The 72089-nt window shown below is 37.5% G+C and overlaps 4 protein-coding genes across 10 annotated transcripts; 1 reads left to right on the top strand and 3 right to left on the bottom strand.

Moving 5' to 3' along the window:
* The first annotated feature begins 15670 nt into the window (after window positions 1-15670).
* Window positions 15671-20201, top strand: LOC130995634 (squamosa promoter-binding-like protein 3). Of its 7 annotated transcripts, none has more exons than XM_057920996.1 (6): window positions 15691-16079; window positions 17674-17719; window positions 17856-18598; window positions 18694-18827; window positions 19293-19562; window positions 19741-20201. In XM_057920996.1, exons 2-6 carry the CDS (start codon window positions 17717-17719, stop codon window positions 20067-20069), a joined length of 1479 nt encoding a protein of 492 aa, XP_057776979.1. In that variant the 5' UTR covers window positions 15691-16079; window positions 17674-17716; the 3' UTR covers window positions 20070-20201. The 7 variants fall into 7 exon arrangements, with proteins under 7 accessions (XP_057776978.1, XP_057776979.1, XP_057776976.1 ...); XM_057920993.1 differs by lacking the exon at window positions 15691-16079 and adding an exon at window positions 16080-16260; XM_057920997.1 differs by lacking the exon at window positions 15691-16079 and adding an exon at window positions 16896-17044.
* Window positions 20202-48530: 28329 nt separating this feature from the next.
* LOC130993900 (interactor of constitutive active ROPs 3-like) lies at window positions 48531-54095 on the bottom strand. The gene is made up of 11 exons (XM_057918936.1): window positions 54039-54095; window positions 52269-52332; window positions 52149-52219; window positions 52044-52055; window positions 51415-51493; window positions 51134-51180; window positions 50166-50955; window positions 50041-50087; window positions 49667-49741; window positions 49105-49140; window positions 48531-48841 (listed from the first exon to the last, which is right to left on the bottom strand). Exons 1-7 carry the CDS (start codon window positions 54093-54095, stop codon window positions 50272-50274), a joined length of 1014 nt encoding a protein of 337 aa, XP_057774919.1. The 3' UTR covers window positions 48531-48841; window positions 49105-49140; window positions 49667-49741; window positions 50041-50087; window positions 50166-50271.
* A 5545-nt stretch (window positions 54096-59640) lies between these two features.
* LOC130995633 (non-specific lipid transfer protein GPI-anchored 1) lies at window positions 59641-61446 on the bottom strand. The gene is made up of 2 exons (XM_057920992.1): window positions 60744-61446; window positions 59641-59975 (listed from the first exon to the last, which is right to left on the bottom strand). The coding sequence occupies exons 1-2, from the start codon at window positions 61093-61095 to the stop codon at window positions 59782-59784; spliced, it is 546 nt and encodes a 181-aa protein (XP_057776975.1). The 5' UTR covers window positions 61096-61446; the 3' UTR covers window positions 59641-59781.
* Window positions 61447-68555: 7109 nt separating this feature from the next.
* LOC130993899 (uncharacterized) lies at window positions 68556-70495 on the bottom strand. Its single transcript, XM_057918935.1, has 3 exons — window positions 69083-70495; window positions 68618-68989; window positions 68556-68567 (listed from the first exon to the last, which is right to left on the bottom strand). The coding sequence occupies exons 1-3, from the start codon at window positions 70493-70495 to the stop codon at window positions 68556-68558; spliced, it is 1797 nt and encodes a 598-aa protein (XP_057774918.1).
* Window positions 70496-72089: the final 1594 nt, after the last annotated feature.

Here is a 72089-nt window from a genome sequence, read left to right as displayed (position 1 = left end):
TATATAACTTTAACTATTTTGGGGGTTATATTGTTCTTTTCGAATTAAACTAATTGTAAATTTATTAGAATTTAAAAGCAGAGGTTATAAGGGAATAATAGGATATGCCTTATTATTTTTTAAATTGGGAAGCTATACTAAGAAAATTGAGGGCTATATTTAAAATTATCCAACGTAAAATATATATATATATTTTTCTATTCTGTTACATTTCCTTGTTTGTTTTGGTTTCACAATCACTTTCTCACATACATTAGATTGTGAGATATATGATTGCAAAGACACTTGAAGGACTGATAACCAATATGTTGAGAGTTAAAGGATTGTGCTGCAAATATTGGCAAAGTCGTTATAATGATGCGATCTTGATTTGAGGTTTTCAGCTGAGAGATTAGGATAAAGCTTTTTGTAACTTTTCTAGTTGCATTTATTTAGATTTTATAGTGTGTAATAGTTACTTTGTTATTTTTCTTTAGCGAGTCAATAAGAATATGATTCACCCCCCGCGGACGACGTAGATCAATTCAACCAAGTCACGTAAATCTGTGTCACTTTCAATTCTTGTTTGTGTGTGTGGCTTCGATCTCAATTGTTGTTGATGACACTCATGTTTTCATGATTTTTCATGTTCATATGATGTCATTTTTATGAGAAATTGAGTGTTGGATGATTGTTTTGTGCTTATATTGCTTTATCTTGTGAAATATGATATACTTGCTCGAACTTTGATAAAATTTATAGGAATATTGAATTCGAATTTGAAAAAATGGTCTGAAATAGAAGTTGTAGATCATCTCAAGACAAGTTCGTCAGTGCAAACGGATCGCAAATCGGAGTTCGGACAAGGAGGATATGACCAAAACAAAAACATCGCATGCATCAGTCACAAAAACAGCGAGCGCCTATTTTGCACTTAGATCATGATGAATTTCAGCGACTCGGACGTCGATCGCAGTTCCGGTCACCAACTTTTGCGGGTGGATTTTTGGGCTTTTATCGGTATTTTCGAGCTCTGTACTGTATTTATCATATGTGCCTATATATAGGTCTTTTTCCTGACCTATTAGACACTTATTTTCTCCTTCTTTTCTTATTTTTTAAAGTTTTACATTTAGAATTTCATAGTTTTTATATATTAGCTTTATTTTTCTGCAAGATTCTAGTTGTCATTGAACATTCACTTCGGATTTTATCATTTTCAATTATTTTTATTGCTTTCTTCTTTATTATGTCTTTATTTTATTTTATGGTGTCTAGCTAGTTCTTTATCTGATTTTAGGGTTTGTAAATAGTTAGTTAGATTTATGTGATTGATTTATTGATGTCTTATTGTCTTTCAATTTATGATTCATAATTCTTGGTGCCTGAATTCTTGTGAATTACCTGATCAATAATATGCATGTATAGCTATTCGGTTTGAGACCTAACGGAGATAATTGTTTAGCAGATTCATGAATGTATGATATGATTTTAATCTTGAGACATAGAGGTGGATCATATGGAGCTATTCTTGTGAGCTTTTTGGAGTTAGTAGATTTTCTTGAGAACCTAGCGGAGATAGAGAATTTACTAATCTACTATCATAAACTGCTCAAGCAAGAGTGTATGGTTATTTATGTGATCTCTCATCAGGACTGAATTAAACTGATAATTAGGATTAATAGGTTGATTATGTGAATTTGAGTAATGAATTTACATCGCTAGAATTAGTATTTTATTTATCTGAGTTAAATCTTTTTATTTATTTATTTTATTAGAGTCGTTTAATTATTTGAATTTATATTTGCTTTGTTTTCATTTTAGTTTTTATTCATCCATCATATTTGAGTTTGTCTGGATATTGTTTGAGTTTCTATTAGGATTACTTAGAGTGATTTCGATTATCAGTCTTTGTGGATGCGATATTCGGTTGTTGTTTATTTGCTACAATTACACTGTGTTAGTTGCAGTTTTTGTTGCTAAGAAATTAGTGATAAGTTATTAACATAGGCAATACCATTAGGTAATGTTAGTAGTGAAAAAAAATAATCGTTATATAATACAACTTGAGATTCTTACTCTCTGCTTAATTCATGGTTCTAATGGAAAACTTTTATTTTAATTTTATTTTACATCTCTTTGCAGGAATTTCAATATGGAAATGTCTATCCGTATGATAATCTCAAACTAAACATAGAAAATTTTCAAAAATTATAATGTGTTTTTTTCTTCTTCTTCTTTTTTCTTTTAATTCTCATTTTGTCTTTCTTTTTAGTCAATTATAAAATATTCAATATACATATCAAATTAAAGATCATGACAAGAGCTTTAATTTGATACATAATATGAAAATAATAATTCAAGTTAAGAAAATTATACAATTTAGAAGTTTCAAAATAAATATCTTTCTCTCGTCTCTCTTATTTTACACAATAATTTTTATTGCATTTGAAAATATTATATATACATGTTATTATTAAGCTTTATGAAATTTTTGGACTTAGTGAAAAGAAAAATCAAGACAACTATTCAAATAATATATGGTTTAATATTATAATTTTCTTTAAACATATGTTACAATTTTTATGTTTCAACAATATTCACAATTTTAACCTTGAATCTAAATTAAAAAAAGGATTACATTATGTGATATCAAAATTATATATAGAATTTGTACAATTCATTTAAAATTATAGTCAGATCTAACTTAACGGGTAATATTATATAGATTTGAGATGAAAAAGACTAATTAGCACATATTTATACTATTTATTATGAATGTTTACTATGCAATATTCGGGTTTTATTGACACATATGACCAATTATAATAACAACTTATGTTTAGTTTTTTAGATATACTATAAAGGAGATTGGGTAATTAGTGGATATTATTATACCAATTCGAGACGAGAGCAAGTTGTAAAATCATTTTTTTAAATTGTATTTGAGATAGGTTCGAATGTTTTTTTTTCTATGTTCAATCCCACAAATTAAACTACCATCCAACATCTACAAGGTTGGATCCATACACCGAACTCTCTCCGCCGACATGTCCTCCAAGAAATGGCTCCAAAAAAATGGCTTCTTCTCTCCCATCAAGAATATCGTCTCCTCCCAACAAATCGCCCTGCCAAATCAAGACCAAGTTTGTAGATAGGGTCGAGTGTATAAATTGTAAACTGGTTCAAACATTAATCGATATGCCTACATAGAATTTTCTCTATTTTTTAATAATTTGTTATTTAGTTTATTTTAAGTTTATTTTGTAATGTCGATTTGTTACTATGACGGATAATCAATAAGTGTAGCAATATATACTTATAAATTCAAATAGGTTCATGTAAATAATGAGTACAATATACATGTTTGAGATAATAATTATTAGTAAAATCATCTTTAAGTGATTTGGGGCAAGTACATAAGGTGTGGTTTTAGCGAGAACTACAATTTTTGTAAGACATGAGAACCATTACAATAACTGCATCAGTTGTAAAAATTAATGCATTCGCTACTAAATTTATTACACTCGAAAAAAAATATAAATTTCGCTCTCTTTGGGATTCGAACTGAGGTGCTACATTTATCTACCAAGATGATGCATCCACTTTAGATATTGATGATCGAAAGGTTAAAAATGATTTTTTATTCTTATTTTATTTAGTGATTCTTACTTGAATCTCTTTCGGGTACGCACACAAATATATTTAATTGATTTAGGGGTTTTAGGGTTTAAATAAATATATAGCCCCTGTTTTTCCTTATCATCTGCGGCTGCCACAATCCTCAAAACCTTTCACTGTCCATCTTAAATTGATGTGCGTTCACATTTTTCTTGTTTCTTAAATTGATGCACTAGTTTTCCAGAGCTGTGGATGAAACATTGTCTGAGAATCAAAAAATTAATTTTTATTTAATAGTATTATGTTTTGGGTGACATTATTATTATTATTATTATTATTATTATTATTATTATTATTATTATTATTATTATTATTATTATTATTATTATTATTCGCCTTTTCTATGGCAACATGGAGATTTGAGAAGTGAAAGTGCACGTGAAATGAAATACATAAACAAGGCAGATATGCTCACGTGGTGCCCATTTATTAACTATGTGAGACAGTGAGAGTAAGATCTTCAGCCATCATATTAACAACGTTTGACTATATTAAAAGCAATAGATTTTACTCCACATAGCTTTATGATTTCGATAACTGCATTTTATGCAAGTTGTGTTATAAAATAGAGTGGTGTTATTTAGTCATATTATGATCAAGTACAAAATAATTAAATTAGAAAAATGGTTTTGTTTTGTCAAAAAAAAAAAAAGATTTAACTAATTTTACTGTTTTGTACACATTGTAATTTTTCTTTTTCTTTTTATATATATTTATATTTTTTTCAACAAAAAAATTTAGTCAATCAAGTTCTTTTCAATTTGATTAGTTTATGGCGATCATAGCTTTAATTAAATCAATCATTTATTATTTTCAATTTTAATTACGTATTATTTTTTCTTTCGGCGATTATAGTGTGCCCACATCTGATCTGACATTACACATCAGCTAAGATTTGATGGAAATTAGTTGAGTTCCATTAAGCTTGGCAAAGAAGAATATGTATTCACCTTATATTATGATTTAGACTATGAAGAGAAGACAACTAACAAGAAATTAGAATGAAGCTAGGTAAAATATGCATGTTTGGATGATCCATGAAATGAAGTAGAAAAAATGCTAAGAAAATAATAGGTGGATAAATAAAAATGGCTGAAAATAGTATTATTGTATAGCTAGAAAATACTAAAATGTAATGGTATATGTTAGAGTTATTTTTTAACTCTAATTAATTTTTTATTTTGAGAAATATATTTTGCTCTTTTCTCACTATGAAATCTGTAGGATTATTAAGTTTGAATGAGTATCTATAATTATTTCCTACAAAGGTGGAAACAAGATTGTAAAGGATATAGTCAAATCTCAATAGTCAAATCTCAAGAAAAGCGCAACTAAGCTCCTATTTCATAGGAACCAGCTCCCTATCCTTAACCGAAGTGGAGAAGTGGATATCATGGCCTAAAAAAATGGTTAAGACGTTCATGGAAAGGTCTCAAGCTCTGTATAAATATGAGAGACATTAGTCGGAGAAAGAGGTGCGGATTCAGAAAGTTTTCATAGCAGTTTTCGTATGTTGCTGAATGTGTTTTCATAACATTCCTTATAACATATACATATGTATTTCTTGCTAGTTTATTAGTAGTTAGCCACGAGTGTTGTGAGGAAGACTTTTAGTGTTTTTAGTGTGTTGTTTTCTCAGCTTATGAGCCTTGCCAAAGACGGTTCTTGTAATATTTGTTGTTTTCTTAGTGGATTATTTTACCATATTGACATCTACAAGTTATAATTACAACTTGTGGAAAAATTCATTCTCGTGTCACGTTTTTCATTAAATTTTCATTGTTGTTTACTATTGTTGTTTACTTTGTGTTTTGTGGAGTGTTGTCGACACATTCTGTACAACATCGTGTTCCATACGAAGCAACACGTACAATATATATATTTATGAAACTATAATATACAAAATTTCCATTTAAACATAAAATACATTAGAATGAAGAATCTAGTATGTGGATGAACGAGAGAGAGTAAAGAACACGATGAATCCACAACAAATAATTAATATATATTTTCTTTATAAAAATTAGATAGCGTGTCTTATATTATGTAAAGACACACTATTCATAAAGCGACATTATAGGGCTACCATCTATGGTTCACGCTTTCCATACATATCGACCTCAACAGTGATGGTCAAGACAAAGATCTATTGCTAATTCATTTCACCTTCCTTCTTTCCTTCTAAAGTTGAAACTTTCACCTTGCAGGCTTGACAAGACGCGACCCCAACTATGCAACACTCAGGGCTGAGGTTATCATTCTTGACAATGCTACACTTCTCATGATATATAGAAGTTTGCCATTGGCTGCACAAGAATTTTGTTTTGGGTCAGCCCTGCATTGTTGTCAACCCTGCATAGGAATATTAAGGCAAGAAAATGCCAACAATTATGTTTATAAAAAAATATAATAATAATTCTCCCGAAAATTAGGTTAAAGTGAATCATAATAAGATCTGATCGCTGATGCGTAACGCCGTAACTCACCCCTCATCAGCCGCTTCCCCAGTTTAAATAAACGAGAGATTTCATGAGTTTATTGATCTTGATAAGGTATGCGCTGAGGGTTGTTGGGTGTTTAGATAACTGTCGTTCATTGTCACACTACTAGGAACGATGAAGGTATGTCAACTTTATTCAAATTTATATGCACTTTTTCAATTTTCAAGAAAAGACCCTTCAAATTCATAGAAATCTGAACCACATTTAATCTTAGCTCACGTAGCTAAATCTGGTCTTTTCGTTTCGTTAGTTTTTTATTGTGGCTCTTAACCCTAGACGAACATGTCTTTTTCTACTCCTCGCCTCATTTTGTATAAATACGAGGACTTCTTATTTCCTTACATTTTTTCTCTCCCCGCTATTAAAACATTTTAAAGCTTTGTCTCTATTTGTATATACGTATGTACATATGGCCACCGTAGGAGCCCGACAAAATTTGATAAATGCAAAAAATGATTTGAGTGGCTATAACATCCCTGTTTTTACACGTACTCATGATGAACTTGAAAAAAATTAAAAGAACATTATGTTGTTCCTTACAAAACCTCAAATTTAGTTTACGATCCCTGACACTTTTTCTAAGGAAACTATAGTCCTTTGGAAATGACAAATAGAGGCAGGCATAAGATTGCTTCTTCACCCTTCTTTCAAATTCCCCATCAGTGTTGAGATGAGCCTTTGCCTTCCACATACTATGTTCTGCTAATGGGGTTCATGACAATGACCTCATCTTTTATAAAACCCAAATACTTAAGAAAACTAACATTCATTACAATTTCTTGTTATACCCTAAATATCATATAAACTTCCTTTTAAGCCTGACATCTCATGATAAAGGGCTTTCTTGATAAATACTTTTTTTGTAAAGACCATCGAAGGAGATTGGTCTTCGTACTTTCACGTTGCTGAGCCGGCATAACATCCCTCCAAATATACCCCTAAAAAATATGACACCTTGCCTCACACATTCTTGGCTAAACTAAATAAGAGCCACTCCCTTTACAAATTTGATTGTAAATGACTTACGGAAAATCACTCAGTCGTGATAGTTACCTGGCTTTTCTCCGTTTACCCTCTGCAGCATCGGTAAACCTGTGATTATAATATGGTTGCGTTGTCTATTTCTTGCAATGTATACCTTTATTGATCCCTGGCAATTCCTGCATTATTGTTTTCATGAATGTCTTGGAAGGTACATGCTGGCATTACCACGGAGAGGCCTGTTGAAGGCACGACTGGCATAAATGTCACAGCTGATGCGAAGATCAACGAGGAGTTCACCGATGCTGAAGTCAGTGCTGGCGCGAGCGGAGGTTCGCAGCCTACAACAACTCCCATTTCAGGGTTCCATCCTGATCCTCTCTGTCAAGTCCAACCACTCGGGCTTGTCTCAACTGTTGATGCATCATCCCCAACTCCCTCCTCCCATCAACTCTCATGATGAGAACTTTGATCCTATTCATGTGGATCTTACTCTTGATATTAAGGTTTAGATATGTTATCGATTGATTAGCATCATTCGATGTCTATCCTTCTTCATTTGAAGGGGCGTTGCCTGACTTGTTATCTTAATATTCGAATTCAAAAAGGTTTTTTTCTTTATTTCTATGAATTGGTCGCACTTCGATTATAGTTATTCCTTCAAGAATCGGGGTGTGATAAAATACAATAATTACTTGATTCGGCGTCCATAAAGAGTATACTACTTTTTTGTTGACATGACTCCACTTTCTCTTTTTAACTACAACCACTTATTTTACATGGTCTCACACTCAGTTCAACCACAACCACTCATTTATACTTAATACACATCTACCAACTATTTTCTTAAAACTCGTGTCCACCAAAAATTGTATACTCTTGGCAGACGGAGGTAGTATTAGACTCTCTAATATGACACTTACAAGTGTCCTATTATGAGACGTTTAATTTGAGTGATAAGACATGATTGATAAAAAAACACACTTAATCAAATATTTAGATTGCATGATTCGATCCGTGATGGATAACCCTGTCTACATTTTAATTGTGATTTTTTATCACTATAAAATTGGATGTATTATTTAATCATTCTCCAATCGTAATAATTTTATCAATCTTATATAATGGTCCACCAAATTAAACATTTTGTTAGAGTACGTGGTGATTTGCACCGTGTGTGTATATATATATTGCAGACCACATCTTAGTATTATCACTTCAAATAATAGTTATAAGTAATAACTGTCTATCCCCCTAAAAAAAAGTAATAACTGTCTATGCTATATTTAAGAACCCTATATAAGAAAAGAGTTGAATACTGTAAGGTTCTTAATTAGGATTTTAACATTAATTAATTGGAATAAAGTTCGGCGCTTAAATTTGGTACCTAATGTTTATTTAATTAGATAGGTGAGGTGTCGCTGCATCCCTTCATGTACTTACGTCCGGATTTCAGTTTGAATTTTCGTTAAAATCGAATGGAATTTGTGGTTTTGTAAAAAAAATAAATTGAACCCAAAAATCCAAACATTTTGTAACTGAATATGAATTGAACCGAAAAAATAGAAAAACTAAAAATAAAATCCACAAAAGCCGAATTATTATTATTATTATTATTATTATTATTATTAAACTATATATATTATATATATATATATATATATAAATAAAATGTTATTATATTTTCACACACACACACACACATATATATATATATGTATGTATTATAATTTGGATTTAAGTTTTTCTTTAGAAATACAAATCTGAACCGAATTCTATATTTTAATTTAGGGTAAATATCATTTTAAACTCCAAGCTATTTTCGCACTATCAATTATATCCTGAACTGTTGAAAATATATTTTTAAACCTTGAACTATCAATTTTTGTATCACTTGTACCTTTCATCTATTTTTCACCTTTTAAATTTTCAATTAATGATGTCGTTTTATATAATGTAGGTTAAAAAAGAAATGATTCTAAATACATTATGATATCCGACGAGCCACGTCAATTTTTCTAAGGTAAAACAATAGACAAGCGGTACAATTAATACAAAATTGATAATTCAAGGTTTAAAAATATGTTCTTGATAGTTCAAAATATAATTGATAGTGCAAATATAATTTAAAATTTAAGGTGTTATTTACCGTTTAATTTAACTCGATTCCATTGTTTGGATTTTAGATAATTAGCTGATCACCCATATTGGACTATGGCATAAATAGATCCCGCTAATAATTATCTAAATTAGGAAGTGAAGTGACAATTGTATGAATTGAAAATCATGAATTTAATTTCTAGAAATTTGGGTTAATGGGGCTTTGTTTTAGTGGCAAAGTTGAGGCACTAAAAAACTCTCGTTTGTGAGAGGTCTTGGGTTCAATCCTGTCTGCTTGCTGTGATGCATTCCCACTTTAAATGGTGTTGTATTTCCACCTACATGCGGTGTTGAGGTCCCACACGCAGGGTATTTCTCGCCTGCGTGCGGTGATGTTTTCTCACTGTTTGGGTGGTGGTGAGATCCCGCCTGTGTGTACGGGTTACATAATTGATTATATTGTACTATAACATTAGGGGTAATTGCCCCTAAATACATTACCTTTCCCCATTTTTTGGAGTTTGCACATCACCTTTAAAATCCGCCTCATAATACATAACTTTTCCTTTTCTTCTGGAATTGCACATGGTCAGCCAACCACCAACTGGAAAAATGACGTGGATGCCGCAAACGCCACATATACACGCCAAAAAAAAAAAATTGATGTGGCAGCCATGTAGGAAATTATAATTTTTTTTGCTATTAAATTCGAATTTCCAGAATATAGAATTAAGACATTAATTTCTCAAATCTCCAAATTTACCCCAAATTCCCTAGTTTTACAATTTCCCACTTTTTACAATTACCTTAGCGTCCAGACTTGAATTACGATCTGCTCCATAATTGCCCTAACGTCCAGCGATCTGCTCCACATTGCCCTAGCTCCAGCGATTACACCAACACCAAGAAAGGCTCCAGCTCCGACGATTACACTTGCTCTATCGATTACACCAACACGAACTAGCGGTGAAGGCTCCGGCGCACGCGAAGAACCAGGCAGGGAGACGAACGTGTTGAACTGTTAATTTGCATAGATTCCACAAACTCAATTAAAGAGAACAAGCCGGCAATTTGAATTATTCATTATGCATTTGGTGTGGGTTGCTTTCTTTATCCAGGGCCTACTGTGCTGAAAACTTAGTTGATATAATCATTTTTTGGCTGGTTTAAATGCATTTATTATTGTCGTGTTGTTGATTATGGTAGAACTGCAGGGGTGATGGAAAATTATTGTTTTCGTGGGATCTAGTGAGGAAAGGTTGGGAAGGTTGCGATCAATGATGTCAGGAGTGATAACACTCATGTTTCCATGGTTTTTAATGTTCTTAAATGTTAATTTTATAGGAAATTGAGTGTTTGATGATTGTTTTGTGCTTAAATTGCTTTATATTGTGAAATATGTTACTTGCTCGTACTTTGATGAATTTTACAGAAATATGGAGTTCGAATTTGGACTGTTGATCTTAATGAAAGTTGTAGTTCGTCTCGATACAAGTTCGTAGGCGCAAACGGTTCGCAAATCCGAGTTCGGATGAGAAAGATATGGCCGAAACAAGAAAGTCGCGCGCAGCAGTGAATAGTGCCCGACGGGAATTTCCGAATTTTCGGGATTTTGCGGGATTTTCGGATTTTATTATTATTTTCGAGCTCTATACTGTATTTATCCTCTGTGCCTATATATAGGTCCTCTTTTGACCTATCTAGGGTTCCTTTTTCAGTTCCCAGACTTAATATTTCAGTTTTCTAACTTTTAGAATTTTATTGCTTTCTAGTTTTCAAGGCTTGGATCAAGACTGAAGATTTAAGCCGCTACAATCGTTCTTATAGTTTTTATATAATTCAAGTTTTCCAATTGCTGTTCTTTTAGTTATGTTTATGTTTTATTTTATTATGTCTGGCTAGTTTCGTTTAGCTGATTCTAGGGTTTGTAAATAGTTGATTGAATTGATGTGATTTATTTGTTAATACCTTTGTGCCTTCCAGTTTATGATTCATAATTCCTGGTGCTTAATTTCTTGTGAATTATCTGATCAATAGTTTGCATGTGTAGCTATTCGGTTTGAGACCTAGCGGAGATAACTGTTTAGCGGATTCAGGAATGTGAGGCCAACCATCGGGTTCGTTGCAAGCCGGTAAACATCCGTTTGTTCGAAAATTTGTTGCGAATGGGGAAATTGTAAAACTGGGGGATTTAGGGGAAAATTGGGAATTTGAGAAATTAATGCCTTAATTCTATATTTTGGAAATTCGAATTTAATAGCAAAAAAAAAAAAATCCTACATGGCTGCCACATCAATTAACTTTTTTTTTTTTGGCGTGTATATGTGGCTTTTCCGGCATCCACGTCATTTTTCCGGTTGGTGGTTGGTTGACCATGTGCAATTACAGAAGAAAAAGAAAAGTTATGTATTATGAGACGGATTTTAAAGGTGATGTGTAATTCTAAAAAATGAGAAAAAATAATGTATTTAGGGACAATTACCCCATAAAATTAAACTTGCAGGAGCTACTGTTTATCACCTAAATTTGACTTGAGGCGCGTGGTGCGATATGCAATTAAAAATTGAAATATCAGGAAGTACTTTAAAATGATATAATCCACTTATCAACCAAATAAAAGACATGTATTAAATAAATAAAAAAAGATGGTTATCGTCTTAAAATTCAGTTTGATGTTTTTTAGGAGTAATAGTTTTCCAACTATATCAAATGAATTTCACGATATATCTGGCATTTTTTTTAATCATCGTATTGTCACACAAAACATGTTTAAATAACTATGAATTTAATTGAGCTTAAAACAAGTGATAGTTAAAGGGGGACTTAGAGCACTCCCAGCAGATTACCTAAATACATCACTAACTCTAAATTTAGGCTAAAACAATTAAAAATGAGATAAAAAATGCATCCAGCAGATCCCCTAAATTGAATGGGGCCCACAAAAAATTTTACACCTACCTAAATTCAATCTTAAATTTACATCCACCCTAAATTTATTTTAAGCTTATAATTAGTAGGACCCACACATAATTATTATTTTTATGTAGAAAATAGGAGATCTGGTGTATGCATTTATAAAATCGAGATCCTAAAATTAAATAGGGAAGCTTTAGGGAGGAATATAGGAGCATAATTTTGAGATTTCTGCTGGGAGTGCTCTTATAATTATTAAGCAAAAGAAATGGGCCAAATTGTAAAGCAGATTTCATGATCTTTATTGCAGGACACGAATATGTCCTGTTAGAAAATAACATAGTACTTTCATTTAAAACATAAATAAATAATAAGCAAACATGCCGGTAGTGTATACAAAAATGTGAATTTGAAATGTTAGCGCAAAAAACAAAAGAAAAAATAAATTAGATGCAGAAAAGGACAGGAAGAAAGCAAACAGAAAAGCTTTTAAAAGGAAAAAGACAGCGAGTCGACTCAGTCTGGACGCGTCCACTATTTTTCTGTCATGTGCGAATGCCAGACCAAAATGGTGGCCTTTTCCCATTTCCATCTCCACCGTCCACGTGTCTCGGACGGACCCCGTTCGTCAGTTCTCCCTCACCACCATCGCTACCTAGTGGACGCTCACACACCATACCACTTCTAGTGGGACCCCATTTCACCACTTGATAATCTGCTCACCCTCATCTGATCTCGGATTTATGTGTGAGGTGATACATCAAATTTTAGCTTTATATTATACTCCCTCCGTCCCAATAATGAAGTCTCCTTTGTTTTGGACACGGGTATTTAGGAGAGGTAAAGTTGATGTTAAATTAGTAGGGACCACATAATTAGTTTTTTAATTAATGTTATTTTATTTCTTAATTAAAGCAACTAATTCCTTCTTCCTCTTCCATCTGGAATCCGCCCCAAAACATGCAAGTTCCACCGGCCGCAAACATACACTCAATTTCTTCTTCCACCGAGTTCCACCGGCCGCAAACATGCAAGTTCCACCGGCCGCAAACATACACTCAAGTTCCACCGAGTTGCCGCCCTTATTCCTTCTTCCTCATACTCAATTTCTCAAAATCGAGCCCAAATTTAGTGGACCAGCCGGCCGTCACCTTCTTCCCCAAATTCCACCGGCCGCCAGAAATCAGAAGCTCCTCCTCCAATTCCACCGGTCACCACCACCATCAGAAGCTTCCCTAAACTCCCTTCGTCTCATCTCAGAGACGCCGCCGGAGCCACCACCATTTTCCCCCAAATCTGCAAAATCAAGCTCAGAAATCCACCGCACCACCGCGCAACCCTACCACCTCTGAGGGGCCGTCGTGCCGCCGCACCGCCTTCGAGGAAGAGAGTAGAGAGAGAGAGGCGGTGGAAGGCAGAGTACATACAGAGAGTCGCCTTTTGCAGAGGGCGGCGCCGCCGCTTGAAAAATGGGCGGCGGCTGGCTGCGCCTGCGCGGATGTGTCTGGGAGAGGGAGTCGGTGGAGGCGGAGGAGATCAGAGGGTTGAGGCGGTGGATGCAGACGATTGAGGCGGTGGAGAGATAGGAGGCGGCGGCGCCTCGTCGACGCCAGGAGAGGGCAGAGCCCTGGTCGCCGGAAAACGGACGGCGAGGCAGAGGCCTTGTCGCTGCGGTCACCGGGAGAGAAGAGGAACGGCGGTGGTGAGGCGGCGGTGGTGAGGCGTCCGAGAGAGAGAAGTGGCGAAGAGAGAGAGAGAGAGTGTCAGAAAGAGAGTGAAAGAGAGAGAGATTAAAGTTAGAAAGAGAGAGAGAATGCCTAATTAATTGAACTAATTGTATTGTAATTTATGCCAAAAAAAGGAAAGGAGACTTGAATATTGGGACGGCCCAAAAAGGAATAGGAGACTTGAATATTGGGACGGAGGGAGTACACAATAAAAAATACTCATGTTTGTAAGTTTGTATATTTTTAATTGATCTTGATTTTGTAATTAAAATTGATATTCAAATTTTATTTCACATCTACTATCCAATTTCATGCACCAACAATGACACATATCTAATTTTGTCGATGACTATTATTAAAAGACTATATCCACATAGATTTCGAGCTAAATCAAGTCTAATAATTTATAAGCAGAATTTTTTGTGGTGTACAAAATTTGAATGATGTTCAAAGTTGATAATACACATGCTATTATTTCTAAATTTAATTTTCCAATTTAAATACTAATTTTAAAATTTTAAATTATAGTCATCCTTTATTGAGGGTGTTTGGCTGAGCTTATAAACTCTTTAAAATAGCTTATAAAGCTTCTTCAAAGTGTTTGGCAAAATAAGCCCTAAAGAGCTTATAAGCTATAAATTTAACTTCTAAGAATTTATAAACTCCCAAAAAAATTAATTCCTCAACCCTAACTTATTTTCTCATTTTCTTAAAAGCAACACTCATTTTGCAAAAATAACTCAATTATGATTTTTTATTTTCATTATATATCATTATAATTTCATCTCTTTTCGATTTTCTCTTTCTAACTAAAAATTCTCTTACTAGTTTATAAGCTCAACTATCCAAACACTTTGACAATTTATAAGATCTTAATCAACTACATTTTATAAGCTCTTGAAACATCTTATAAGCTCCAAGAGCTTATAAGCTTTTTAAAATAAGCTTAGCCAAACACACTCATTGTCATTCACGGCCACATCAATTTCACAAGATTTTTCATATTATAAACTCAAAGGGGGCCTTTGGTTCAATGGATGAGATAAAAAAAATAATTAAATAATTTATTTAACCTTTGGATCATATATACACAATCACTTGATTTAATGATTAGAATGAAGAGCGAGAATAATGTTTGATTAAATTGAATTATTTTATAAATCATATCTCATTAGTCAAATCAAACATCTTCACACAAGATATTTTAACCACATATCAACTACTATATTCATCCCGCGAAATTTGAGCAATTTCTTTTTAGCACAGATTTTAATGAGTTATTATTTTGTGTGTTAAGTGTGGTAAGTGAAAAAGTGAATAAATAGAAAAAGTGAAAAAGTGAATAAATAGAAAAAAAATTGTCATATAAGAAATACTCAAGTTTCGCAGGAAAACTCGAAAATGATACTGCTCAAATTTCGCGGGACGGGGAGAGTACTTTTTTGGCTTCATTCTAGAGTTCTTGTAGTACAATTTATATATATAAAGTGTTTACTTTTGAAAATTAGTCTTGATAGATTAAAATAATATGACTACCTTATTTGTTTGGATAGATTAAATTTTGGGACATTTTTATCATTTAAATTAATTATATTTAATTAAAAAAATGTGAGATTGTAAAAATTTTAACTTTGAAAATAAAAATATTCAATTATGTATTCCACTTTATTAAGGAAAAAGCAATAAGCTTATAGGAGCAATGAAAAGACAAGTTGATCTGGTTAATATTTAAATACATAAAATGGGAGCATAAAGTGGGAAGATTATATAGAGTGGCAAAACCGCAAATGCAAAAAAAAGACATACGTACTTAGAAATCGAAGATGTAATTGAGGAGGAGAATTTTCCGGTGGTCAAAGGCAAATGCGGTTCCATTTGCAGCTGGACAAATCCAAGTAAGCTGGAGTCTCCCCAGCCGTCTGATCTTCCTCGCTCCCACCGGTAATCGTTCAGACAAACACACAGCGGATCACACCATGGGACCCACGCCCTCCTCTGTATAAAATAGCTCACACCATTGTTATTGCCAGTTTGCCCCCACCCCCCCAAACTATACTCTCTCTTTTTTTTTTATCCTTTCTCAATTATAAAAAATTTCACCTCTCAGTCTCACTTTCTCCTTTTGGCAAGATAAATTCCACCCTCTTTCCTTCACTTCCCAAACACTCTCTCTCTCCCTCTCTCTTCTCTAAACTGGGTAAGCTGCAGTACTCTCTCATTTCCTTCCTTATCAAGAAAATTGTGTTGCTTTCATGTCCTTGTTTATTATGTCTGTTATGTTCTTTAATTATGCTGCGGGGGCCTGATTAACTAACTCAGCTGCTGCTGTAATGATTGCTTGCGGCCAAGTTGTAATGATTCTCCGTTGGGTGGAGTGAGTGAGTAATTGATTGGAGCCTTTCAGTGAGATATGAGGAAATGATAGCTGCTCCTTTTTTAGATTATTTTTTTTGGTTGCGCTTTCTGTTTTTGGAGAAACAATTGGGCGAATTTCTCTGCAGTGGGGAGATTATTAGCCCAAGACTTTCCTAATATGTGTAAAGAAGTTTCGAAGCTCTGGAATTTGGGGGGGGAAAGATGCCCCCTTCTCTCTCTCTCTCTCTCTCTCTCTCTCTCTCTCTCTCTTCTTTGATGATGTTTTCTTTTTTCCACCCCTTTTGGAGTAATAATTTTTGGGGCTGTAGTGCCTGAAGTGTTTCCACGTCATTGAGGACGGGCAAAGCGACGTCGTGTGCGGATATTTGGGTTTTCTGAGTCTTTTTTTTTTTTTTTTTCTGCCCTGGGAGAAGGGAAAACGATTGCTGTAGGCGAAGTTCTATGCTCCTCGTAGTTTTTGGTTATTTTTCTTTTGAAAAAAGCTCTGAATGGGGGGGGGGGGGGGACCATAACGACCCCTCAACTACCCTTATTTTCTTTAGTTTTTTAAAACTTTGATTTAACTAAGGAGTGCAAAAATCTGTAGCAGGTAATTATAGGTTTTTATTATATATATTAGCTAAAATTTGGGAGGGGGGGACCGAGGAGGGGTTGATTATGTTCATATCTTTATTTCTCTTGTTTATGCCAAACTATCCTGAAACTATTTGGATTAGAGCAACTTTTAATTGTACTTGTGTCTTTTGTTTATTGGAGTGGGGAAGAGGCCAAAAGCAACATATTTAGGTCTGGTTTCTTTTTTTGTTTCAAGAAAATGATAAGACCGTCATCTTCTCGTTAATGGTTTAGTTTAAGAGGTCAATCTTGTACTTGGTGGTGCATATTGCTAGTGAATAAGTGAGCAGGTAAATAGACACCAAGTTGAGGATAAAAGAGAGGCGAAAAGGGAAAGGTGCAAATGAGAGTCATAAAAAAGGATGGTGGTTGCAGGCAGTAAACAGTAAAAAACTCTTTTTCCCACTCATCAAAGGTGTGTGTGTGTGGGGTGGGGGGGGGGGGGGGCTAAAAGATTAAAGTATATTTCTTACCACTTTCTTCTTTTTGCTAGAGCGAGTTATATTAATCTGCTGTGAGCAGTCTAATCTGCTTTGGTTTAGTCGTAGAAAATTTGGAGCAAAGATGATATTTTTGCAAAAGAATCTGAGATTCCGTGCTTCTTGAGGCCTTTTGGGTTCAAGATTGGGCTTATTGAATTTCTTACTCATATTAGTATTATTTGATTGATCTTCTTTGCCTTTGCTTGTGTTTTCCCCTCTGAATACATGTGCTATTGATGACGTTGAATGCTTTATCTGATGCTTGTTGTCACAAAGTTTATTGATTTTTCATTTGTGATTTCCTTATCCTTGAAACAGGGAATTATAACTTCTCCATGGGTGATTACTTTGTGATGTCTTCATGGTAATTGTGATCAAATTTTGGTTATCGATAACCTCTTTGTTGTTATTTGATCCTTTAGAAGGAGTTTCACCTATTATTTGCTTGTTATGTTGAGTTTCTTCCTGAATTCTGAGTGGTTTGATTTTATATCTTGCAGTTCCAGTGGCCTAGTTTATGTTGCAGTATCTATGCTAGATTAATTGAGAAACTACACCTAATGAGCCACTATTTGGAGATGGATTGGAATACTAAGTGGGATTGGGAAAGCTATGACGCGTTTGGTCCAAAAGCAACTGAAAATCCCAAGAAGCTGCAACTAGTGGATTGGACTATTATTGATGATGGGGAAATTGATGCTGGATCCTTCAATCTCTCAGCCGGGGGTGGAAACAGTGGAGCCTCTGGCTCTGACGGCGGCCATGTTTCTTCAGCAAAGAGCTCAATATCAGCTTCTGACTCTTCCACAAAGGATGGCCAAACCCCCCCAGACTTCAGGCTCATGGCATATGAAGATTTTTCTGGAAATTTTAAGATAACAAAACGTGAAGGAACTAAGGTTTCTGGAACTTCTCCACCTCTGGAAGCTTCCATTGGATCTGTAGAACCACTGATTGGCCTGAAGCTCGGAAAGAGAACATACTTTGAGAATAGTGGTGGTGCTGGAAGCCATGTTAAGAGTGCATCTCCTGTCATACCTACTGCATCCACCTCTTCATTGAAGAAAACTAAATTGCCAGGTGAAAATCTCCCCATGCCTCGCTGTGTAGTTGAGGGCTGCAATATTGACCTTTCAACAGCTAAAGAATATCACCGGAAGCATAGAGTTTGTGATAGCCATTCCAAGTCCCCAAAGGTTGTTGTTGGTGGCCTTGAACGCCGCTTTTGCCAGCAGTGTAGCAGGTAGATACAGAAGAAAAATTGTATCACAATATTTTTATATGAATTTTTGTCTTCTTTTAAGTTTTCCTAGTTTTAATGCTACTCTGTGTTTCAAGGTTCCATAACCTGTCTGAATTTGACGAAAAGAAGCGCAGTTGTAGAAGAAGACTTTCTGATCATAATGCACGACGCAGGAAGCCACAGCAGGAAGCCGTCCAGTATAATACAAGGCTCGCATCACCATTCTATGGTATATTTATCCATTTGAGTCCTTTACAGTTTTGAAGCAGGCTCGCCTGTACACTGATTAATCTACATGTTAAAGTTGTACTGATGAATAAGAATACATGCACAATAATATGGCATTTTGTGAGAGTAGTCTTGCTAAGCAAATATATTTTTAATATAAGAAACATTGACTCGTTGAACCTTGTCAAACTAATTCTGTTAAAAGAGGCATGCAGTTGAGAAGTTTTCATTTGTACACTTGACATTTAATATGATCATGTATGGCTCATTTGTGTTAGAAGACTTTCATATGTAAATAAATGCATCGACAACTAATCATAAGTAAAAATTGGTTGGTCTGCTGCCTTTAGGGATAAGAATATAATGCCCTAAACTGGAAAGGGGAGGGAGTTGAGGAATGCTGGCTTCCTGAAGACTTAGTCAGAGTTTGATATTACTTAGCCTGAATGTTGTTTGTCATGCGCAGGAGGAAGGCAGCAAATGAGTTATCTGTTGAACAATGGTCCACTAGTTCACTCTAGAAATATGGCTGATACAACATGGGATAGCAGCACGTGCAACTCCAAGTTCACCCTCACAAAAGGGTATCATCCTTTGAAGTCTACTGTAGATGGAGTTAGCAGCGAGCAAATGCATATGGCCGGACCTAAACTTCCACATTTCATCAATATGCAAAGCAGTGCAGCCAAAGGATTTCTGGCATCAAAGAGCTCTGTGGCTGATGTTTCAAATCCAGGTATGTTTTCCTACTACTTGAAAAAGGTTCTTGTTTGTTTACAAAGATAGGCAACAAGTGTATTAACACAAGGATGTTGACACAAGTCTGTTATTGGAAACTTGCAGAAGTGGCATTACCTTATACAGAGAGTGGATGATTAATATATGTATGTTGTGTTGTTTTTTGCAATATGTAGGTTCCAAGGGATCCCAGTACTCTTCCCACTTAGATGCAGCACCCGAGTATGGTCGTGCTCTCTCTCTTCTGTCAAGTAATTCATGGGCTCCATGTGGACCAGAATCAATGGCTTTGAATCCAATTCATGAGAATGATACCTGTGTAACTCAGCCTACGATGCATGGAGGCGTGCCGCCCCTCTCTTCTTCTTCATCTTCCGAAATCTGGCTGCCGGGCCATCATCATCATGCGCGTCTTCAGCCATTGCCGGCCAACACTAACTTCCAGGAAATCCAGCTATTCATAACACCATACGAGACAGACTTATATTCCAACATCATCAACTGACCGCCACTTAAAAGCAATTGTGAAACAATATTGTAAGTTGCCTCTGTTTTTATTTTGAACGTTGATAAAGTTGTTAAAACTATGGGAACATATTCTGCTATATAAATAGCTTCCCCTTTTCAACGTTCCAAATTTCTCTTGTGGCGTTTCGCCTTCCACTTTCATCCTTGGAGATTCATTTTGTTGTTGTTTGATATTAGTAAGTACTATTTTTGGCGAATTGATGCATCTAATAATATCAACACGTTGCTTTTCCTGTTTATTTTATTTTTTTTAAGAAAAAAGTAGAGAAGGGTTAATGTATTCATAGATTTAGGTAATCTATTTAAGATCAAATCGCATCCGGTGATTTTATTTATCCAATGATTGAGACGTTTTGAGTTTCTTAAAGTTTTATGGAAGGGCGTTTTTAAACGTGTCTATAGTGGTATAGATGTATTTTTTATGCTAAGGATTAAACGCAATGCACACTATTAGACACAAGCATGTATAATACTGAACAAAAATATGTAGTATAATGTAAATTAATTTTTTTACAATTTTTTGGAACTGATCTGGACACAAAAATGCATAATTTTTTGTAAGAAAATGCATATGTAAATTAATTTTTACAATTTTTTGGAGCTGATCTTTTTCTAAGGGTGTATTCAATTAAGAATTTAAAAGATTTTGATAGACTTTTTATAATCCGTGTAGAGTTTAGCAAATTTCATTAGATTAATTTAACTCTATTTTTATGGAGTTTATAAGTCTATAGATCATTCCCAATCTTTTTAACCACTTGGAAAGTTCTCATTCCTCCATCAAATACGATTTCATTGCCCACTTAGAGCACTCCCAGCAGAAATCTGAAAATTATGCTCATATATTTCTTCCTAAAGCTTCCCTATTTAATTTTAGGATCTCGATTTTATAAATGCATACACAAGATCTCCTATTTTCTACATAAAAATAATAATTATGTGTGGGCCCTACTAATTATAAGCTTAAAATAAATTTAGGGTGGGTGTAAATTTAATATTGAATTTAGGTAGGTGTAAAATTTTTTGTGGGCCCCATCCAATTTAGGGGATCTGCTGGATGCATTTTTTATCTCATTTTCAATTATTTTGGCCTAAATTTAAAGTTAGTGATGCATTTAGGTGATCTGCTGGGAGTGCTCTTATATAGATGAAGAGTATGAAACAGACCAAAACCTTCATCATTTGCTTGAATCGTAAATGTCCTCAAAATTTGAATCAAATTGAGCCATCCTAACAATCCAACAAAAATTGAACACTATCAAAATATAAAAGTTTTTCACTTTTATTCAACTACATCAATATTCAAAATTTGACTACCTTCTGTATCAATCATCGAAGAGACAAAAACCCCTTTTCTCCACTCAACTTTTTAATCTTCCTAATCAAATTCCGATGCCACTCTCTAGTGCTGTGACACATATTGAGCCTCTCCCCCCATTGCCCGATTTTGAAATGGATATTGGGCCATACCTCCCTTAAAAGGCCTTATAAGGGAGAGAGTTGCCTCACCATATAAAGTGGCTCATGCCACTATCTCCAATCCAATGTGGGACACTTCAATACACCCCCCGCACGCGCAGCGTGGGCTATCCCAAACGTCATCTGTTGACAACGATATTGGGGGGGCCCATCATTGGATTGGGTTGGCTCTGATACCATGTTAGAAATGGATATTGGGCCCATACCTCCCTTAAAAGGCCTTGTAAGGGAGAGGGTTGCCTCACCATATAAAGTGGCTCATGCCACTATCTCCAATCCAATGTGGGACACTTCAATACACCCCCCGCACGCGCAGCGTGGACTATCCAAACGCCATCTGTTGACAACGATATTGGGGGGCCCATCATTGGATTGGGTTGGCTCTGATACCATGTTAGAAATGGATATTGGGCCCATACCACCCTTAAAAGGCCTTGTAAGGGAGAGGGTTGCCTCACCATATAAAGTGGCTCATGCCACTATCTCCAATCCAATGTGGGACACTTCAATAGCCAGCTTCTCCAATTCAATCAGAGAGCAAAACGCAGGCCCTATCATGCACAAGAGCTTCGTCTTCCCCAAGAACCCCTTCTCCCTCAATTCCATTTCTGTAACCATCAAACCCCAGAGCCCCTCGCAAACTAACCCATGCACTCTCCACTGCCTCAACTCTAACTATTCTAAACTCACCACCTCTCAATTCATTTACAGAAAGAAATTTCAACAGCAATATTCATGATTTACAGAAAGGAATTTTCTATTTAGCTCCAAATGCAAGCAACAGATAAACTTCGTCGGTTTGATCGGAGATGAGGCGGGCGGGGATATGGCGAGGCGGCTAACGGAGGAGATCGTCGACGACGCGCGAGGTCAAGAAAGTGCGGCGCGGCTCTATAGAAGATGTAGGTATTGCAGATTCGTAGGGGAGAATACATGAAAATCTCTTATGGAGAGGTGAGATTTGTGTAGAGATTTTGTATTTATATTAGGCACTAAAAATCCTTCAAAATCCATGACATATGAAAATCCTTAAAAATTTGGGCAAATTGCACGAAATGTCACGCCCCAATTCCCGAAGGAAGGCACGAATGCCGAAACGTGACTAGGGGTTGGATTTAAGAAGCGGGAAAGAAAGGGGATACTAATAATAATAATAACAATAATAATAATAATAATAATAATAATAATTGTAATTATTTAATAATAATATAATAATATATATGTTCATCTCTTTTTGTTAATATTCTTAAAGAATATTAATGTATAGTAATCGTTGTTAGATAATTAAACTAAGTATTATAACATATTTAATATTCAAGTCGGAAAGCTTGGCTCAGCACGCTGCTGGTTTAGAACCAGTCTACAAATACGTGCGGCTAAGCAGTCGGACATTTAATTACAATTTTAATAAAGCGGTAAATGATGGGGTAACCGAATCTAGCTCGCCAAAAGGAGTTGACCGACCAGCTCACTCATGAAATTGGCATAGCACAACATGATCATGAGGGCTTTGGTCAAGCGTCCAAGAGGGGCCGACTACATGCACTCTCCATCGAGCGATAAATAAATTATGGCAAAATAATACTATCATATATTATATATATAATCTTTTACTAGCATTTTACATACTCAAAATATATGACATATTATTTAAATATAATAGCTAGCTATTTCAACATAATGCAGCCAACCCGCCACAACTGCTTCCGTCTCCACCATCTTACTAACCTGAAAAGATTGAAAAGATTTGTGGGTTGAGTACTAGTGTACCCAGTGGATCGTGCATTTTGAAATAATCATTTTTATATGATAGTCCATGCACATACGTGAATTATAGAAGGTTTTAAAGTAAAACATTTAACTTCTATAATCACAAAACATTTTCATTCATTGCGCGCGTCATACCGTAGCACCACTGTTACCCTTATCATTTCATTCGTAGTCCCTGGGCGACCCCTGGGAAGTAATCATTCATTCATTCATCATTAACTAGATGAGACCCCGGGACGAACCCATGTCAGCTACACCATCTAGCCGGATTAAGGGCGAACCCAAAATCCTCATTTCGTCTATAAGGCTCATGGGGATCAATCCACTACCTTAAGACCGTGCGCACAACTTTTAATAGGCGTGTTAGACCCATTAAAAGCCACAATTGTTAACATAAGAGCATTAAACAGTGGGAGAACGTGAAAACATTTCATGGACATACCACATTTCATCTAACAATATCAGAGCTTAATAACTCAAATATACTTTGGAAAATATAACCCACCTTAATTCTGATGCTTTCCTGATCTCTTAATTTAGTGTTTGTGTGTTATTAATTTTGAAACTAAACGGTGCCTTATATATAGGTAAAATATAGCTATGATTAGTCATATTTATAGCTTACTTCATAGATTCCTAGGTATGCCTACTTACTTGTAAAATTCTTACACGTACAACCTCATAATATTATATATAAGTTGGATAATTATATGCTAGACACGTAGAGACTTATTAGTAGCCAAACCATGCATGCATGCATGCTACGTATACCCCTTATTTAAAAATTCTTAAGTTAGCTTCCATATATATATAAAGTTAATTCATTTGTTTAATATATATACACCTATCGTGTATTTATATATAATGGTTTAATCCATTAACAATTCAACCTATATATATATATATATATATATACATATTATTAAATTCTTATGTATATAATTCTATTTGTATTTTTTTTAAATAATAATTAGATAAATATAAATTTAAGTTTAGGAATATTAATATTATAATAGAAATAATACAATATAGTTAAGTTTAAAAATGTCAATGCAATTATAAAATAAAACAAGAAGTGAATAATGACATAATGAAAATCTAAAATTCCTGAAATAAGTTTTAAATTGGAATCATCATAAATAAAATCCTATTTACTAATTAAAACTAATGTATTTTTCGAATGAATCCTAAATTCCTTCCAATTCCACCAAATATTCTAGAAAATAATCTAATATTATTCTATGAAAAATCGGGGTGTTACATCCCTCTCTCCTTATAAAAATTTCGTCCTCGAAATTAGCGTACCTTGGTCACTCAACTCGGGGACCGGGCTCGTTGTTGTTTACTTTATTTTAACTCTTTTCTATTGGTGCAATCTTTAACCATATGTCCTGGTCTTCCATAGAGAAAGCAAATATTTGTCCCCATCCGACATTCTCCTAAGTGAGGTTTGTTACACTGGGGACACATAGGTTTTTGTCCCTGAAATCTCCACTGTTGAGGGTATTGTTGGTTTTGTTGTTGCGGTTGTCGTAGTTGTTGCTGAAAATGCGGTTGTTGTTGTTGTGATTGTTGTAGTGGTGGTTCTCTAAAAAATTTTCTTTTTGAATTTCCTTCTTCGAACGATTCGGCTTCCCATTTTCTCTTTTCCCTATTTTCATCAAATTGTTGTATAAGTTTCTTCTCTCTTTCTTTTGGTAATAATGACTCAATGTTCAAAGCCCTTGTTAGTGATTGGGCATAGGTTAGTGTTCCTTGACTAACCAATGATATTGCAATATCAGGATGCAGTCCTTTTCTGAATTTGTCTGCCTTCTTTTCATCAGTATCCACCAGTTGTGGATAGTATCTTGACAATCGATTAAATTGACGATCATATTCTGTTACCGTATTCTTTCCCTGCCTTAAATTCCAAAACTCATTCTGTCTCTTTTGCCTATAGCATTCTGGAATAAATTTTTCAAACAGCTTTTCCTTGAAGTCTTCCCAAGTCAAAGTGTCCTTTTGTGCCTGAGTCATAGTCCTTTCTACTGACTCCCACCAGAAGTCAGCCTCATCAACCATTTGATATTTTGCACAAATTACCTTCTCTTTATCGTTACACCTTATATAGGCAAATATTCTTTCTATCGTTCTAACCCATTTTTCGGCGTCTACAGGATCACCTAGGCCATCAAAAGTCGGAGGGTGTTGTTTCCTGAACATATATTCGGTATCCCGAATTGGGATATGATTAACTAGTTCCTCATTCTCAGGGTTTCCGTTGTTTCTACCTCGGGTTCTAGTTGCCATCTGTCATAAAAGATATCCTTAATAAGTCTTCTATCAGCTAACATAACTAAGTCTCATGCAATACTTGGATCATTCAATGTCATCATTTCACTATATCCTTTTTCTTATCATTTTTTTTTTCGTCATAAAAGTAATCACATATTTTTCAACCATAATGCATGGAAGAATCAATCATCATTTTGAAGCTATCTTTAATGCATAATAATTTATGCATTTTATAATTCATTCCTTGTGAGAAACTCATGTGAGAAACTCAAATAGAACTTGTCAAATATTTCCTGAAAAATCATTTCTTGCGGGCATTTACGAATATGCAATTTAAACACATACAATTTTTAATTCATGCTTCTTATATAGATAACATACCTTGGCGGAGAGATAGCTAGCTGGGGGTTGCTGCAATTTCATAATATATTAATCATATATACCATAATTTATTCATTTATTGATTAATTCAAAGCCAAAAATATTACTCTGATATTAATCGGGTACCAAACTAGGAGCGCGGATCCGACAGGATCCTGCTCTGATACCACTCTGTCACGCCCCAATTCCCGAAGGAAGGCACGAATGCCGAAACGTGACTAGGGGTTGGATTTAAGAAGCGGGAAAGAAAGGGGATACTAATAATAATAATAATAATAATAATAATAATAATAATAATAATAATTGTAATTATTTAATAATAATATAATAATATATATGTTCATCTCTTTTTGTTAATATTCTTAAAGAATATTAATGTATAGTAATCGTTGTTAGATAATTAAACTAAGTATTATAACATATTTAATATTCAAGTCGGAAAGCTTGGCTCAGCACGCTGCTGGTTTAGAACCAGTCTACAAATACGTGCGGCTAAGCAGTCGGACATTTAATTACAATTTTAATAAAGCGGTAAATGATGGGGTAACCGAATCTAGCTCGCCAAAAGGAGTTGACCGACCAGCTCACTCATGAAATTGGCATAGCACAACATGATCATGAGGGCTTTGGTCAAGCGTCCAAGAGGGGCCGACTACATGCACTCTCCATCGAGCGATAAATAAATTATGGCAAAATAATACTATCATATATTATATATATAATCTTTTACTAGCATTTTACATACTCAAAATATATGACATATTATTTAAATATAATAGCTAGCTATTTCAACATAATGCAGCCAACCCGCCACAACTGCTTCCGTCTCCACCATCTTACTAACCTGAAAAGATTGAAAAGATTTGTGGGTTGAGTACTAGTGTACCCAGTGGATCGTGCATTTTGAAATAATCATTTTTATATGATAGTCCATGCACATACGTGAATTATAGAAGGTTTTAAAGTAAAACATTTAACTTCTATAATCACAAAACATTTTCATTCATTGCGCGCGTCATACCGTAGCACCACTGTTACCCTTATCATTTCATTCGTAGTCCCTGGGCGACCCCTGGGAAGTAATCATTCATTCATTCATCATTAACTAGATGAGACCCCGGGACGAACCCATGTCAGCTACACCATCTAGCCGGATTAAGGGCGAACCCAAAATCCTCATTTCGTCTATAAGGCTCATGGGGATCAATCCACTACCTTAAGACCATGCGCACAACTTTTAATAGGCGTGTTAGACCCATTAAAAGCCACAATTGTTAACATAAGAGCATTAAACAGTGGGAGAACGTGAAAACATTTCATGGACATACCACATTTCATCTAACAATATCAGAGCTTAATAACTCAAATATACTTTGGAAAATATAACCCACCTTAATTCTGATGCTTTCCTGATCTCTTAATTTAGTGTTTGTGTGTTATTAATTTTGAAACTAAACGGTGCCTTATATATAGGTAAAATATAGCTATGATTAGTCATATTTATAGCTTGCTTCATAGATTCCTAGGTATGCCTACTTACTTGTAAAATTCTTACACGTACAACCTCATAATATTATATATAAGTTGGATAATTATATGCTAGACACGTAGAGACTTATTAGTAGCCAAACCATGCATGCATGCATGCTACGTATACCCCTTATTTAAAAATTCTTAAGTTAGCTTCCATATATATATAAAGTTAATTCATTTGTTTAATATATATACACCTATCGTGTATTTATATATAATGGTTTAATCCATTAACAATTCAACCTATATATATATATACATATTATTAAATTCTTATGTATATAATTCTATTTGTATTTTTTTTAAATAATAATTAGATAAATATAAATTTAAGTTTAGGAATATTAATATTATAATAGAAATAATACAATATAGTTAAGTTTAAAAATGTCAATGCAATTATAAAATAAAACAAGAAGTGAATAATGACATAATGAAAATCTAAAATTCCTGAAATAAGTTTTAAATTGGAATCATCATAAATAAAATCCTATTTACTAATTAAAACTAATGTATTTTTCGAATGAATCCTAAATTCCTTCAAATTCCACCAAATATTCTAGAAAATAATCTAATATTATTCTATGAAAAATCGGGGTGTTACATCCCTCTCTCCTTATAAAAATTTCGTCCTCGAAATTAGCGTACCTTGGTCACTCAACTCGGGGACCGGGCTCGTTGTTGTTTACTTTATTTTAACTCTTTTCTATTGGTGCAATCTTTAACCATATGTCCTGGTCTTCCACAGAGAAAGCAAATATTTGTCCCCATCCGACATTCTCCTAAGTGAGGTTTGTTACACTGGGGACACATAGGTTTTTGTCCCTGAAATCTCCACTGTTGAGGGTATTGTTGGTTTTGTTGTTGCGGTTGTCGTAGTTGTTGCTGAAAATGCGGTTGTTGTTGTTGTGATTGTTGTAGTGGTGGTTCTCTAAAAAATTTTCTTTTTGAATTTCCTTCTTCGAACGATTCGGCTTCCCATTTTCTCTTTTCCCTATTTTCATCAAATTGTTGTATAAGTTTCTTCTCTCTTTCTTTTGGTAATAATGACTCAATGTTCAAAGCCCTTGTTAGTGATTGGGCATAGGTTAGTGTTCCTTGACTAACCAATGATATTGCAATATCAGGATGCAGTCCTTTTCTGAATTTGTCTGCCTTCTTTTCATCAGTATCCACCAGTTGTGGATAGTATCTTGACAATCGATTAAATTGACGATCATATTCTGTTACCGTATTCTTTCCCTGCCTTAAATTCCAAAACTCATTCTGTCTCTTTTGCCTATAGCATTCTGGAATAAATTTTTCAAACAGCTTTTCCTTGAAGTCTTCCCAAGTCAAAGTGTCCTTTTGTGCCTGAGTCATAGTCCTTTCTACTGACTCCCACCAGAAGTCAGCCTCATCAACCATTTGATATTTTGCACAAATTACCTTCTCTTTATCGTTACACCTTATATAGGCAAATATTCTTTCTATCGTTCTAACCCATTTTTCGGCGTCTACAGGATCACCTAGGCCATCAAAAGTCGGAGGGTGTTGTTTCCTGAACATATTTTCGGTATCCCGAATTGGGATATGATTAACTAGTTCCTCATTCTCAGGTTTTCCGTTGTTTCTACCTCGGCAGTCGACGGCAGCAGCAGCGAAGAGCCGGCCACCACCGCCTCCAACCCTAGATCCCCAAAATCTAGATCGACTGCGCCCAAGCTTCAATTTTCGGCAGCGACGACGCCACAAACGACGCCGCCTCCGCCCCATCTCTCTCTCCCTCTCCCTCTTCCTCTCCCTCTCTGGCTTCGACAGACAGCAGCTGCCAGGCCGCCGCCGAGCTCCGACCCAGCCAACAGAACACACGCTCCCTCGGCTTCACTCTCTCTCTCTTGGAGCGCTCCGGCCAGACAGCAGCTCGAAGCCACCGCTGACCGCCGCCTGCTCTTTCTCCCCTGACTCGACTCTATCACAGCAACCATACACTCAACATTTAACAGTCAACAATCAAGGTTCAAGTTCAGCATTTCTGATGCCACGTTGGGGGATGGGGGAGAGAGAGAGGGGGATGGGGGAGAAAGAGGGTGAGAGCCGATGGGGGAGAGAGGGAAGGGGGATGGGGGAGAGAGAGAGAGAGGGTGACGTGGGAGGGTGATTTGGCATTTCTGATGTCACGTGGGCATTCCGGTTGCCAACTCATATTTAATTTGGCCGGAAAATTACGCCGGAAGTTAATTGCAACAAATTGAAAGGTAGTTCAAGTGTTGGCTACAATTGAAAAGATTGTCAAAAAACCAGATTTTGGTATGAAGTGGGGTATTTTCATGCAATTTGCCCTAAAAATTTCAATATCACAATATTTAGATGGATATTTAAAAATCATAATTGAATACCAACAATTTTTTAAAGACTTTTTAAAATCTAGATTGAATACCTATTGACATTTGAAATATAATTTTTTTTTATAGAATCTGAATTGAATACACCCCCTAAAAATGAAATACGTGCAAGTTGTCCAAATTTTCTCTATCAGTTATCAAGATTGAATACTATATATTATAACAAAGGTCAAGATTGAATACTACTCTCTCCGTCCCACGAATCTTGACACGTTTGGTTTCTGCACGAAAATTAAGGAGTTGTAGATTAATATTTTAAGTGTGTAGATAAAGTATAAAAATGATAAAGTAAGAAAGAGAAGATAATAAAAGTGATAAAGTATGAGAGATAAGATAATAATTATTACCTTATTTGGAAATGTGTCAAGATTCGTGAGACGGTCCAAAAAGGAAAACGAGTCAAAACTCGTAGGACGGAAGAAGTATATAGCAGTACTACGTAAGGCATGAGTATTTCAAAACACAACATTATACTCTTATTTGTACTTTGCATTCATTTTCAATAATTAACAAATATCACCATATTACAAAAAACTAAAAAATAATTATGAAAAAAGTATTTGCTGAAATAATTAGATGATTATATGGACTTTCAATTAAATTGATTACACGAATTTTGGCTCATTTTATTATGAAAAAATTTGCTCAAAAAATACACGAATTTTGGCTCATTTTATTTTTTTCCCACGAATATATAGTTATAAAAAAATAATCAAAATAATTCTTTTATACAGCTTAATTAATTTAATTAATGATAGACAAAAATTATTCATGAGTGACATGAATTTTTCTTTTTAATTTTAAAATATATTCCCTCCGTCCGATTAGGCTTGTCTCATTTCTTTTGGGCACGGTTATCAAGAAGAGTATAATTTATGTAGTAAAAGTGTGTAAATGTGAGGGACCATATTATTTATAGTGTAAAATCATTATCATATATAGAAACATGACAATATCAATGGGACAACCCAAAAGGAAAAACATGACAAGATCAATGGGACGGATGGAGTATTTCGTAATTAAAACTACGTCATTTTGAAAAAAAAAAATAAAATTATTTGAATAATTTTTTATAATAATATATTTCGTCAGAAAAAGCAAGATGAGCCGAAATTCATGTATTTTTTTGACAATTTTTTAAAATACGTGGAAAAAACTAAATGAGTCAAAGTTTGTGTATTATTTAATAACTTTTAAAGTTTGTGGAAAAGACCAAAATGAGCCTAAAATTTGTGTATTTAGACGTCAATAACCCTTTTTTTTAATTTACATAATTTTGCAAAATCGTGTAATAATTAATTAATTTTTACACACTTTTACGAAAAATATGTAATAATCGCGATTTTGGAGGCAACATGGAGATCGAGGCAACGATGGCATTGGAGAATTCAGATGGCGAGGCAGGAGACGGCGCTAGAGAAGAGAGAAGGCACGAGGCGGCGAGACAGTGGAGATCAGGTAGCGAGACAAACATGGGGAAGGAGTGTGCAGGCTTGAGCCCTAGAACCCCACCGCCTGCCACCTCGCACGATTCTGCTACCAGCGCATTTGCAAACTCCATCGCTGTAGACGAAGGCCACTACGAACGCGTCCCGCCCCAAGATGAAGCCCGCCTCCGTCGGAAATGCAATGCAACTCGGCTCGCCTCCACCACAGACGCAAATGTTGCTGCCGCAGACAAGTCCCGGCCCCAGACGAAACCCACCTCCACTGCAAGCGCAACCTTCTCTGCAACTGCGGTGGCGTGCGAACAAAGAGAGAGAGATTCGAGGAGAGGCGGCAATAGTGCTGGTAGTGGGAGGTGGTGGTGGCGACGCAAGGGAGGGGAATGGCGGCGGGAGTTAGATTTGGGAAGATGGGGAGGAGGGGAGAGGGGGTTAAAAAATCATTAGGGTGCACTTACTTTGCATGATTGATTATTTTCTTCCTCAATGATAGGATTTCTCGATTTCCACATTTTTAATGAGATAAGAATCAAGCAAAATCAGCTTAAATGATAAAAATAATCAAAGACCTTATGATATCCTACAGTTTCAATCCATCAAATTAAACAAAGGATTAACCTTACTATTTTTATCTATCAAAGCTAATTTTTCAAAGTAAACAATGAATTAATCTTACATTCACATTATAAAAAGATAGTATTTTCAGTTTTTTCTTTTTTTAAATTTTTGTGGATATTATTTCCTTTTATCATACGAGAATGTGTGAATGCACAGATTAGTCTATTAATTCTTCAATTTTTGTGGTGAATGTGTCATAATTTGAATACCAAGCATAGACACCTTGCAAAAGAGATGAAGTGATTTTCATTAATTTTTATGCCACCATAACAAGTGTTATTAAAATACTAATGGGCTTGGGGTAATTCCCAAAAAAAAAAAGTGCGGCTCATATTTAATTCGCACCAAAATAATGGGTGATTAATTACCACGAACTAAGGTTCAGTGAAGCAAAAGTGTAAAACGACAAATAAATCGGGTAGGAGAAAGTATTAATTAGGTTTAGTTATGGTTTACCAATGAGCAATTAAAATTTAATAAATTAATTTAATTAAAAATAAATAATTAAAGAGAACGTGAGCGAGCACAGACTAATATAATGAAGGTGAATTTTTATTTCAATTGAGATCATCTATTATCAATTTCTGCAACATCTCTTGTTGCATTCATGAATGATGGACATGTGGCAATACTAAGAGTTTAGAATCGCCACACGTTCTTCAATCTGAGATGTCACGTAAATTGAGAATTAAATGATTTTATTAAAGAGTTGATAAAGTAAGAGAGAATTGAAAAAAAGAAATAATTAAGGGAGAAAGGCAGGAGGTGGCGCGGGACAGCCGCGAACGCATATCCCTCCAAAGCATCCACAGAAGCCACAGCCCACACACAGCGGAAAGCAATCTGAGTTGACTTTGCAACGCGGCAGTTGTGCTTCTACTCCCACCTTCACTAATGGACCTGCATTTCTTCAATTAATTATTCATCAAATTTAGTTTCATCTAATCATGCACATCTTCAATTAATATAATATCATTTGACTTATTAATATCAGATCATTTCACACAAGACTCTTTTTTATATAATCATAAATGTTGCATATATAAGAATACGATCGATGTATCGATTTCATGATATTACCGGATAACAAAGCAAAAAAGGAGAGCAGAAGGAGAGAGAGGATCCCGACTTTCTTCATTTTATGCTTCTTTTCTTTGAAACCTCACACTATTCTTGTGTTTGAGAATGGAGATTATAAATTAGAAAACGTTTTTATAGACCATTTTTTGAGAACGAATTGGGTAACATCAAGATTTCGTGTATTTCCTTGTTCACTAATATGATGCCTTATTTGCCGATGCTTACACTACGTAACCACCTTTTTCTTATTTCTTTATCTCAATTTCTTGTCTTTATCACAATCTAATTAAATGCAATTGTCAGGATTTGATTATGGTGTTGTACAATCCTCAAACTATGTTTGGAAAAAATCACTTATATATATACCATTTATAATCTTTTTGTTGTCTCCTTTTTTTTTTTAACAAAAATTTTGTTATTACCCAGCAAAAGAAAAATACAGTCAGTTTAACTCTCTAACTCTCTAAATAACTCAAAATTTTAAATTATTGATTAGAGAGGAAACGTTTTACCGACAAACTACACTTCGTCGTCAATATAATCTTTGTTGTCCTTATTACATAAGGATTTGGCTCATTAATTATTACGTTGGGATGAAGTTGGCAGATCCAGGCTGGGGCGGTGGGGGTACAGATGTACCTTCAATTTTTATAGCACTATTATAAAATATTTATAGATTACTAATTTACTAGTATTTTTCACCTGTCATTGTTAATTAGTGGATTGTATTTTATTTTGGGTCATCTGTTAAAAGTGGCTCATTCTATAAATGGTAAAAGTTAATATTTGAAAACGGTAAGTGTTATCATCATTTTTAATTGATTTACATATTCTACTTGATTCTCATGCCAAAAAGGTTTGAACCACTAATAATGAGACGGAGCGAGTAATGTTTTATATGTTGTGCCATAGAGAGAGAGAGAGAGATTTTTTTTTGACTTGGGGGAGTTGGGGAGGGGGAGCAGTGGGGTTTGAACCTGAGACCTCACTATTCACACACAGAAGGTCGCATCGTTTGGTGTTCCCATAGAGAGAATTTTAAAAATATTCTCTTCACTTAAATATCAAATTCTCTCTTGTTTAAAAATTGAATAATTAATATTTTGCAATGTATTATTTTTAATGTTAAATATTTTTTATGTTTATAATTATATAATTATTTATCGCATCTTCTGATACAAAGTATTAAATCTACCACGGTGGTATAAGGTCACACCACCATAATTAATATATATGGTATACATAGAATACAAAATCAAATTCTTAAAACATCCTTACATGTTCCTAATTCCAACATATCCAAGCATAAAACTTTTTTTTTGTGAATCACAGATTGAGACCAATAATTTAATTTCCACCATCCATTTTCCTTAACTAAAAAATCTTTTATAAATAATTATTAGTTTCAAAAATGATAAAATCATTTATATGTTTGAAGATAGTATCTTACACCAATTCAGATTACCACTGTTTTTTTAGATTACAAGAGGTATATATATATATATAGGGTGTGGTTATAATGAGAACCACACTTATCGTGAGAACATAAGAACCATTAAAATCAATGCATCTGCTATATAAATTAATGCATTCGCTATTAAATTTAATGCATCCGAAAATAATAAAAATTTTGCTCCCTTCAGGATTCGAACCCAGGATCTGCATTCATCCACCAAGATGATGCATCCACCGTAGATCTTGATGACCGAATGGCTTAAAATGGTTCTCCGTTCTAATTTTATTTAGTGGTTCTTATTTGAACCTCTCCCTATATATATATAAGCGTCTTCTTCATAATCATATGCCGACTTATGATCGCCTCATTCGCTACGGCATGATCACGCCTAACATCTGTTTGCTCTGCTTAAAAGAGAGTGAGACTCAGGATCACGCCTAACATCTATTCGGACTATCTTATTCTCCGTGCCGTGGGTGTTACTACCAGGAGTGCTCCTCCTCCGGAGTTTGTGGAAGTACATTGGTGGCCGCCTGTGGCGCCGTGGATCAAAGTGAATACTGATGGCTCGGCGATGGGAGCCCCGGGCACTATTGCAGCAGGCAGAGTGTTTCGCGACAATTGGAATGTGGTGCGTGGTTGCTTTCACTTCAAAGGTGGTTCGGGTTATGCCTTTGAAGCTGAGCTTCTGGCTGTTATCTCGGCTATTCAAATTGCTAACAGTCGTGGGTGGCACAAGCTTTGGATTGAAGCAGATTCCACCTATGTGATCTCTCTTCTAAATTCTCGATCGTTGACTGTGCCTTGGCGTTTTAAGGCGGCTTGGAATAGGATTTTAAAGATGTTAGAAGGCTTCTCGCTGCAGGTTACTCACATCTTTAGAGAGGGAAACAAGGCGGCGGATATTATGGCTAACCAACAACGTTCGGAAGGGTGGTGGCCGCACGAGATTGAGGAGATTAAGACTACGGTTCGTCTTGATATGGCTTCGCATAGCCAACTGCGTCTGAAACGGTAATTCGTGCTGATGAGGGGTGGTTTTGTTCGGTTGTTTCTGGTTTTTTTCGCCGAGCTGTTGGGGCGAGCTTTCTGGGTCTGTCTTTTTATCGAACACTTGGCAGGCGCTTGGTCTTGGTTGGGTGTTCTTGGTGTTCTGTTCGTCCATGAGCTGGTGGATGCGTGGGTGATGAGGAGGTGGTCGGATGTTGGCTGGTGCTGCTCTGGAGTTGTGAGGGATGGAGTGTCGGTAGAGTCTTTCCGGGTTTGGGTGCGCTCGGCTCGGGGACGTTGCTGGTCGGACTCCGTTGGCTTTCAGATCTATTTTCCGGGAAAGTTTTTTTCGTGGGATTCAGTGGTTTCTGTCGTCGATATGCTGAATCCCGAAGTTTTATCTCCTATTCTCCGGTTGTACTTGGCTAGTGAGAGTTGGCTTTTATGGCGCGAGAACGTCGAACAGTTGGCGCACAGGTTTCAGTTGGTGCGGACTTTTCATCGAACACTTGGTGATCGGGTTTTCAGCGGTCATATGCCTCAGTTGCTCGTTACTCTAGAGGAGTTCTGCTTCGTGGGGCACTACCGGCGACGGTGTTTAACCGGTAGTGTAGTTGCTTTTCTCATGTAGTCTTTGGGGTTGGATGTTGTGAAGACTTTACGGCGACGGCGTATAACCGGCCGTAGAGCTTTCTTTTGTTTTTGTTTCGGTTTGTTTGATTCTACGGCGACGGTGTATATCCGGCCGTGTAGTTTTTTTCCGTCGGGTGAGAGCCAGGATAGTTTGGGGACGATGGTTAGGCCGGAGTTCCGGAAACTTTCCCTTCCGCTCTTCCCTCATTTCTCTGTTTTTAGACGAGTACTCTTTTTTCTTTTCACGGTTTTTCCCACTGGATTTTCCGTGAAGAGGTTTTAATGAGGCTCGGCCCTTAGTCTGCTTCTCCTGTGCTTTCAAGGGTTTTTTTAGGTTTTTTCTTTCCTTTTTTAATAAAATCGTTATTTAATATATATATATATATATATATATATATATATATATATATATATATAATTAAATAAGTCACTATACTGTATGTAATAGTATCTTACACCAATTCAGATTACAATTATTATTTTTAAATTACAAGAGATATATATATATATATATATATATATATGTGTGTGTGTGTGTGTACATGTATATATTATACTCCCTCCGTCCATGAAAAAGAGTCCCATTTGAGTCTCGGCACAGGTTTTAAGAAAGTTGTTAAAGTAGGTGTAAGTGGAGAGAGAAGTAAATTTATAGGGGTGTGTTAATGAATTTTTTTAAATTCTTAATCCTAAATTAAGTTTTGAACTTCAACACCATTGCTACACCATCATTCAATCACCATTTCTCGGCTGAAACTTGAATTCATTCATCAAAAAAAGCTTAGTAACCCTCAGACCTCAATTGTCATCACAGGGCGACACAGACCAAGACAAAGCATCAAATGCAGTTTCATGTTCTGATCCAACAGACATCACAAAAATATGGCATCACCAGCCCCCCTCACAAAACCAACATTTCAGCCACCACGTGAAATCGAAAAATAGAACAAATTCACCACCACATAAATAGATTCACCACCTAAAATCGAACAAAAAGAACAGAGGCGGCGAGTCATAGAGAGGCGGCGACTGTGAATCAATTTGTCTATTTGTCGATTCATCTCCGAAAATCAGAGGAAGACGGCGATTTGCGGGAGGCGGCGCCTTAGGGTTTAGGGCTCAGAGGGAGGCGGCGATTTGAGGGAGACGACACCTTAGGGTTTCGGGCTCAGAGGAAGGCCGCGATTTGAGGGAGACGATACCTTAGGGTTTCGGGCTCAGATGGAGGCGGCGATTTGAGAGAGGCGGCACCAAGTTTCGGGCTCAGAGGGAAGAGAGGCGGTCGGCGGTGGCCTTCTTCGCCGGGGAAGAGAGGCTGCGCCGCGCTTCCTGATGTCGCGCCTCTCTCTCTCTAAAATCCCGCTGGCACCGCCACGTTCTCTGTCGCCACCTACATAGGCCATCAATGATCACCAACTCAGGCCATCAGGAGGGGCGGCCTCAGCAGAGAGAGGCGTCACCCTCGCCGGAGAGAGGCGGCACAAGTGTGGAAGAAAACTAGGGTTCCAAAGAAATGAAAGAAAGTGAAATGCGTTTGATGGAATTAAAAAAGGGGGAAGGATTGATTATGGTTTAAGAAAGTGAAAGTGAAATGCGTTTTAATTAAGAAAGAGTCCTGATGGAATTAAGAAAGTGAAATGCGTTTTAATTTTAAGTGTGGAAAATTGATTATGGTTTAATTAATGAAATAAGTAGATTGTTTATGATATATTGGGGTGGGTCCATAAATGGCAAATAGAGTAAATATGTAAGTTAAAGAAGGGTAAAATTGTATAAAAAGCAAAACAGGACTCTTTTTTGTGGACAAAAAAAAGAGGGGAAACATGACTCTTTTTCGTAGACGGAGGGAGTACAATTAATTAAATAAGTTACTACACCTTATGCACGTGGGACCTCTACACCCCACATATATATTACTCCCTCCGTCCACGAAATGAGTACCCATTTGTGGACAGCACGGGTTTTAAGAAATGTATTGAGTGTAGTGTGAATAGAATAAGGGTCCCACATTTTTGAGTGTATTAATTAAAAAGTTTTGTGGGGCACACTTGCCAAAAATGAAAATGGGTACTCATTTCGTGGACGGACGAAAAAGGAAATATGAGTACTCATTTCGTGGACTGAGGGAGTATATACTTCCTCTGTTCACGAAAGAACTTTTTAGGTGGAGTGGCACGAGTTTTAAGAAAAAAGTTGTTGAGTGTATTGAAAGTGGAGAAAAAAATTGTTAAGTGTATTAGGAATGATGAAAATCTATTTTAATTAGTATTGAAAGTGTTGGGATATAGTCTAAGAATTGGTAAAAAGTTCTTTTGTGGACGTCCCGCAAAAAAACAAAGTAAGAAATTCTTTCGTAGACGAAGTGAAAGTACTAATTAAATAAGCCACTACATTGCACACAGCCGAGACTTCTGCACTATACAAATGTGAGAAATATCTATACCGCATGTAGGTGAAACAATTACACCATATAAAGATGAAAAAATTATATAATATATAAGTGAAATTTAATTCAAGACCTCTTATAAAGAAGAATTTTTAGATGTCTTAGCTTTATCACTTGAGCTATGCCTCATTCGCATATTACCGCTAAGAGCACCCGCATCGCGGGTACTCGAGTGAGTCCTCGAGGAGACGAACGGCTTCGAGGAGGGCGATGCGGCGTGGAGGTCCTCGAGGAGTACCCGAGTTATCGGGTATCCTCGAGAAGGCGCGTGCTCTGCACGCGCCAGAAATAAAAAAAAAATATTAATTTGGTTTCGAATTTCGACCGTTTTTCAATTTCTTTTTTTTTCCTTCCCAACGGCTTTTTTCCATTTTCCTTTTTTTTTTTTATCTTCTTTTCTCTTTATAAATAATACTTCTCCCTACAACTCCATTCACCTACAATTCATTCATCACAACTCATTTTCATTCATCACAACTCATTCATTCTTCCTCCTACAATTTTTCTTGCAAAATATCATATTCGTTCTTCCAAAAATGTCGTCACCTGAACATGATTCTTCGCCCGATTCCGACGAAGTCGCTGAAAAGTTCATGGAGTTGGTTGAGTTGCAGAAACAAGTGCTTCAATCATAATGCCCCCAACCGGCGCCGGAGCCGGCGCGTGCGAAACGTCCCCGATCATACGTCCACCGTGATCGTGAAGAGGCCCATGTACGTCTTATGCAAGACTACTTCGTCGACAATCCAACGTATGGCCCTACTTTTTTCTGGCGTCGATTTCGCATGCAGAAGGAGCTCTTCTTGCGCATCGTCGAGGCTGTTCAAGGTGAAGATATTTACTTTCATATGAGCACTGATGCACTCGGTCGAGATTCTCTTTCTCCTTTGCAGAAATGCACGTCGGCTATCCGCCAATTAGCCACCGGGGTTAGTGCGGATGTGTTCGATGAGTATTTCAAAGTGGCGGACTCAACCGGTCGTCTATGCCTAAAATTTAAATTTGAGAAATAAAATTTAAATGAAAAACATAAAATCAAAACTAATATTATCAAGTAGGCTATCAAGGAACCCCAATGCAGCATTACCTACTCAATAACACAAACACTATCAAGGAGGCTATCAAGGATGTCCCAATGCGGATGCTCTAATTACCGGTATAGTTTTCTAGCTATCAGACGGTGTCCAATTTGCATTCAAATTAAAAATCAGATTTAATCTACAAAGTGTTAAAAGTTTTTTGTCGGAAACATATCATTCGTCTCCAATTTGCATTCAAATTAGAAATCAGATTTAATCTACAAAGTGTTATAAGTTTTTTGTCAGAAACATATATCATTATTTATGTTGAAAAGTATCATTGGCCGCACCAATTTGCCCTAGCTAATTCAATTTTGAGTAAATTAGAGAGGAATTCTTTTTCAGTAAAAAGATTAATTAATATGTTGATCAGACCTAGTTCAAGTGGTAAAGTTGAAGCACCCAAAGATTCTCCTTTATGAGAGGTCTTGGATTCAATTTTCGTCTGCGTAAGACTTTCCTTTGTGAGAGATCTTGGGTTCAATTCCCGCATGCGTGCGGATAATTTTCACTTTTGTGTGGATAGTGTTTCCACCTAATTGTGAATAGTGGTTCCGCCTACATGCAGTTATTTTTTCACCTTTGTATGGTGTAGAGGTCTCGCATGCGTGCGGGTTGCTTATTAAATTTTATTAGATACTCTTTTGTAATTCTAAAACAAAAAGATTAATTAATATTTTAAATTAGAAGAACGAATACTTTCTAGTTACACAAAATCTTGAGTACACCTGGGTGTACCGTATAATCGGGTTGACCCGTACTCAAAATAGTATTATTTATAATGGTTAAATCAGAATATAGATTTAAATCAAGGTGCGAATCAAAGTTTAAGTAAAAATATAACTCGATTGTACGATACACTCAGGTGTATCCAAGATCACCTCTTTCACATAATGGTGAGCGCAGATTTTTGGGTTAAGACATGAATGAAATCTATGACCGACATATGGCATAAATGTGTGTTCAATTCAACCCTTCACAATTACTCGTGAGTTATCCAAAATTAAAGTGGCCAAGTTTGATAATTAAATAACTAAGAAAATTTTGTTTAATCAAACCAATTCTTCTTCAATTTTTGGGTTAATAGCTTACTGTATGTGTGCTAGTTTCAGTTCGGGTCAATTAATTTAGATTTTTTTTTTTTTACTATAATCCTTCTTTTATCAATTTATTTGAATCAATCCATGGATTTTAAGTTAAATTTATATCTTTAATTTTATTATTGTGCATCTCCATGGTTGATGATGCATGGAATTGTGGAGTAGATTCACATGGGAACCCAATTAATTTGTATAGTTTATGCAAGAGGTGAGGACCTTAATTCATTTCATTTATTAAAGTGGCTAGGTTTATCTTATGATTAGTTTATGGCCCAAACTTGTACTCCCTCCGTCCCAATAAATGTGGCAACTTTCTTTTCGGCACGGAGATTAAGAAGGGGGTTGTTATGTTTTAATTATGTGTGGTTCACCAAAATTAAAGAGTTAATTAAGTGTGAAAAACATTCTTCTTCTCACTTAATCTGTTCCCCAGTCTGCCGCCGGCGACTCGGCGGTCGTCCCTCACCCCTCTATCAAATCGCAAATCAGACCAAATCGCATAGCCAGAAACCACAAACTAAAAACCAGAAACCAAAAACTAAAAATCAAAAACCAAAAAATTGCATAGCCAAAAACCAAATAAGATAAATCGCATAACCAGATTCGTCGTCGGGAATCGAGGCCAAGTGCCGCGATTAAAGTGCCTGGAATAAGGGGATATGGAGCTCGGCGGTGGCAACCCTATGGCTGTGCAATCGCCGAACTTTAAGGAGAGGTAGAGGCGGAGATGAGAGGTTTTGGGGCGTGCGGCGGTGGCTGGTTCGCTAGCTGCTACGCGCGGTCGCCGGAAATCGAAGCTGAGGTGGTGATTTTAGATCTAGGGTTTGTGAGAGAAGGGCGGCACCGTGGCTGGAGAAACGAACGGCGGTGGTTCTCGGTGTGTGTGTTATGTGAAAGAAGATGATGAGGGAGAAGAGAATTAGGGGGCGGGGCGGCGGTCGACGGCCGACGCTGTTGTCATCCACCGGAGAAGAAAAGAGAAGGCTAGGGGGACCAAGGGGTTTCACTCACAGAGCTCTGAATCGAAACTCACCTTCTTCTCCGGCGATTTGGTGCCGCCGCTGCCGATTTTTGGGGTGCCGCTGCCTACAGCAGCGGGGGTTAGAAGAGAGAGTGGTGATGGAGAAGACTAGAGAGAACTGAGCGAGAGAGAGAGGTGAACGAGAGAGACATAAATGAAGATTTAATTAGAGAGCTCTAATTTTAATTAAGTGAACTTAATTATATAATAAATATTTCTACTTTTAGAAAGTGGCCACTTTTAGTGGGACACATCAAAAAGAAAATATGACCACATTTATTGGGACGGATGGAGTAGGTTTTTTTTTTTAAAAAAATGAACATGACTTGTTACGTCATTATATAAATTAGCACACGCCCACTCGCACGATGCACGATCAATATCGAAACTGAATGATATTTTAAATAAATAAATAAATATGTATATTAAATATATACAATAATTTAAATATAAATATAAATCTAAATAAAAAAAATTTAATTTATCCACGATATAATTTCAATAAAAAACACGAATTCGAAAATATATAAATTTTCAATTCTGTATTTTCAATTACCAATTAATTGATGCTTATCAATAATTAAAAGAAATTATAAAAGAGAAAAGAGATAAAAGATGAGAGAGAGAGAAAAAAATAATTTTATAACTTTAATTGATAATAACTTATTCGTTTTAAATTTATTTTTTATAATTTTTATATCAAATTAAAGATCTTTTTGTTATCTTTAATTTAACATTCATCTTGAATATCTTTTTATTAATCAAAGTTGACGATTTTTATAAAAGAAAAAAAAAGAGAGAAATTTTGGTGGGAAAAAGTAGCCGTTATACTGCTCTTTTATATAATATATAGATTTGAACAATATAACGTCGGGAGATTTGAATATTTTATAGTAATTTTGAACAATAAAATTGTTCATAATGACATAATTTTGATGATATTATGAGATATATATAAAATTTATCATATTTAATGTGATAAGATTTAGTTACATCTACACACGCATCTAAATACTTATATATATATAGGGTGTGGTTCTAGAGAGAACTACATTATTTGTGAGAACGGGAGAACCATCAAATCTAATGCATCCACTGTAAAAATTAATGCATTCGCTGTTAAAATTAATGCACTAAAAAAATAAAAATAAAAATGCTCCCTTCAGGATTCAAACCCAGGATCTGCATTCATCCAACAAGATGATGCATCCACCGTAGATTTTGATGATCGAATGACTGAAAATGGTTCTCTGGTCTTTTTTTATTTATGGTTCTTTCTTGAACCTCTCCCTATATATATATATATATATATAAAAATCTAAATAGATTTTCAAAAAAATTCTCTCTCTTGAGAAGTCAAAAAAGGAGGATATCACGCCGGATATCACGCCGGATATCCCTCCCTCGAATCCCTCCCACCGGGCTGCCGCTCGCCGGCGTCACGAGCCAGCCGCCCGTCGCCGACCACGTCCCTGCTCTCTTTGCCGCCTGTCTCGCTTCCTGTTCCGGAGACCTCGCGCCGCCGCAGCTTTGAGCCTCGGAGCACGCAGCAGCAGTCTCCGTCCATCACGCACCAGCAGCCTCCGGACAGCAAGCAGCAGCACCCTCCGGCCAGCACGCGGCATCAACCTCCGAGCATCTTCGAGATTGGAGAGCACGCTGCTGCGTACTGTTACCTCCACCATAAGTTGTTGCTGCTGCAGCACGGCGGTTGCAGGCACCATCAGCCGATCTGCAGCAGGCGACTATCCTCCGGCTCCGGCTCCATAGCCGATCTGCATCAGGTGATCTGCAGCGGGTGTAAGTTGACTATCGGATTTCACCTCCGATTCCCAATCAACGGCGACCGGACTGTTACCACAGCCACCCGGCGTTAGCCTCTCTATGCTGAAGGAATATGCAGTTCTTTGCTGAGATTGCCGGCACGCCGTCGAACGTCCACCAACCGATACCGCCAACGTCGCCGATCAATCCACCGACGCCAACGATACAAATCAACCAACAACAGCCGATAATGGTTGATAAGGCAGGGCTGAATTTGCCGCAAGTTTCCAATAATTTCTCTACTCAACGTCATAGCCATGGAGAATGTCACGACAAAGAGAAATTTGATGTTGAATCTTCAAAGGGTGTGGCTGAGGAATCTACGCCGACGTCTTTTGCTGGTAGAACTTCTGGAAATTCACAGGATCATAAAATCACTACATCCAATACTAACGTTTCGGATTTGATCAAGGGAGACAATACTAGAAGGCCTCGGCGACGGAGTTTCACCGGCCGAGCACCACTTCTTTTGCTTCACTTCTGAGGAGACCCCGACAAATTGAACGTACGCCGGATGTGCTTGTTCATCGATTCACTTCACTGCAACCGGATTTCTCTGGTGAAATACCCACGCTTAGGGTCCCAAAAGAGCATCTGCTGCCCAAAATAAATCAATTTGAGCATGCTTTAATTGGTCGTCTTCTACTGAGGAAAGGAGAGAAGCCGCGTCTTCTCACTGATCTTAAACGTGATCTTCAGGTGGCTTGGAATATTGACAAGGATTGGCAAATCATCCCCATGGGAAAGAGCTTCTACACTATTAAATTTAATACCGCTGAAGACAAGGCGTTCGTTCAGAAAAGCACTTCTTGGGAGTTACCTTTCGGAACCATGCGGTTACGCGAATGGGTAAGATTCTTCGACCCCTATAAAGAAATTTCCTCACTTTGTGAAGTTTGGATGCGCATTTATTATTTGCCCTTAGAATTTTGGACTCTGGATGTTATTACGGGTATTGGAAGGGCGATGGGATCGCCTATTAAAGTTGATGGAGCTTCTGCACGTGGTGCTGTTGGACATTATGCTCGAATTTTGTTGGAAATTGATCTCTCGCGTCCTCTTCCGGAGGCTTTGCTGGTTGACGGGGAAGAACGTTCCTTTCACGTCGAATTTGAATTCGAACAACTCCCGGCCTTCTGCTCTAAGTGTAAGATCACTGGACATTCTATTGATAACTGCAATAAAATGAAGAACAAATCCAGCGAGGACAGCAGGAATGGGAAGGCCAAAGATATGTTGCTGGGTAAAGACAAGGAAATAATTAATAAGGGAGCTGCCAAGGAGGTTAGGGCACCTAACTGGAAGCCAAAATCTTGGGACCAGAATAGGACTGCCCAACCTCACAAACCGCAGATTATCACTGAAAATCAGTTTGGAATTTTGGAACAGGTGGCTGTCGAAGAAGAGCAGATTCTAAATCAGTTGGGGGTTTTGGAACAGGTTGCTGTTGAAGAAGAGCAGATTCAGACACCGTGGGAAACAAAGAACCACAATCAGTCGTTTGCTTTAACTGATCGGAATGTTGATTTTGAGGATGTCAATGGAGATAGATTGACGTCGGGTCCGGATATCTTACAGGCGATCACTGTGCCGGTTACGGAAGAGATAGATTCGGGAGAGGAGTCTGATGGGCAGTCGGATGATGGCAAGACACGGGCTGAAGCAGATTCACAACAGATCGTCATTTACGAAAGTTCGGTCAATCGGGATAAAAATTGTGAGAAAGAGGAAAGGATGATGGAAAGCGCTATCAAAGCTCAGCGGATAGTGGAAACTTTCAGGAATTGTGAGGCGGAGGCGCAGGTGAAAAAAAGGGGGAGACCGCCGAAAGATTTAGCGGCAAAGAATCCGATTATTCGTGGGGAAGATAGTATTAAGAGTCGTCTCCGGAAGTCGGTGGAGCAACAACCTCACCAGCAACCTAATCAACAGGCTGAAGATTTCATCAAAAATAAACTTTACAAAGCTTGGGAAGCAGGAGATAAACCTAGAGATTTCATTATTACGTCTGGGAGCTCGAAGAATGATACAGCCCTGAATAATGTGGCAGCCAAGAGTTGGGCAGCTGAAGTGGAATCGGATGAAAACCCGAACACGAATTCTCAGTCTTTATGATGAATGTCCTCGTATGGAATGTCCGGGGCCTTACGGACGAGTCCAAACGAGTTTTAAAGGAGCATTGCGACTCCTTCTCCCCTGTTATTGTTGGGATTATTGAGCCTAAGACGAATCTCAAGAAGACTTACTCTAGATTTTGGCGTTCTCTGAATCTTATTCCTTGTTTTCAAAATTCAAGAAACAACATGAGTTCGAATATTTGGGTTTTTTCTCATCCTTCTGTTACTCATGATGTCATTTTCTCCTCCGAGCAGGTGGTTATCATGAACTGCAGATGGTCGACGTGGAATTTTAAAATCGCGGTGGTGCATGGCGTTAACACGTATGCTGGCAGACGGCGCTTGTGGTTGGATCTTCTGGATCATATTGATGGTAATGTTGTCTTTATTGGCGATTTTAATGCGGTGAAAGGCGCCCATGAAAGAAGTAGTGACTGTATGCCTAACTCTACTGCTTGTGCGGAGTTCTGTGATTTCATTGAAGCCACCGATTTCATTGAGGCGCCTACGGTTGGTCTGAAGTACACGTGGTCTGGTCGTAGATTTATGCCTACCCATATGGAGTCTCGTCTGGATAGAGCGATTTATGCTGATTCTTTTGCAAATCTCTGGAGTTCGGTTTTTGTTCAAGCTCTGCCACGTATTACCTCGGATCATTCTCCGCTTGTTCTTCATTGCATGGTGGATGTTCCTCCTCGCCATCGTTTCTTTAAGTTCCTTAACATGTGGACCTTACATCCGGATTTTCTCCATACAGTGGAAGGGTCCTGGCAGATGGATACCGAGATTGGCTGCCCGATTTTTAAAGTTATGCATAAATTAAAGCGTCTTCGGCAGGTTCTTCGCGCGTGGAATCGGAATGTTTTTGGAAATGTTGATTCTTGTATCATGAATACTCAACAAGAGCTTTTGGAGATTCAAAATCAGATTGCCAGGGATGGTTACACGGAGGATCTCTTTGATAAAGAAGTGGAAGCCCAAGCTAAGATCAACGTTGTGCTTTCCAGGCAGAGCTCGCTTTTACAGCAAAAAAGCCGGGTGTCTTGGCTTCAAGATGGAGACAGGAACACGAAATTCTTTCATGCGATGCTTAGGTTTCGTCGTAAACCTCACATCGTTTCTCACATCGAGATCAATGGAGATATGAATTACGAGCAGAAGGTTATTGGGGATCATATCGTGGATTTCTTCTCTTCTTTGTTTTCGACTAGCAGTCAAGCTAATACTGATATTGCGGCGGTAGAGGCGGTTATTGAGGAAATGGTCGAAGATCGTTATAATAATTTGCTCATTCGTTTACCGGATGAAGAGGAAATTTCTACTGCGGTTTTTCAGATGAAGCCGAACAGCTCGTCGGGCCCAGATGGTTTCTCGGGTAAGTTCTTTCAGCATTGTTGGTCGATTATTAAAGTGGATATTTGGTGTGCTGTTCAAGCCTTTTTCCGGAATTCTTATCTTCCTCAAGGCTGCAATTCTAATACCTTGGTGTTGATACCTAAGAAAGATGTCGTCAATTCGGTCTCGGATCTGAGACCGATTGTTCTGTCCAACTTTCTTTACAAGATTATTACTAAGGTGTTGGCGTCTAGACTGAGCCAGGTTGCTGCTGTTTATGTTTCCCGTCATCAGTTTGGTTTTATTAGCGGCCGTTCAATTCACGATTGTATTCTGATTGGGTCGGAAGGCGTGAACTGTATGCATCGTACGAGCCGTGGTCAAAACATGGCTTGCAAGATTGACATCAAAAAAGCCTTTGATACTCTTAGCTGGGATTTCCTGCTTAACGTTCTTCGTGTTGCTGGCTATGATTCAAAGTTCATTAGTTGGATTGAAATTCTGCTTCATTCGGCTAGGATTTCTATTCTGTACAATGGTCAGCTTAAAGGTTATTTTGCGTGTTCAAGGGGTGTTCGTCAGGGCGATCCTCTTTCTCCGATTCTTTTTGGAATCGCCGAGGATGTCCTTGGTAGGCTCTTTGCAAATTGTGTTAGCGCGGGTACCCTTACCCCGATGCAAATGAGACAGCACTACTAGAAAAACGCTCATAGATAACGGATTTTATCCGTTATCTATAAGCAAAAAAACCGTTGTGTATAGTGGTGTTATCTATTCTATACGTCATACACAACGGTTTCAAAACCGTTATGTATAGTAGCATAGATAACGGTACGATGTGTCATACATAACAGTACGCATCCGTTATCTATAAAGGTTATACATAACGGTTTTTCACCGTTATGTATTAACATTTTTCCGTTATGTATTATTTTTTTTTTAATTTTTTTTTATCATAGTTAACAGTTTTTTGCACTTTTTATAACGGTTTTAACCGTTATCTTTGATAGAATACATAACGGTTTTTCACCGTTATGTATTAACATTTTTCCGTTATGTATTAATTTTTTTTTAATTTTTTTTATCATAGTTAACAGTTTTTTGCACTTTTTATAACGGTTTTAACCGTTATCTTTGATAGAATACATAACGGTTTTTCACCGTTATGTATTAAGATTTTTCCGTTATGTATTAATTTTTTATTTTTTTTTATCATAGTTAACAGTTTTTTGCACTTTTTATAACGGTTTTAACCGTTATCTTTGATAGAATACATAACGGTTTTTTGCACTTTTTATAACGATTTTTTGCACTTTTTATAACGATTTTTACAGTTTTTATAACGATTTTAACCGTTATCTTTAATTAGAATACATAACGATTTTTTGCACCTTTTATAACAGTTTTTTGCACTTTATATAATTGTAGTATATTTTTAAATTTTGCAATTTTTATAAAACGACAAAATGATAAAATCAACGATAACAATATTATATATCATCCAAAAAATTCATACATTATTATACAAATGAACCAAATATCAAGTATACATCATCATTATACAGGATATCCTACACTATAGAAGGATGTAACTCGCATGAAACAATCGGGCCACCAAAACCATTCCCAGGGAATGTGAGGACAAACGAAGAAATAAACAAAGCAATTTACATGATATCTGCTCTTAGTCAAGGGCGCTGGATTTGTGAAAAATATGACTTGTCTGCATTTGCAAGGCGATCCTGAAAGAGCGCCCACTCACTTTTGCATCTATCTCGTACCTAGAGTAAAAGAAAATATCAGCAAAGCCATATCAGGAAACAATACTTTTTAAACATCTAAAATCAGTGCTTGATACTAATGCATAGCAGAAAGAGTAGATCATAAACAAATCCTCCATGGCAACTGAAATCCACAAAGTTTCCCAGGTTTGAGTCTGCTGAACAAGGGCTAGCAACAGCTAACGTATTTCAGTCATTTCAAAATACAGAGGATTGACAACTATATATATGGCTATATCAAGGTTGGTTATGGATATACATACCCCCTGCCATGGAGCTTTTCCATTATCAGATTCGCCCTGCATAATCATCATTAAAGATTGAATTTAGAGAACAAGTAGAAATCTGACCCCACCCCATAAGAACAAGAAGGAATGTGAATGACAAAGAGGAAGTAAATAGATCATCAACAAAAATGCTTGCTACATCTTATTCAACAAGAGGTGAAAGCATAGAGAATAGCCATATTTAAGAAGATGAGTTCTTCACCATATCCTCAACCAGCCTTGGTTACCATCAAATAGATATATTTGTGTTATCATTTTGCATGATAAAACAACCATAAATTTTCACACTAAAGGCAAAGCCCTTAATAAATTTTCTTCATCCAAAATAAAACAACTGCAAGACAACCATGGAAACTTTTTATCTTATATATGGAATAAAGCATGTGTGTCACCTACACAGAGCAAATCCGGTTCGTACACGTACCCACACGCACAAAGATCATATCTAAGAAACTGTTTTGACAGTACAGCTAAATGCATGTAACAAAAATATAAGAAAGAGATTATGCCAAAAGTGAGCTAGTTATTGCTGTCTGACCTGACTTCCAAGTGATGGAATCACTTGATGCACAATCCATTGGGAATCGACAACACCAATCTTTTCATGCGCAGGCTGCAGAAGGGCAAGAGAAGTTATTAATGTTAACAAAGAACTCTCATGTCCTCCAAGAAGCCAATGAAACATATGCCAAAAGCTGGGAGGAGGCACCTCCTTTTCCTATGACATCTCCTTTACAATCTCCCCTAAATTTGGGTATTATCGTTTTGCTTACCATTAAGTATTTTTTTCTGTTTTTTTTTGCTTAGGGAGCGGTGCTCCCTAAGTTGTTGGGTATTATCGTTTTGCTTACATATCAACTTTGCAAAAGAAAATCAGTAGAAACTTTATTTATGGGAAAGGAAGTTCTGTACCATTCAAGAATGCACTGAAGATGAAACTCGTGCTTGCAAGTAGTCAGCTGAAACAGAGAAAATTTAATCAGTTAAGCATAGGTCAGTTTCAATCCTCGGAAGTCAAAGTAATAGACTGTACATACCGTAGAAGGTTCATTATCACTAAAAGCTTCAAGACATATACTGCAAGCATCATCACATGCTTCCTGAATTCCCCCTTCCACAAAAGCCGCAGCAGAAGTCAAACTGCTAGACACATTTCCTTCTTCCATCTGTCACGAAGTTGAAATTTTCTAATAAAGCAGATTGCACAAAAATCCTTAGCATTAACAGTCCGAAAAAATAAAGGACAGTTATCTGAAGCTCAACACGAGCCCTCGACTGTTCCAGCTCACTAGCTGCAGCTTTACATCCATCCCACCTAAGCGTCTCCACCATCTTCTTCGCTGCTTCCAGCTGCATAAGTGTCTCACCAACGAGTTCTTGCGCCTCAGCTTCTGATTTCTTGGAGTCGCTTAGCTGCTTCTTCATTTCTTCCACGACCACAAGTGCCTCGTTTAGGTTATGGAGCTCGGTTGGTGCAGATTCTGAGTTGTTAGCTTCGGACGCAGCTACCATTGCAAGCTGAGCTTTGAGCCTTTCGATCTCATCTAATGCAGAGGCCAAAGCAGCTGATTCTTGCAACTGCTGCTTATGCAGAGCCTCCAGCTCAGCTTGCAATGACCTGTCTCGTTCCTCACTTGTCTCAGAGAGCTCTACTGTAAGAGCATTCCGAGAGGCTGAAAGCTCTAGAAGTTTCTTCTCTGACTCTTCAAGCTTTGAGGAGAGGACTGAGAGCTCTTGGTTGGATTCATCTGCATCTCTCTGGGCTTGCTTCTTAGATTTTTCTGATGAGCATAACTGATCCTTCACATTTTTCAGATCATTTTCTAGCTGATAGATGTAAGGATAAAAAGTCAAATGATTGAGTTTAAATGGGCAACAGTCTAATTCAAAGGAAAATTACATATGGCATGGTGAAAGACAAACTTGTGTGTCATGTTAACCCAAAATCCAGAAGTATGAAAATATGGCAGTTTATCACTTTTATCTTGCGAGGATTAACACTTACATCATATGAAAAAAGAGCTTCCAATATCAGTTCGCTGTTTTCTTCACCTAAAATGTAAGGTAGATATTAGTTTCCTGATGTGTCATTATTCAAAACGAATAGTGATGTGTAACTATAATACATAAAAGATAACTATTTCAAAATCTTGATTTAGTTGAAATTGCCAGTACAATGGTTTGGACTCTCTAAAAGAAAATTAATGGTTAACAGCCAAGCTCAGATTAATATCAACTCAAACATTACAAAAGCCACAAAACTGTCTAGGAGTAAGCTACACCAACCTTTTCCTTGATTGTTTTGCACCTTTTCCTTGATTGCTTTGTCTAGGAGGCAGCTGCATTTGCTGTTGCAAGGCGCGTCCTGCACAGAAAGATTATATTTTCTCAATGCAAAGCTCATCTACTTGCATTCATAAGGCTCAGATATTTCCATAAGAGAACTAGAGTTCTTTCAATCAACAGATAGGCTGGTCTTCAAGGAAGAGAAATAACCATATCCGGTACATAATGTTGTTGTCTTCACAATCAATACCTGCTGATTAGTGCAATTTCATACATTTCTGCAGCTGACATGTGAAGAGAATCTAAGATATTTTCGAAACCTGAGCTACGGACCTAAAAACACAAGCCAGTAAGGACTATCACATACTGCCTCATTGCCAGCTCACAGTTTCTCCATTTGTTCTTTTGGGCAGGAGTTGGATATGATTTAGGTTTTAAATTTACAACTCACACAAGATATATTTTTCAACACAACCCCAGCTCTTCAGGTAAAAGTACCATTTACAAGGGCAATGAATCAGGTTGTTAATCTGAAACATAAACAATCATGCAAAGTTCTAGACAATTGCACAAGAATTCTATTTCAAAGAAAATATTTGAAACTAGAAGGGTTCAGAGTAAGGATTTACTTCTTCCGCCCTCTATTGCTAGTTTCACCGGACCTTCCAGCTTTGACAGTGTTATCATGAGCTGGAGGAGTTGCAGCCATGGCCTCCCTTTCGGCTATTTCAGACCAAAAGATACAGAAACTGTGAGAAACATGATATAAATTCATTGTACACAGTGGCAGATGGGCACTCTGCAACTGAGCCACATTCAGATAAAGAGTGATATTAGAGCAACTAGATAAATACCACGCCGAAGATCCTCATCAAATTTCTTCAAATATTGATCAAGCTGTTGAATGTGAGTGTCTACCTTTTCCAAAGGAAAAATAACTCGTTAAGTCAACTTTGTTATATGCATGGTTTAAGCCAGAAAAGCTTTATACTACATGCAAGCCAAGCTATCCCATTTGTGTTCGGCAAATTCTATTTTACCACTATATCATGGATTTATGATGTTCTCCATATCCAGTTCATCCTTGTTTTTGACACCCTAGTCTATTAGTTGTATTACCCTTTGAGTAAGTATTAGATTATTGTAAAAAAAGGGATCAACTTAAAACTTTGCACTAGAGAAAGCATGTTTATACAGAATGTTTGAAACCAAAGGCCAGGAACATCTGCTAAAACTAAAAAAACTAGAAATTCTTAGCAGCCCTGTTTATCTATGCATATGTCCCCATTCTTAAACTCAAAATAATAAAAGAGATAATACAGAAACACATCCAGGAAATTTAGTAATAAGTATTCCTGGACAGAAGAATAAAGTGTGATTAGCTACAATCAGGGAAAAGATAAGGATATTGGTATAAAAATTCAAAAAACAAAGCAAGTATCACACCAAATCACAACACAAACAAGTGAAGTACAACTAACCTGGAGGCTGATGTGGCTAAATCAACCAACTCCGACATCACGGCGGCGAGGAGCTGCTATTGATGCCAGAGGCCGGAGAGGGTGGAGTCTAGATCTGGGGCCCTAGGGTTTCAGACGGAGGAATTAGGGATCTAGGGTTTAGAGGAGAGAGCGGTGCCGCCTCTTGAGATACAGGTGGTGGTGGCGGCTGGAACCTTTTCAGATTGAGGCGGTGGTTAAGTGAGATTTTGAGGGAGAGTGGCGGCGGCCTCACTGCCGTTCGCCGGAGATTGAGAAATTGGGCGGTGGTGTGAGTTTGTGAATGCCCGAATTGAGTCAAAAGAATGAGAGATAAGGTGGGCGAGGCCGGCGCTCCTCGCCGGACCTTCGGCGGCCGCGGCGGCGGAGCCCTAGCTGGTCCGCTCAGCTTGAAAGATAAGGGGGAGAGAATGTTCTTTGTGTAAAATTTTAGGGGAGCTCGATCTTGGAGGGATTTGAGAGAAAGTTTCAAATGATATAATATAATATAAGTTTTAAAAAAATTAAAAAAAAAATAATTAAAAAAATTAAAAAAAAATTATACATAACAGTTTTTAGATACGCTCAAACATAACGATTCCAAAACCGTTGTAAATGACTCTTATACATAACGGTTCTTTAACGTTATGAATAAACCGTTATAAAAGATGGTCATAGATAACGGTGGCTTAACGGTTTTGTAATACCGTTATGTATGCAACTAATAGATAACGCAAAAATATAACGATTTTTCAAAAACCGTTATCTATGCATATAGACAACACTACATAGATAACGGATTTTTCCAAAACCGTTATCTATTCCTAAAAGTGCGCTCATACATAACGGTTTTTGAAAAAAACCGTTATCTATGCACTGTTATGTATGTAAACTTTTGTAGTAGTGCAGGGAATTAATTTTCCCACTCATCTTTTATATGCGGATGATATTCTGGTTTTCTGTCACGCCACGGTCACGAACGCTCATACCATTCAGAAAATTCTGGAATATTATGGTCAAATTTCTGATCAAATTGTGAGCCCGGATAAGTCGCAAATTTTTTTTACTAGCAAAGTTCCTTCTCAGACGTGCAGGGCTATACGGAGCATTTTGAGATTTTCTCAGGGCAACTTTCCGATTACTTACCTTGGGGTTCCTATCTTTAAGGGTCGTGTGCATGCCTCCTATCTTCGACCGATACATGGTCGTGTGATCAACAAGTTCGCGAGATGGAAGGGATTACATTTGTCGATGGCTGGGAGGATTTGCCTGATCAGGTCGGTTATCCAAAGCTCCCTGACGCACTCCATGATGGTTTATAGATGGCCGACTGCTCTTATTAAGGAGCTCGATGCGTGCTGCCGTAATTTCCTATGGACTGGCAACATCAAGCAGACGCCATCCTGTTCTGTGAGTTGGAAGAGGGTCTGCTCGATTAAGGAGGAGGGCGGTCTCGGGGTAAGGTCGTTCGAGTCCATGAACAAGAGCTATCTCATGAAAATGGCGTGGAAGGTGGTTGGTGGGCGTGAGTTCGGATATGATTTGATTAGAGATAGATATCTCGATCGCTTTGGGCGTAGTAAATCTCTGGTGGCTGCTTCTTCTATCTGGATGAGCTTACGTGAGGAAATTGATGGTTTGGTTGCGGATTCGTACTCGTATATTGGTGACGGCGCTTATACTTCGTTCTGGTATGACGACTGGCTTGGGTATAATCTCATGAATAAATGCGGAATCCCGCATTTCATGCTTACGTTTCTTTCTCAATCGGTGGCTGATTATTTCTACGATGGGGTCTGGCATTTCACGCAAGCCTTTGTTAATGCTTTTCCTGAGATAGTGTGTGATATCTTACTCACTCCTCTTGGTACTGAGGGAGATGTGCGTTTCTGGAAACCCTCGTTGCAAGGGAATGTCACTACTGCGCTAGCCTTCAACAAGCATTGTCATCATTTTCCGAAGGTGTCTTGGGGTTCTTGGCTTTGGGAATCTTTTATTCCAATTCGACGTTCTTTGATATGTTGGCGTCTTCTTCATAATAGAATGCCAACTTATGATCGCCTTATCCGCTACGGTATGATCACGCCTAATGTCTGTTTTATTTGCTTAAAAGGAAGTGAGTCTCAAGATCACCTTTTCTGGAACTGTGAGCGTGTGAAGAATATTTGGGCTACGTTTCTTGGGTGGTTTAATTTCACGAAAGGGTTGCAAGAGAATGATATTCATAGCTTTTTGGTGGCAGCTTGGCAGTATAAACTTAGTCCCCTCACCGGTAATTTCTGGAAAGCGGGTATCATCACGGTCATCTGGGCCATATGGATGCAGAGAAACAATTGTATCTTTGATAATCAAAAGTTCGAAGCAAGCCGTGTCATCCACACGGTGAAAGTTGCTTTCAAAGAGATTGATGATAACTTTGCTAAATTAGGCTACATGTGGAATTCTTGGTCGGATTATCTGATTCTCAGGGCAGTGGGTGTTACTACAAGGAGTGCTCCTCCTCCGGAGTTTGTGGAGGTGCATTGGTGGCCACCGGTGGCGCCATGGATCAAAGTGAATACTGATGGCTCGGCGATGGGAGCTCCAGGTACTATTGCTGCAGGTGGGGTGTTTAGAGATAACTGGAATGTGGTGCGTGGTTGTTTTCACTTCAAAGGTGGCTCGGGTTTTGCCTTTGAAGCGGAACTCCTGGCTGTTATCTCGGCGATTCAAATTGCTCACAATCGTGGTTGGCACAAGCTTTGGATTGAATCCGATTCCAACTACGTGATATCCATTCTTAATTCTCGTTCTTTGAATGTGCCTTGGCGTTTTAAGGCGACGTGGAATAGGATTTTAAAGATGTTAGATGCTTTCTCGCTGCAGGTCTCTCACATCTTTAGAGAATGAAACAAGGCGGCAGATTTAATGGCTAACCAACAACGTTCAGAAGGGTGGTGGCCGCACGAGATTGAGGAGATTAGGGCTGCGGTTCGCCTTGACATGGCTTCGCATAGCCATCTGCGTCAGAAACGGTAGTTGGGGCTGATGGGTGGTTGTTTGGTTCGGCTTTTTCTTGGTTTTGTTGGCGTGTGTATGGGGAGATCTTGGTTTGGGTCTTTCTTCGAACACTTGGCAGGCGTTTGGATTAAGATGGGTGCTATTGATGCTCAGTTGATTCTTGCGCTGATGGAGGCGTGGGTTTTGAGGCGGTGGATGGAGTTGAGCTTGTGCTGCCCTGGTTTGGTGAGGGATGGAGTGTCGGTAGAGTCCTTCCGGGTTTGGGTGCGCTCGGCTCGGGGACGCTACTGGTCGGACTCCGTTGGTTTTTGTCTCTGTTTATCGGGGACGTTTTCTTTAGGGGATTCAGATGATTTTTTCGTTGATCCTTCCGCTCTTCCTTACTTTCGTCTTGTGTTTAGACGAGTACTCTTTTTCCTTTCCACGGTTTTTCCCACTGGGTTTTCCGTGAAAAGGTTTTAATGAGGCTCGGCCCTTAGTCTGCTCCTTCTGTGCTTTCAAGGGTTTTTTTAGTTTTTCCTTTTCTTTTCTTTATATAAAATCGTCATTTAATAAATCTAAATAGATTTTATTACTTACAAAAATGTTACATGTACTTTCAAATATTATTTAAATTTTAAGACATGCTATTTTTTTTTGTGATAATATGACATTTATAATAACTAGCATAGGAAATGTGCGTAGTATGTGTATGCAGATTATGAATTGCTTGATAGTATAATATTATGCTAAAAATTACTTTTATAGACGATTTGTAATCATCATATTCAATGCAATACTCAAAATATTAATGAGCAAATAATTATGAATAAAGTTTGTCAAAATATGTAGTATTGAATTTACAAAAAATCAAATATTACTAGTAAATAAAAGATTAAAAACTAAAAGCAACCACACCAACTATTAATTAGTCTAAACTATTAAATGTGAATCTATACTCACATTAAATCTTCTCTAGTTTGACTTTGATGGGTGGAGAAAATTTATTTCTCTTACTTTTGGTTTCAGAGACGTTTGGTCATCTTCATCTTCATCCTTTGGAATATCAATATAATCTTCAAGAATTTTTCTTGTTTTATCCCACTTCATTAGACTTGGCCTTCTTGCCTATTTTTTTTTTCTTTTCTTTTTCTTGATTTGTCGTTGGTTCCTTCTTAACTACTCCATCCGTCCCATAAATAATGACATGTTTTCCCTCTTTGGGTTGTCCCACAAATAATGGCCTATTTCCTTTATTAGAAATAATTAAGGCTTACTTACTTTTTAATTTAGTGTTCTAATTTAACTTTAATTTTCACCTAACCCTAATCATTTCAGCATACAATATCTCTCTCTTCCTCTCTTTTCCGATTCTCCGTTCTTTATTGCGCCGCGATGACGAAATCCTAGTGGGCCGATTACCCCAAATCATTGATGTTTGTGTCTGGACTGTTGAGGGGTTGATGAACAATTCTGATGTCAAAGCCATCAGAACTTGCAGTCTGCCTAAAATGTGGATTATCATCCTTGATGTGAGGCCTTGCATTGTCTTGTTGGATAAAAATCACTTTGCTTGCAAAGGCTGGCCATTTGTGCTTTATGGCTGGTATCATCTGTGCATAAACCACTTCATTCATCAGAAATTAACTAGAAATACATATGCATTCAACCCCTACTGTTGTATTGTCACATTTGTCACAACAATCATCACTACTCCATACCTTATTGAAAAAGCAATCCTTGATGACTTTCTTTGTTATGCTCTCAATTGGTTTTTGCTCCAGAGTTCCAGCTTCCCTATTTTTGCTGTTTCTTTTAGCAAGCACCATTTCTGTAAACGGAAAAATCCCTATTTTTCCATCGAATAACACGCTGCCATCTTGTGCAAATATTGGCCTACACACTACACATGAACATCACTTTCTTGATGAATTTCTTTGACTTGCATGTTCTGTGCGGTTCTGCCTCTCCAGAGGTTAAGTAGAACCTGCGATTTGCCTTTGTGATGTGAAACCATTTCTCGTCGATATGGACAATGTTGTGCATATTATTGAACTGAAGTACCTTCAGAATACGGTCGTATTCTATGGCTTCAAGGTTGGATCGCAAATGTAGAAGTTTGTTAGGAGCAGTTAGGTCGGGTCTAATTGCACTTGTGTGAGCTTTGATCAATCCTTTGTTTATCCATCGACCCACTGTACTTTTACTGCAATTTATGCCACTTCCTTCAGATAGTTGATCTTTTGCTCAATCCCAGGCTGGAAATTAGCGCCTGGTCGATTTGCACTCTTTTTCGATATGGTCAATGTATTTTCATGCTTGCCGAATGAATGTGCTAGGCTCTTTTTTGTTTTTGTTTTTTTGCTGCAGCCCAAAGTCGACTCACGGTCCTTCTAGAGCTTCCGAACTTGACGATGGCTTCTTGGATCTTCCCTCTCTTCGGCTTGCCATTTTTGCTATCTTGAAGAAGGAATTGAACAATAGTGTTCCTTTCACAATTAGTTAGATTGTTTCTCCTAATTTTCACTTTCTATTTTGTTGTAAATTTAGAAGTATTGAATGGTGAAACTGAATTCTGCCATGGCCTGGTGTAGTACTTATAGCTGATTTTGGTTGTATTGAGAGGAAAATTAGAATTCAGTGAAAATTTCAATGAAAAGTTGTGTTGCAAAATTGTTTAAGTGTTGCTTCTATATTTTGGCAGCAGAATTGGGAACAAAAGTGTGTTGAATTTTTTTTTAACTTTTGTACTAGCGCACTAATATTGGAAAGGAATCGATTTTTTTTTAAAAAAAATTGAACTTCCCTTAATTTTTAAGTGCTGGCAGAAGATCCTATTAAATGTAAAAGGAATATTGAAATTAGAATAAAATTAAAAGAATATTGAATTTGTAATAAAAATAAAAGTGGGCACCCCCTTTTAATGCTTGCAATTACGTTTACTAATTCAATGCTTAAATAGTTGGGTCAGCAACTTTTTCATCATAATTCAACACTCCTTAATATCTGTGCCAAAAAGAAACGTGCCATTATTTATGGGCCGGATGGAGTAGTATTTTTTTTCTTTCCTTCTTCTTGATTTGTCTTTGATTTCAATTTATAGTATCGACGATTTCATTGTAATATTTATCGGGTCACATTGTATTTTCTGAATTGCATTGACTATGAAAATAAGTTTTCCCTGTCATATTTACTTTTGCATTCTTTGGGTATGATGTTGTTCTTATAGAATTCATATCGTATCGATGCTTTATTTTCAACCTCCTGAAAGTAAAATTTTGAAAGTTGAAAAAAGAAAATTACGATAATTACAAAAAATTCCTCCCTTATTATATAAGTAGGTAAATAAGAGAATTATTTTTTTAATCCTCTCTTTATATATACCTTCTATTTTAACCATCAAATACATTAATTTTCTAGATCCCACAATTTTTTTTATATAAAAGTCCGCTATTAATATTGTTTTATTGACATACAATTCCAGAAAGTAAGTTTTAATTTTAAGCATAAACTCTCTTCTAAAATATTACTTCATCCGTCCTTAATGTTCCAATTACTATATTAAGATATCGCAATTACAATATTAAGACGTCTCATTAATAATATCTCATATTTTTTTAATAAAAAAAGTTAATAATTTTAAATGTTATTAATAATAAACTCAAACTCACTTCAATGCAATTTTCAAACACTAGATATATATGTTGTCACGAGCAGTTTATAAATACTAGTATTAGGTTTGTAAAAAATTGTGCGGGTGAAGTAGATATGAATAACAGGCACTTAGTTAAAATTGAACGTAATTCATATAGTCGAAGCTAAAAGTGATCGCTCCACAACACAAATGCAAGCTAAATTAATATAATGGTTTACACCATCTTAAACTTGAAAAGCCAAAGCCCTAAAACCTTCAAAACAAGGGGAATGCATGGACGAAGATCGCCATGGCCACCGTTAGGCATCCTGCAACTCCAGGTTTCTGCCAATCTCCCTTACTGGGTGCCCCCGTCGCACCGGGTGTCGCCACCGGTGTCGTAGTCGCATTCGTCGACGCATTCGTGAAGATGGCGGCGTCGGGAGAGTTCGGAGGCAGGTTTAGAAGCTCTGTCCATTGCAAAATGTACAAGTATTTAATTACAATTATCAACTCCTAATAAACACTTGTCTCCATTCTTTCTTAGGAATTTAATTTCTTAAACCTTATGCATCAAAAGGTACTTGCACTTTTAATTTTCCTCAAAAAGAAAAAAGAAAAATTAAAAGTGCATGTACTTGGTTGAGAAAGATTACTTTTTTGGTCACAAGTTAATTCCACCATCAATATCCAACATACTTCATTAATTCACAGAGGTTACTTTTTTTTTTTTGTCTCAAATCTCACCGTCGAATGTCAATATCTTATAGATCGAGACCGTTTGGATAGTCCAATGTTATTTTAGTGATTTAATTACTATTTCGTTGTACAGAAGAATTAATGGAATACAAAATTACTTAGCTAGTGATGTTTAATTGCTTGTGCTCGGGACTTTGCAAATTATTACATACATAAAAACTGAGTTACCTAGATCTACCATACGGTAACTGTTGCAGGTTAATTTAGTGATGATTTAATCTACAGTGGCAAATTAATTGTGGTTGAAATTGAATTGAAGTTAATTGCAAATCAGAATCTGTGTTATACTTATACCTGCGAGAAATGAAATGTGCACCCAACTACATACACTCTCAACCAGCAAAGCATGTGCAAGATATGCAGAAATATATGCATATATAGCTTAATCTAGTTTTAAATTATAAAATTATAAGCATGCAGTGAGTATTAATTGTAGGTAATTTTGAGATGAATGGAAAGAGGGGTAATTAATTGCTTACTAGGGCATTGAGTGGTGCTGGCATTAGCGAGCTTACAGGCGGAGGGCAGCTGCAGCAGGCGCGACTCCTGCACGCCCATGCTCTTGACGGCGGCGTTGGAGCCGTTGTGGACCTGCTGAATGATGTAGCAGAGGCACGCCGGATCGTCGTCCTTCAACTCCGTCACGGAGGTGCAGCAGTCCTTGCTCGGCGCCGCCGCCTTCGCCGTCACGAACGACAGGCACTGCGTCACCTTCTGGAACTCCGCCGCGCACTTGTCGGCGATGGACTCGGCTGCTCCAGCCGCCAGCACGCCCAGCACCGCGAAGCAGAGGGCCGCGGCGGCTAACTTAGCGCTGGTTTTGTTGGTCATTTCTTCGTTGCTTGTTGTTGTGTTTTGGAGTGAAAGTGTGTGATGAGAGAGAGAGAGAGAGGAGGTATACGTATTGATAGCGGTAGTTGGGTTGGGGGAGGGGCGGTGAAGCTATGCTTCCGGCATTAATGAGGGGTGGCTCAGGCGCAGCTGGAGGATGCATCATGGCATGGTATTCAATGTTTCACCACGCGGCCTCATGCTTGCCACGTGCGACCTTCATTAACCAACTTCCAATTCCCCTTCATTAATTCCCATCAACTATTTATTTTCTCACCACTATTTTTGACTATATATATATTCACTATACACGAATATCAACAAATATATGGCGGACCTTTAAGTCATCAAAATTTGAATTATTTTTGCAAAATGTACAGCTAAAAAGGTGGATCATAAATTATAAGTATTTAAAAGAATAAATAGTAGGGATGGAATTTAAAGTACCCACTTTGGTTAGTTATCTTACAAAATTACCCACCCATATAAGATGTCTTATAAAATTTGCAATTGATGGTGATAGGTTTGCATCGTTTTTCGTAAAAGTTCTTACACTTTTCTTACACAAGTACACTTGTGTAAGAAAATGTGTAAGAGAGGTAGTTAAATATGACTCTAAATCTGAGGAAATGACATTATTTGTAACCCTAAATGCCTTAAGTTCGAAAAAATAAAGACAGGTATTCGTGTTATTAAACATGTATAAGAAAGTTGAAAAAAAATTAAATGTAGCGTATTATGAAACAAGTTTTTTTTTTTGAAGCTAATACAACAATTACCCGCCTGTTAATCGTAGCCGTTAGACGTAGCCGGCTGGAAATGGATCCTAGCGGCTACTGTGACCGGCTAGGATTAACAGGCGGGTAAATACTTAATTAGCTTTAAAAAAAATTCTAGTTTCATAATAATCTTGATTTAAAATTTTTAAACAGACCTAATTTTTATTATTATTATAAACTTAAAGGGTGATTGGACAATTCACGGGTATAATGCAGCTTTATAGGGGGCAATCTCTTTGCAGTAAATTCACGAGAAGGAAATTGACAAAATAAACTCAATAAGTCTAAATTTATATAATTGAATATGAATTAATATTGTAACACATAAAATAATAGCAAATAGTCGATAAAAAAATTAAAAAATCATATATTATGAATCAATGAATCATAATACACCTTACAACCCATTACCCGCCAGAAATATGTAGCCGGCTGCCGTAGCCGTGGGTAAGAAACTACTCACGGCTACAGCGTACGGCTACTAAGTACTGGCGGGTAAGTTATTAAATGTCTTTAAAATATTTTTTCATATCACTTTATATAATGTTAGTATTTTTTACCCTTAATTTACTACTATTTCTTCTATTTATACACGAAAACTTAATTTTTTTTTTTAATTATAAGCTTAAAGGGTGATTGGACAATTCATACGGCTACAATGCAGCTTTATAGGGTCTATTTCTTCTTTGCAGTAAATTCACGAGAAGGAGATTGACAAAATAAACTCAATAAGTCTAAATTTATTTAGTTTATTTGATTGGAATATGAATTAATATTGTAACACATAAAATAATAGCAAATGATGGATAAAAAAATTAAAATATCATATATTATGAATCAATGAAACATATTACACCATAACACCAAGTACCCGCCAGAAATATGTAGCCGGCTGCCGTAGCCGTGTGAAAGAAACTACTCACGGCTATATCGGACGGCTACACTTTAGTGGCGGGTAAGTTATTAAATGTCTTTAAAATAATTTTGCATATCATTTTATATAATATTCGTATTTTTTACCCTTAATTTACTACTATTTCTTCTATTTATACACGAAAACCTATTTTTTTTTAATTATAAGCTTAAAGGGTGATTGGACAATTCATACGGCTATACAGATAGGCGAGAATCGCGGAAGCTTTATTGGGGGGATATACAGGGCTGTATCTCAAATTCACAAGGCAATTTAAGGCTTGTTTGACCAAGAAACCCATTTACATGTATAAGAATTAGAACTTTTAACCTAGCCGCATTCCATTTTGAATTCACGGCATCAGTTTATTTTTTGAGAGAGAGTGAGAGAGAGAGGCAGCCGAGAAAGAGAGAGAGAGAGAGGAGAAAGAGCATCGGGTAAATTTTTGAGAAAGAGGAGAGCATTCCAAACCGAAGGTAAATTGGAATGAAATTTTTTTTTTTTTATTTGTTTTCTTGTTTGTCCATGTTTGAATGAGAATCATTTTTTTGAACTTGAAGGAGAGCATTCACGATTTTTTCAACGTCCGAAGGCATACACATGGCTTCTTCTTCAAATCAAGTAAGTATCCTATTTCGTTGATTTTAAATTCGTGAATTGGGTTCGTGAATTATTTTGGTGAAATTGTTTAATTCGAATTACTTGTGTTCGTGAATTGGGTAGTTATTTTGTTGTAGTCATTTTGGTTGTAGTTATTTTGTTGTAGTCATTTTGTTTAATTATTGGGATGGAATTTACTTATGTTGGGACGAAAATAATTAATTATTGGTTGTATATTCATTTTGGTTGTAGTCATTATGTTTAATTATTTTGTTGGGACGAAAATAATTAATTATTTTCGTGAATTACTTATGTTATTTTGTTGTAGTCATTTTGGTTGAATTAGTTATGTTATTTGTGAATTAGTTTGTATATAAATTGATTTAGTTTAATTTTAAAATCATTTCAATAATTTAAATAAAATACACAACCAAAGAATTGAATTGGGTAGTGCATAAATTGAAACTAACGAGAAGATCCTCTACATGTACATAATTATTTTCGTGAATTATTAATAAATTGTTTAATTCTATTTGGTTGAATTACTTATGTTATTATTAAATTTTGTGTTATTTTTCTTAATTAATTATATTTTGGCTTTTTAATTGATATATTTTTGGTATTGAATAGATCGATTATCGGAGGCCCAAAACAATAAATCGCCCCGGGACGCAGATCAGTTCTTACTACAAAACCAGTTATTTGTCCCGGGTACCCGAGCGACTGAGGGAAATTGGGGGCGACGCACTGGAGAATACGTTCAGGCAGGGTTGCTTTGGACATTTGTTGGATTGGGAGCCGGGCAACAGGTGCAACATGGCATTGCACCATATTGTCTCTCGTCATCTGCTGGATAGTGACGATGTGATGTGGTTCTACATCAACGGCAAGAAGGTTTGCCTTGATCACGCCGCTTTCGCTCTTGTGACCGGATTGCCATTTGGGCCACATCATTTCGATCCATTAGCCTCCCACAATTTGAGAAACAATGTAGCCTACACACGAGTTTGTGGCGGGCAGCGCTTGTCAGTTCAGGAGTTGGCAAACATTTTTTTTGATCAGTGGACGGAGATTGTCGACCCCGACGGCTCGGTAGCACTGCGTGTGGCCCACCTGTTGGTGCTACACGCATTTGTTTTGGGCGTGGATTTGCCACGACCCGTGGAGATCTGGACGTGGGCTTTGGTGGAGGACTTGTCGGAGTTCTCCACATTTCCTTGGGGTGCAGCGGCATATAATCGCTTGAACTACAGGATGAAGAAGATGTCGAAAAAATGGAAGTACCACTTCTATGGGCCTTCTTGGGCTCTATATACTTGGGGTCTTGAGGTTGTTCCCGGCTTGGGCAGAGCCGTCGCTCTACATAATGCCGGGATAATACCTAGATTCAAGAGGTGGACCTTCTTGAGTAAAATCAGTGAAGATTTGCAGCCCCTATTTGAGTCACCGGTAATAATTTAAGTGTTTATTAGTTAATTATATTTGATGTTATGAATATTAATCATCATGTACATATATTTTTTATTGTAGGAGAACGATCTTTATGAGTTGCAGCCCGAACAGCAGGAGGCGAGGACGCAGTGGTGGCTATCGGTCGCGAATGAAGGAGATGTCCAGTTTCCAGGTCCGGGCGTCTTCGGCCAGAGGAATCCTCGACCGGATGTGAGTGGTGGGGACCGCTCTGAGGCATCTATTCAGGTGGAACCCCGACGTCGCAGTTCGAGGCGCGAAGATCGGGGAAAGCGGCAAAGACCACAGGTGGTTTCGTCCTCGTCGAGCAGTGGCCAGCGGGATCAGACTGGCGGCGGCGATCGCCCCGTGACTTCCGGCCGGAGGTCACAGAGTCACAGGAGGCCCAGATACGGGGGAGAGAGCAGTGCTGCTCATGGGCCTTCTGGTTTGAGCGAGCAGGAGTGGCAGCGCATGGAGCAGATGGTGCGCGAGAGTGAGGGCCGGGTGGCGAGGCGTGTGGAGGAGAGCCTATTCACGAGGCTGAAGAATTGGGCAGAGGAGACCTTTGGGTGTATGCGTTGCCGATGCTCGCATAGCACCGATGTACGTCAGCCCATGCCTGCTCCAAGACCTCAATCGGACAGGCGACGAGAGCCCGAGCCCGAGACGGAGCCCGAGACGGAGGATGCGCCATCACAGCAGAGGTCCCCTGCACACGAGTCGCCTGCTAGGGACGCGGGTCACTCCGGCAGTGATGATTATCAAACCCCACCGGGCCCGCATACTGGTTTTGGTGTGCCCACGACTTTTGGGGCTGGCCTACAGTTGACCCCATATCTGGGGCCACGCTACTCGTACACTGAGCAGCCCTCGAGCTCAGCACACCCATTCGAGCCGCCTCGTTCTTCGCTGCCGATTCTGGCCGAGGCTGGATATTCTCAGGAAGAGATGGAGCGTTTATGGCAGAAGTTTAGTGGGGTAAAAGCTCAGTATTTGTTTTAAATTTTACTTCTAATTGAAATTACGTGTCATTTATGGACTGTTTATATGTTTAACTTGTGTTGTTTTAATGTAAATATAGGGAGCTTCTGCTTCTGGGGCAACACCTGCCATTCCCCTCAGTGTTTGTCCACCACCACCAGAGGATGCGCAACTGCGCCGAAGCTACCGTGAGCGGCAGCCTTCGGCTGCGCTGAGATCCCCATACGTTCACAGCAACGAGCCGAAACCCGTCGACAACAAGTATATTCAGGGATTTACTCGTATGGCGGAGCGTCTCCGTGGTGGGAACTACAGGAAGTTGGTGGTGACAGAGAGTGGGCACCCGATCAAGAGGCAGTTTTGGGTGACTCTCATGAACAGGACTAAAGAGCTCGAGCCCGAGGTATCTAATATTTTTGATGCACTTGTTACATGTTGTACCCTCAGTGTTTACTTAATATTAACATTAAAGTATGTGCAGCATGTAGATGCGTACATGATGACGCTGAGGCATAGGCTGGTGAGCGGTACAGACCCGCTTCAGGACATCGATCACAGGAGCCATATCATATTGGATGCAGAATTCTTCGTAAGCATTAACATATTTTGCGTTTATAATAAAGTATTATTTGAAATAATGTTTTTCTTCTTTGCAGACTTATTTGGATAGAGAATACAATGAGCTTATGGAGAATGCGCGCCGTATGTTTAGCTCTCCTTCAGAGCAGCGTTTTATAAACTCTGAGGCAATTGTGATAGGGTGGCAGCCGCACGCCAACCGTATGTATTCAGTGTATGGCAGGGGTACCTCATCGAGTCAGGGAGATTGGATGGATGCCATTGCGGTACACAATTACACCTACATCATAAATAACTTTGACTGTTGATCAATAATGATTGTTGATCAATTATTTCTTCATGTACAGGTCATTGTTCCTGTGTTTGTCCTTCAGCGTTTCGTTATCTGTAGCATTGATATGCTCACGGGTAAATGCCGCGTCTTTGATCCGAACTTGTATCGGATCCTGGCACAGGAACGCCACGACATGCTGCGCGCTCTTGCTCCTTTGGGCCTCCTTTTCTACCGGGTGCTTGAGGTGTCCCTTTGGTTCGAGCGGACACGCATTGTGGAGAACCCGAGACAGAATCTCGAATGGCGTCAGCTCCAGATCGAGTATGCCGATCCTGCCGAGCAGTTCACACAGACTGACCGATGGAGCTCTGGTGTTTTCGCGTGCATGGCTGTAGAGCGTTTGATCGCAGACTCGCCGAGCCTGTCATGGGGCAATGACCATGTTCAGGAGTATAGGCACAAGATAGGCAGTGCCATCTATGAGTTCTGCACGACCCCCAATACACTTTGATAGTGTATTTTCATCCTTATGACTATTTTGTTTAACAACATTTTTATATTACATTCTAGTATCATTTTATCTATATTTACTGCCATGATGACTTGTGATGCATATAAAACTGTAAGATAAGATGAAAAAACTAATTAGCCGCCACAAAAGTGTAGCCGTGTGGATTAGCCGTGGCAATCTTCATTACCCACGGCTACATCTTTAAAAACTAATTAGTGGCGGCTAAGTCGTTTTTCAAACTTAAATGACATGTTTAATGCATAATCACATAATCTCAAACTCTGTAATGGTATATTCTAAAATTATTAATACAAGTTGTTCGTTTTCCCAAATTCTCATTCATAATTCCAACTCATAATTGTAGTGACATGTAAATGGTGATCATTGTTAAGTAAGTCTGGATTATCGTTTGAATTTGTCAAATATTACAATTGAATATCTTTATCAACGTCAAACAAACCAAAATAGAACAATTAGCCGCCACAAAAGTGTAGCCGTGTGGAGTAGCCGTTCTAATGTAACTACCCACGGCTACTCCCTTTGTAGGCACATTTTGTGGCGGCTTTTAAATCATTTTAGTTCCTAGTTCATTATAAATTGTTTAACTCAAACTTAATTTATCGAATACATTCAAATTACAACTTTATGATTTAATCCATCAATCCGGTCAACTTATGATATTTTTCTCAAAATTATATAGTAATTCATTTCTATTTCTAATGTAATAATAATAATTATAGAATATAGCGAGTCTATGAGTTATATATAAAAATTATAAATTATTATTTAATATTTAGAAGAAAAGAACAATGAAATTGAAATAATTTCATAATAATTAGAATAATATAATAAACTATACGACTACGCATCGGTGGCCGTACCCTTGCACGATCGACGTGTGTGACCAGACCCGCCACAGAGACCACACGTTTTGGGTGCTCGTTTCTTGCTACTAGTTGATGCCTCCGCTGTTGATGTGTTTTGAGTCGGCCTTTCACCTGCAGATCGAACTCGAGTTTCCTTTGGACGACCAGCTTGTCGCCGAGAGAGATTTGGTAAAACAAGCTGAGATGCAATTCGGAAAGGAATATTCCAATTCTCTATGGGAGGCAAGTGGTTAACGTCACCAGAGTATGTGTCAACTAGTGAACTGTTCCAGTAGTAAGAGTGCACGTAATCCTCCACTGACTCGTTCGCCTCACTGCAAGACAAACGATTATACTTTTTCTTATTTAATAATGGTAATTGAGGTCATGAATAGAAATGACATACGTAATGGCTGCAATCGCATGAGAACACGGCATCTGGTCCTCGTTGAATTCGTTGCATTCACTGCTCTGATTTTGAAGGTCAACCATATAATGGCGACCACTAGCACGAACCCTGTATTTTCTCTCGGTGGTCCTCTTGGCTGTGTAACGACGACTTTTTACAAGTTCTGCACTGAGCTTCTGTTTTGCCTCCGGAGTCAGATTTTCATCGCTCTCTTGTGCGGCCGCAAGCCTGTCGTTGAACCACTGCTCGACAACTAATCTGACTGCCTCCAACATCGAGCAGATTGGAAGACGCCTAGCCCACAGCAAACGTGCATTAAAACTCTCGGCGGCATTGGATGTAAGGAAACTGTAACGGGACACAGGACATTGTGATCGTGCCCACTTCTCCGGGCCTACGCGCAACAACTTCTCGTACGCCTTTGGCTTCAGAGCAGCCATGGCTGACATTGCACGCGTGTAATCTGATTGCTCGTAGGCGTATGCAGCTTGGCGGAAAAGCTCAGCAACACCGGGCCCGTAACCCTTCATCTTGTTCAACAAGTGGTAGTAGCAAATACCGTGAGTAGCATTTGGAAACTCGCTCTTCACAGCATTAGCGATGGAGACATGCGCATCAGATACAATAAGTAAGTTATCGGGCTCGCCGCAAGCACCTCTCAGATGTGACATAAACCACTTCCACGACTCATCATTCTCGATCGGACCGACACCGATCGTCAAGGGAAAAACTACCTCGTTTCCGTCTTTTGTCACGGCGACAAACAAAATGCCACTATTTTTGCCCTTCAGGTGTGTGCCGTCAACCACAATCACTGGTCGAAGGTGAAAGTAGAAAGGTGAGATGGAAGCCCACAGAGCAACAAACAAATGTTTGAACCGGCAGTCTACATCTACGTCCAAATCATATAAGGTGCCAGGATTCGCTTCCTTCAGGGCATACAGATATCTTGGGAGCAGGAGGAACGAATCATCAACTCGACCGTATATCATATCCATCCCGAGATTTCTTGCACGCAGCGCGACATCATATTTGATTTTGATGCCGAAATCGCGTACTAACTCAGCCATGATGGATTTCGGCTTAATGACCTCTCCATCATCGCGTATTCTGTTTGCCACAAACGCTGCCACCACCTTCGAGTGCGCCTTGATTTTTTTAGCTGTGCGCAAGTCCCCTTCGCATGAATGCTCTTTCAACTTATGCACTCTCCACATCCCTCGGCCGTGAACAGACGCACGAAGATCAAAATTGCAGTTGTCAGAGTGCTTGCACGAGAAATAGACTCGTCCCGGATCTGAGCGGACAACTTTTGTCTCAGTGCCTCGCTTCATGTTCCACAAACCAACAGCAATGATCAGGTCGTCTTTGCTGTTGTAAAAAGAATTCTTCTGCAGATCATCAACTCTAGAAGGATCACTCTCGCGAGCAACCAGCGAAGCCGAGGCGTCCACTGGAATCAAGGGAACTAACCAATTAGTTAGATCACCGGTCTCGGCTGTCGGATCTCCGTCACGTGTTGTACTTTGTCGGATCCAACCTGCTCGCTCGGTCTCCGTGAAATCAATTAGATCGTCGTCTAATAAATCCTCAGAGGCATCAGAAGCAGTGCCCACCTCGAGCGCAGGGTCAAATTCTTCGTCATCAGAATCATCATCGTCTCCTGATGCAACCGAGCCTTCAGCTTCGTGCTCAGGTTCATCATCTGTCCGCACATCGTTCAATCTCCCACATACTTCATTAAGCCTTTCGGTTTGATTCCATGCAGATTCGTCTAGCGGTTGTCCATCCCATGTAAAATATTGTCGTGGAGGCGAGCTCTGGACACCATGAAACGACGTATGATGATAATACGGCGTCTCATACTGACTGCATTGTGCTTCATCTACGTGTCCCGAAGGTTCAGCAAAATTAAAAGTAGGGATGTAGGCTTCTTCTACAATCGGACCGTTGTAGTGCTCAACGTACACCATGGGATAGTCGGCAGTTGCCAACAAGGCTTCCACGTCATCGTCTGTGGCCAAGCCACATTTCATCTCCCTACCAAATAGATTGGTCGCCAAATAATACAATTGGTAGCTCGAGCTCAACGAATGCGTCCTCATAATATTGTTGACGCTGCACATCAGGCTCTCAATAGTTTCGTTGACGAGGGGAAGGATCTCTGTAGCCCCACCAACATAGTGTATACCATCGACGAGTCCGTTGTATCTCACATATATGTATCTAACGAATTCCATCTATAAAAACACATAAAATGTAGTATTAAAATATGCATAAACACTTTAAAAATTCTCATAAATATAACATAAAACATTCAAACTATTAATTACACAAACAATATATGAGAAAATCACCTCTTCAAGTAGAATTTGAACACCAATTGCACCAACTATCGCACAAACCACTTCTCAAATCTTTGAGGGTTTCAATTTCTCAATTTTTTAACTGAATGCTCTTTCTACGAGTATTTGGATTTATGTTTTCTCATTCACAAGTGTAGCCATTATAGACTAATATTAGATTCCTTTGTACAAATTCACGTGAAATGTATTGTTCATTCATTCAGTACACTTCAATCTATTATTCAATGTGCAATCAAATGCATGCAGAAAGTGAGCATTAAAGCCTCATTACAATCCAAATTTGTGCAGTCACCTTATCTCTTATTTCATGTGGACATGTACTTTTTTGACTAAAACATTAACAAATAAATAGAAATACACAAAAAGGGATACATATGTTACTTTCAAACATTCATAACAAGGTAAAAAATTTTACAACCATATGTATTACTTCAAAATGATTTTTTGCTCCCAAAACAAATATTAGCCGCCACAAAATCGTAGCCGGATTCACTACCCGTGTGTGAAAAATTTCACACGGCTAGTACGACCGGATTTGCATTTCTGGCGGCTAATTGTTTTTTTAGAGCTCAAATATTTTTTTGGTTACATTTCATGAGTTTCAAGTGTTTTATTCAAAAATAGCCTATTATTTTATGTGTTTACTGTATTATTTTGTGTTCAATCAAATCATGCATAAAGTGAGTATTATTACCCCACTATAATCCAATTTTTTGCAGATTCAGTATCTCTCATATTTGACATCAATGTATACTTCTTGTAATATAAAAAAATAAAATTAAAAATTTAAATAAAAACTCTAAATTAAGGTATTCGTGTTATAATATAATATTACTAAGAGGGCTCAAAAATTCACTATTATGTATATTATGCAACAAAAAAATATTATGAAACAAATGGATTAATTAGCCGCCGGAAGTTCATAGCCGCTGACCAGTAGCCGTGTATATTTTGGACCACCGGCTACTGTTCACGGCTATGAATTTCCGGCGGCTAATTGTTTTTTTAGAGCTAAAATATTTTTGTGTTTACATTTCAGGAGTTTCAAGTGTTTTCTTCAAAAATAGCCTATTATTTCATGTGTTTACTGTATTATTTTGTGTTCAATCAAATCATGCATAAAGTGAGTATTTTTACCCCACTATAATCCAATTTTTTGCAGATTCAGTATCTCTCATATTTGACATCAATGTATACTTCTTGTAATATAAAAAAAATAAAATTAAAAATTTAAATAAAAACTCTAAATTAAGGTATTCGTGTT

The sequence above is a fragment of the Salvia miltiorrhiza genome, chromosome 7 (assembly GCF_028751815.1).
Source record: "Salvia miltiorrhiza cultivar Shanhuang (shh) chromosome 7, IMPLAD_Smil_shh, whole genome shotgun sequence".
Taxonomy (NCBI): Eukaryota; Viridiplantae; Streptophyta; class Magnoliopsida; order Lamiales; family Lamiaceae; genus Salvia; species Salvia miltiorrhiza.
This window is presented reverse-complemented; position numbering and strand designations above follow the sequence as displayed.

Bases quoted from the DNA above. Each gene is read 5' to 3' on its own strand.
- LOC130993899 (XM_057918935.1), bottom strand. From the start codon at position 70,495: ATGAAATGTGGCTTGGCCACAGACGATGACGTGGAAGCCTTGTTGGCA. The intron at 68,990-69,082 runs GTATCTGATGCG...TTGTTGAACAAG, and splicing joins AGCCCGATAACTTACTTATT to ATGAAGGGTTACGGGCCCGG.
- LOC130993900 (XM_057918936.1), bottom strand. From the start codon at position 54,095: ATGTATCGGTCGAAGATAGGAGGCATGCACACGACCCTTAAAGATAGG. The intron at 52,220-52,268 runs GTATTTATCTAG...AATGTGGCTCAG, and splicing joins TGATGAGGATCTTCGGCGTG to TTGCAGAGTGCCCATCTGCC. The intron at 50,956-51,133 runs GTAAGTGTTAAT...TACATCTATCAG, and splicing joins AAGCTCTTTTTTCATATGAT to CTAGAAAATGATCTGAAAAA.
- LOC130995633 (XM_057920992.1), bottom strand. From the start codon at position 61,095: ATGACCAACAAAACCAGCGCTAAGTTAGCCGCCGCGGCCCTCTGCTTC. The intron at 59,976-60,743 runs GTAAGCAATTAA...TGCAATGGACAG, and splicing joins CAGCACCACTCAATGCCCTA to AGCTTCTAAACCTGCCTCCG.
- LOC130995634 (XM_057920996.1), top strand. The intron at 18,599-18,693 runs GTAGATACAGAA...CTGTGTTTCAAG, and splicing joins TTTTGCCAGCAGTGTAGCAG to GTTCCATAACCTGTCTGAAT. The intron at 19,563-19,740 runs GTATGTTTTCCT...TGCAATATGTAG, and splicing joins GGCTGATGTTTCAAATCCAG to GTTCCAAGGGATCCCAGTAC.